General features: G+C 29.7%; 2 protein-coding genes across 5 annotated transcripts; both read left to right on the top strand.

Moving 5' to 3' along the window:
* Positions 1–249: 249 nt before the first annotated feature.
* LOC130896602 (protein EFR3 homolog cmp44E) lies at positions 250–23,963 on the top strand. Of its 4 annotated transcripts, none has more exons than XM_057804796.1 (14): positions 250–565; positions 11,172–11,376; positions 11,476–11,626; positions 12,467–12,715; positions 12,886–13,037; positions 13,847–13,925; positions 14,513–14,648; positions 16,279–16,538; positions 18,348–18,520; positions 18,609–18,833; positions 20,203–20,449; positions 21,995–22,195; positions 23,066–23,224; positions 23,704–23,963. In XM_057804796.1, the coding sequence occupies exons 1-14, from the start codon at positions 481–483 to the stop codon at positions 23,821–23,823; spliced, it is 2,442 nt and encodes an 813-aa protein (XP_057660779.1). In that variant the 5' UTR covers positions 250–480; the 3' UTR covers positions 23,824–23,963. The 4 variants fall into 4 exon arrangements, with proteins under 4 accessions (XP_057660779.1, XP_057660778.1, XP_057660780.1 ...); XM_057804795.1 differs by having other exon boundaries at positions 23,689–23,963; XM_057804797.1 differs by lacking the exon at positions 250–565 and adding an exon at positions 10,766–11,116 and having other exon boundaries at positions 23,689–23,963.
* Positions 23,964–28,099: 4,136 nt separating this feature from the next.
* On the top strand, positions 28,100–30,792 carry LOC130896194 (proteasome subunit alpha type-3). The gene is made up of 5 exons (XM_057804111.1): positions 28,100–28,259; positions 28,321–28,527; positions 28,679–28,924; positions 28,979–29,091; positions 30,536–30,792. Exons 1-5 carry the CDS (start codon positions 28,239–28,241, stop codon positions 30,711–30,713), a joined length of 765 nt encoding a protein of 254 aa, XP_057660094.1. The 5' UTR covers positions 28,100–28,238; the 3' UTR covers positions 30,714–30,792.
* Positions 30,793–54,230: the final 23,438 nt, after the last annotated feature.

The raw sequence follows: 54,230 nt of genomic DNA, 5'->3' as shown, positions 1-54,230 counted from the left end.
GTCAAGGTCATTAATCTAATTGATGACTTAGATATCCAATAAACTACATACATGATACGTATCAATATTTTGATAGTTTTACATCTTTCCTAAGGTGTCTCATACTTTTTCTATGCGAACAATGGACTTAAATCGTGTGCTGAATTTCATAGTCTTCATTGTTCTATTCACTTAACTGAACTCTAGTATATAATCTTGAACTATTTTGGTACATTGTTGAAAAATCTATAGATTGACCTACTTTTATGTATATGACAGACACTTGCGCGATTGGGTTTTAAGGGGCAACCCCGATTTATCTAACTCAATTGGATATGGAAAAGAGATGTACATCGACTCCACCAACACAAAAATCAAACGAAATGAAAAGAGTTGACATTTTATATTTTCATCATTGTGAAATAAATTCCTTCGTTGTTATGCTTTTGTGATCTAGGAACAGAGAAATCTTGTGTGATCCCTTGTTTACTTGTTGTGAAAATGTCTTTTGTTAAATGTTGTGTTGAACGTCATGAAATCAGTGATATTATGGAAACATTTTTACAAAAGTGCGCAGAATCTGGATGTAAGTTTTATTTTTATAAATAATAATCCGTTCTTTTCTATATTTTGATAAATACAAACCGAAGTAGGTCGAAACGTCAATTTTTACACAATTTTTTAAACGGATTTTCATAGAAAAGTGACCTAAAACCAAGACAAATAATCACGATTATATGTAACATCACTCAATAAGTCGTGTGACTAACTAAAAAAAAAACATATTTTCTTTTATTCAACAATGTAATCTTTCAAGAGCAATTTAATTATTTCAACGCTCTAACTTCTCGATGTCGTGCTTGTAGAAGAATTTGTCTTTGGCCTCAAAATAGGCTTCAGCTTCAGCAATTGCTTCCTCATTTGAGCTGAATTTCTAAGCGGCGAGCATTTTTTTGAGATCAGCGAATAGCTACTAATCACTGAGGGGCCAAGTCTGGTCTATACGATGGATGAGAAAGCAATTCGAAGTGTTAATCGCTCAATTTAACCATCGTTGCTATCGTTTTGTGAATAGATGCATTGTCTTGGTGAAAGAGTGGTTTTTTCTTCGACATATGAGGCCGTTTATCTTTTATCGATCCAACAACACTATGTAGTATTTGCTATTGTCTAACAATTTTAGAGATAATTTACTGTTGTGCCTTTGGACGCTTCGGACGTGGTTCATCGTCTGCAGTCCACTGAGATGATGATCGTTTTGATTCCAGAGTGATGGATCCATGTTTCATCATTTTCACATATCCACCCAAAAAAAACTGATTTATTACGTGTTAACATGGCCAAACGCTACTCTGTATCAACAACACGTTGTTATAACACCGGTTCACAAATAAGTTTCGCCTTTTAGGTTTTGAACGCTTCCTTTTGTGACGATTCGAACTTCTTTGAGGAGTAAGTCACTCAGAGGCTTTGCGATATGGGCATATCCAGCAAAAAAATTTCTGAAATATCCGGTTAGGCCTAAATATTATTGCACTTGTTTCTGGTTCTTCGGCTCTGGAAATTTCTTTATCGCTAGAATTTTGGCTTCCTCTGGTTGGATTGTTCCGTTACTTATTATGAATACCAAAAATTTTACGTTAGTTTTCAACAGTCGGCACTTTTTCTTTTTTATTTCTAGTCCATATTCCTCAGCCGTTCTTGATACAAGTTTTAGTCTTTCTAGCAGTCAACTCCCTGAAGATATGAGCGATAAATCGCTGGAAAACTGCTGGACACACATTCCAAATGGACATTTCATAAACTCGTACTTACCATTCGGCGTTACAAAAAAAGTGCCGTTAGCTTCAACACAATTTTTTCGTTAATGTTTATCTCAACACTCAAAACGTCTCGTAAGCCATTCCATTTGGGTTTACGATTATAACTCTCTGGACTAAGTGGAACGGGAAGATCGTGGTCGAGAACGTGCTTGTCGTGAGTGCTTAGTGGAAAGCACCTAAGTCACCTGTTACCGCTAGTACTGAAGCTTTCAAGTTTATTTTCATGTTCCAAATTTCATCAGTCTAAATATCACCATTCAAAAGGAAAGAGGGAGAGGGGAGTTTTAGCTACAAGTTAACCAAAAGAAAAATAATCATTTAGACGTAATATATTAAGTACAAATTTATTATAACTCTGGACATTATGCATATCATGATCATAATTAAAATGAATGAAACAGATTAAGATAGTTCCTTCGCATAGATAAAGTTTCATTTATACCATATATTCATGACAAAAAAAAATCTATTTTCAGGTGTCGCTATTCAATCTCACAATCCGCTCCAGTTTTGATTAGCAACAGTCCCTTATCAATTACTACTTAGCTTTTGATAAGCTCAGTTCCCTTGTGTTTATTTCAGTCACCTCATTTATGTAATTAGTTTATAATATTATGTAAAGATGTAAATTATAAAATGGTTACAGTTGCACAAAATTTTTTTGATAAAATGAATAAATTACTATTTTATTGTTCGAAAAGATCAGCTAAGAAAATAAATTCGGAGTGTATTCATTGCAAACGTTTAACTATCACAGACGAAAGAGGTAAGTTTTGTTAATACTTTTTATGACCTGCGCACCGGTGAAATGGAATATTAGTTTCGTTTAAACATCAAGTATAAGGTTATATTTTGATGTTGACTTGTATTGAAAATGTCTTTCTCGGAATAACTTTTATTTCCCTCTCACTACTTGCTTTTTAACCTTAGTATATTGACTTTATAGATAAATTGTTCATCATTGATCCAGGCAAAAAAATAGAAAAGCCCTTAATTACAAGTTAATCTCAATCAATTTAACAGAATTCATTTGCTGGTTCCAAAATTTTAGTTATGTCATCTTAAACAAAATAGATGTTTTTTTCTCCAAAAATGTAAAAGTTTCAAAATAATTAGAATTAATACGAGGTCTGGCTATTAAACAACGACTAGGGGGCGTACTAGACGGGTGTGGTAAAAAATGAGTAGTGCGTTGGGTACCTAGTTATCTTATCTATCCACGTCCCAAAACACGTTTCCGTCATTATTATAGTAAATGTGTAGTAGCAGTTTAAAACGAACGTGTTTTTTTCTCGTGCCTAAAAAACACGTTCGTTCGAAAAACAGGAGCAACGTCTCAATCTCAAATTTATCGTTAAACGCCTATATAGAAACATTTTACACGAGGAATCACACATGACGAAAGTCTGTGCGAAGTTGGTACCAAAAAATCTGACTCTGGGTCTGCTCAGATTTCCTTGAAAGGTTAAAAACATCTTTGAACTTCAGGTAATTAAAAAAATTTCTATATAATTGTAAAGAAGTATTTGCCAGCTATATTATAAGCGGTTTCTCATTGGGAACGGGGCTACGAAACATCAAAATGGACTAACTTTAATATATTTTTCGAGCTTTCGATTTCATATGTATTCATCATCTAGGAAATAATTAATTAAGATTTTCGGTAGTTTTGGATAGTTTGGATAATGCTTACATAGGATTCAAAATTCAATTATTCAAACTGATGTTGATAGAAATATTAATCAATTAATATTCATCAATATTTCTATCAACGTCAATTCGAAAGTATTCGAAAGCGCGGAAAATATATTAGTCCGCTTTCGTGTTTCGTTGCTACGTACCCAATCAAAACAAAGGATTTCTACTATTCACCTCTGATCGTCGATCAGAGGGCTTGTAATTCAATATTCGTCGAGGTATTAGCCAGGAAAGTAGTTGTTTTCTCCTTTGAATATATAATTTTCTTGATTTTAGGTCTCTTCTGTTTTTTTAATAATTTTTGGAAGAAACATAAAATTTGACGACTCGACTTTTCAAGTCTTTATCAAAATACCATAAATAGAATTGATATAATAAAGTCTAAACCTGACAAAAATTACAAGAACAATTGTTAATAAATTTCCAAATTACGTTACGGCAATGATAATTTATTCAATTATTTTTAATGTTAAATCAAACTGACCAAATATTTAACTTAGTTGACCGATGCTCAGCGAATGGTTTTCGATCGCACATAGGTGGAATTTTTCATTTTTTTCGCGAATGAAGTGCTAAAATTTCTCAATGATCTTGAAAAATTTCAATCTATAATAAAACATGTTCTAACGCTGACCAATTAATGAGACCAACTGATCTTTTATGACCAGTTTCTGACTATTCAGAAGGTATAATTGGTTAATCGAAATTTTACACATGGGGTGCTAAGATCGCGGAGCTATTTTGAGTGAAATTACTATTTTTTGCAATATCAATTGAAACAGAGTTATCGTATTCATCAATCGATTTTATTAATTTAACAGTATCTAATAACTCCTTGACCAATTTTATTTCATTTACTGTTTCTGAGAGAGCTACATATTCCGTAAACGTCGCTGCTTTGGTTACTGATTTTTGTTTCCTCGACTTCGATTCCGGGGTCTCAATCTGTCTACTCCATGCAACATATCACCATTTTTTTGGTTGATTCCTAGGCCTCAATCTGCCTGCTCAACAAAAAATATTGAATAATCAAAATAGAAATAGAAGATAATATGCTTAACATCGAGTACATCATGGACACTAAAACTATAACTATCACTGCTGGTCTTGAGCTTGAGTTTACCTATCCTCTTGGACCTTGAAATTAAGGGGGACCAATTGGCGAGCTTTGTCTTTTTGGCGCGCCTGGGTATATATAGTTTAGATTATTTTTAAAAGTACGGGTTTATTTTGGGGTTTAAAAAGAGACACAGCCATGGAACAGTTGTCTATGAATTCGTGTAATTTGATCTTATCACCGTCGTATTTGTTCCGAACATTTTTGCATCAATTTCTGAAGAATTTTAAGTAGTCGTAGAACTTACGGTAGTTATTGTTTGTGTATTATGTGAAGTTTTGAGATGGAATATTTAAATTTCAAAATAGTATTAAGATTCTAATCTTCTGCGTATCAACGTTTCTGAAACTAAAGTTTTATAATATAAAATTAAATTGCAGCATTTTGTACTACCACTGACGTCGTAAAATTATACATCTCTATAACAGTTTATTATGCCCTTTTTGAGTTGTATCTCTGATATACCCTTCTGGGTACGTTTAGGATTACTCAATTTGAGCAAATCTTCAAACTACAAAAGAGAGCTATTAGATATTTATTCACTGCCAGAACTTCTTTAGAAGATTCATAATAATGACTCTTCCGTTTGCCTAATTCGTAAGCATGTTTTTCCAGTTCTAGAAAGATCATTGCACATCTATCCACTTAGCAACGCGGATCATGACCTTCATCTACCTACTCCACGTTAAGAATTAGTTAACAGCTCAATACTTTATAATACGAAAAAATGCACTTCATGCGCGCTTCATTTGCCAATTTAAATTAAATATTAAACATATTTTCTCGCATTTAGCAATACTTTGAAGGTATATTTACTAGAATGTGCTTTATACCGTATAAACGACGTGTATTATCTGGTTTAATGTTGACGTTGTATGTTTGTTTCTTAGTTTTTTACAATAAAACATTTCTTTCTCTCTTTATGTAGGGGCATGTGGAGTAAGACTGGGTAGCGAGGTAAGATGGATGGATGGATACTCGTAACTATCATGTATGGTCGGACGGAAATCCCCACGCAACAGTCGAAAACAATTTTCAACATCGGTTTTCTGTAAACTTGTGGTGTGGTTTGGTTGACAGTTATTTAAGTGGCCCTTTCATTTTGGAGAATCGTCTCACAGGAGACAACTACCTAAATTGTTTACACAATGAATTACAAGGCCTACTAGACGATGTTCCTGGTCGTGGAGGTCTCATTAATTGGCCTGCAAGATCTCCAGACCTCACACCACTAGATTTTTGTTTACGGGGCTGGATGAGAAATGGAGTCTACAAAATAAAAGTGGAGACACGGGATGCACTAATTAGACGAATTGAGAATACTGCAGCCCATATTAAAGAAGAAAGAAATGAAGAAACATTTATTGAAAGAACGCTATGATTAAGAAAATTTTTATGTGATAATTTGTTAATATGCTATAACTTGAAAACAAATGAAAATCGGATAAGAACATAAGAGTTTTTTTAACATTATTTTCACGTGTATAATACACTCCTAGAGTTTGGTGTGCTCGTCCCGACCCACCCTTTATACCTAAATATACCATGGAATTTTAGTATTATCTAGGTATATCCCAAACATATTTACCTCTTGTATATTACTAGAATATACTGGGTATGTGTCTGTACTCTCTAAGAAATAATTCATGAAATACAGTCGAAGCTCAGTATATCGAAGCTCAGGGGGAACGGAAAAACTTCGAATTATCAAGGATTTCGATATAACGAAGTGCGATTTATTGAAGTGATTTCTGACTCAATATAATATGTTTTATGAAAATATTGTACATATACAACAATACAATTTCCACCAATTAACATTTTTTTAATATCTAAATGAAGAATTTTATGAAACATAAAAAAACAGTTAGAAATAAAATAATTACGTAATTAGAATAAGAACAATCCTTGGTCATTATTTCACAATAAAACAATTGACTTGAAAATCAGATACATATTGAATGTGTGAAATAAAATTAAGCTGAGCTTTGAAAAAAATCGGAAATTGTAGTTTTTCTACCTGAAAACTACAGTTTGTCCAAAGCATCATCCAGTATTGCAATAGATTGGATTACCCGATCACTCATTACAATTTTCTTTTGCAAGAATTTCCGCAAGATGGTAACAGCACATCGAGCATCACGAAGTGTGTGGTATGAATCCGTTTCCTCGATCTGGCTGTCCACATTGTCCTCGCTGTCATCTTCTTCTGCATCTGTGGAAACGGATGCGATGATGTTTGCATCGCTTAACTCCCCGCATATAGCCAGATCATCGTCAAAACCATCCTCTTCAACTGTTCCTTCACGATCTTGATATTTCCGTTTAAACTCTCATTTCTTTGAAACAATTCTCATTGTTTTTTTCTGTTACATTTGTCCATGCCTGCGAAGCTATCCACATGGCTTCAAGCAAGTTAATTCTTGTCGGATTTTTCTCGTCGATGTCAAGAGGGAACTGACGCACCACTTCTTTCCTGTAAAGGACTTTCAAGTTTTTTATTATCCCTTGATCAAGAGGCTGTTGTTTGAATGTGGTGTTCGTAGATTCCCACGTGCTGTACAATTGTCTATAAACATAAGAATTTTATTTTTTTTTCTTCGCATCTCCTTGTCTAGGTCCGTTAACCATTTGCCAAAAATGTCAGCTTTCATCCAAGATCTTTGGTTTGATGTGTATTCCATTGATAGACTTTTAACCCCTTTGAAACATTAAGGGTTTTTTGCTTTTCCAATCATCAATGGCCTAAGTTTCACAGTGCCGGTTTGGTTTGCAGCAAGAAGTACTGTAACTCTCTGCTTGCTATTTTTTTCACCATGACCCAAGTCCCCTCACCCCTCGGCACACTACATACGAAATGTAAAAGGTGACGATTCAATTTAAACATTATTCAAAAGTTGTAAGCAATTTGTCATGCTTTTTATCAAATGACCCATTTCAGACTGTCGAGAATTTCTTCGATCTATTAACTCATGAAACTTTTCGATTTTCGAAACTTTCGTACTTTCGAGGGACGCATACAACTTACCTTTAACATAGAAACATACCTTCAAATTTACCATAGCCTTGATATAACAAAGTAATAATATTTGACCTATTAAAATGACATTTTAAAATATCTTGAATTGAAAATTTAATAAAGCAATATTCAAGTTTCAATCATGGACAGATTTAGGTCAAAATTTTTGGAGGTACCAGCTATCCTAAAGTATGAGTTACTATATGCTCAAATTCAAACACAAAAATTGTATTTAAATGGTCCGTTTTAATGCCTATCCCAAGTAGGCCTTAGCTGTTCCATTTATTATAACAAAAATAAAACCCCCAACATTTTATTAATATCTCATTAATATAGCTCATTTCAGTTGAGAAAACTGTCTATCTACTTCAGAATTTTATTATGAAAACCCCCTGGCACCATCCGTAAATCCGCCCATGGTGTCAATAGCAGTAGTAGGCAAATGTGCCATAATTAAGTTTGTTGTTTCTCTTTGCAAAAGACTTTTCTGTTTATATCTATTAAAAACGGTCTACAATGAATATATTGAGAAAATATTTGAGCATCGTGGGTACACTATTTTTGTATAATAAAAAGATATGTGTTGGTTTCCTCTAAATGTTTCTAAAAATTTTTCTTTCTTATCGTTCCACCTATGTAGTGGAAAGAAATTCACATTCCAAGTTTTCGCGGTATTGTTTACATATATCCGACGCAAATAACAACCTCAATTCTTATTAACTTCTAAAATTCACCATACCGAATCTTTCTAACGTACGATAGCCATTTGTGTTCTATATGAAATAATATAAGTCGTAACTCTAATAATTATTAGAAGGTATCGACAACCATCATACCTGATAATATATCATCACCAATTCAACCTAATACTTCAAGCTCAACAATCATCGCCCATCAAATAAACAGTACACCATTAACTTCTAACTCGATCTCAAGAAATACGAGGATGGTCCCAGAAGTACCTGGGACAACAAAGAAAGAACAAAAAATTTGGGAATAATATATTTTTCAATGTAATTTCTCCTTAGATTTTTCCCATCGAATTTCGATAACATTTTTATAAAAAAAAAAGTCAAGCTCCTCAAAATAGCCATTAACTGCCGATATCACCTCTTCATTGTTGGAAAAAACATTGGAGAAGTTCGCATAATACTCGTCGTTGATAGTTTTTCCTTTTTCAAGATAGTCAACGAAAATTAACCCCGCGCATCTCAAGAAACCGACGCGATGTCCTTGTGTGTAGATGGAACGGTCTTTGCTTTTTATTGGAGCCGGTTCTACTTTTTCAGTCCATTGTTTTGATTGTTCTTTTGTTTCGAATGTGAAGTAATGGACCCACAATTCATCAATGGTTATGAAATTGCGCTAAAATTCGGCTTCATTTTTGTTCCATTGTGAACAAACGTAGCACAGCTTTTTTATGTCTAAATTTCCAGTTAATATGCGATGTACCTCACTTTTTTAAATGCCTACTATGTCTGCTAGCTTGTGCACTTTCAATCGATGATCATTCAGTACCACTTTGTGGATTTTCTTCGTAACCTCATTTGGTCGAGCACTGCGATGATGTCTTGGTAGGTCGTACAGTCACGTTAAAACTCTACTATCAAATATTTTGCTATCTATAAAGAAGGAGCAGTCCCACTTAGAGTAGAATCGATTCAGCTTTTATGTTGGTTGGGCTAAGACCTTTCAATTAAAAGTATTGTATGGCTGCCAAGCAAATACTAAACAACGGAGCGTCTTCAAACTTGAAACATATGCTGTATGGATTGTGTACTTACTAATAAAGTGGTACTTCCGCGATCTCTAGGCCAGGCCAGGTACATCTGGAACTATCCTCGTATAAGCAATCAATCATACATTGCTCCAACCAACCCTAAACATAACACCCAATCTATAAGCAACAACAGAAATGCTAAAAATCTAATAATATCGGCAGAAATACATATGGACGCAGACACAATGAATACATAACGAAGACATCACTAATTCGCCCTTGCCACTCCACAAAAAAAATATACATTTCTTGAACCAACAAATTAATGGAGTCAGCAGTACCATTATTTGAACAAGAACGAATTGTAACTTCCGCGAAAACAGTTGATTTCTTCGAAAAAGCAATAGGATCAAAAGACCCATTAGGTATATCAAAAATATATGCAAAAGATACCCAAAGCTTTCTAAAGCTTCTTTCAAACTTACATCCGTATAATAGAAACACAAAAGAATAAAAAGTATCAGTACATGGATCAGGAAAAAAATTATGGCATAACTAAATCCACACCCATCATCTATCGCATAAGAAATTGAAGATTTCTCTAAAACGGCAATCGAATCATCTTAGGAATAATGTCTAAAACTTGATCAATTTTACAGTGGAACTTCAGAGGACTCTATAAAAGATTCGAAATACTTAAAAAACTACTATTTGAAATATCAACTAACATAATATGCTGACAAGAAACAAATTTGAACAGTCAACATTATTATAACTTAAAAAATTATACCTGTTTCCACAAAAAAAGGAAAAGTATCTGGAGGCGTAACAATATACATTCTCAATAATATACCAATTGCATTTGCTAAATACAATCAGAAAATATAAATCCTGTTTCAACATTTTTAAACGTAATAATAGAACATAAAATTTAAATTTATATAAACAACAACACACAAATAAGATATATTCTGAAAAAGAATAAACAAGAATCATAGACTAAATTCGTATCTACGATAACTTCCTCAACATCTTCCTTAATTTGGCAAAGCATCTGGAAGATGTCTGGAATAAAATAACCTCCAAAAAATTTCATTCTTTGGTATAAATAACACAATAATCACAAGACCAAGTGAAATAGCCTTAGAATAATAACTCAAATAATTCAAACTATGATCCAACATTTTTACAGAATATTAAAAATATCAAAAGATTTTATATGCATGTTCAGCCTAACAGAACTTTATGCAGATCAAAAACATGTATTATTCCTACAAAAACTCAGATATCACCAAAGATTACCTATTTAACCTACACACCAACATTTGGACTAATAAAGGCTTATCTTCAAGCTGGTGCTAAGCCGTGGTAACTCCACATTTAAAACCCGATAAAACGAGAACCAAACCGGACTCATATCGACCAATATCTTTCAAACAACAGATAGCGTAATCTAAATTACATGTTAAGTTACTTTCTCTAGAATAAAAGTATTTGTACATTAAATAATAGATCCGAAAAGTAAGTTCAATCAATCCTCAATTTTCAATTTAAATTGTAGTGGCTGAATGGTTTTTCATTCAAATAGAACACCTTCACCGATATATCTCAACGTCAAATGTCAGTTTGCTTATGTGTCATGATGATAAAATATAGGATAAGAGAAAATGTAAATTAGAACCAGGCAAATGTTCATAGTTCATAATATTTATTTTCTAATATTACCTTGGACCTTTAAACACTGACAATAATGTGGAACGGTATAATTATTTTCTCCAGATTTGAAAATGTTTGAACGCTTTTATTGTCTTTTAGGCTGTTGTGGGTGTTGTAGTGCTTTTAGGCCAAGGTATAAAAGGCTCGTGGATAATATTTTTCCTGTTTACCCCCAAGATGGATTGGTCAAATCTAATATGGAAAAACTCACATTTTATTCCTTGAGTTCTCCAGAAAAATTAGATAGAATAGGAGAATATTTGTATCAGAGAGCTGCAAGGGATATATACAGAAAAAAATATGGGTAAGCCTTCGCTAGTTGTTTGAATTTGTAAGTAAAGAGAAGCAAATAGTTGTTTGAATTTGTAAGTAAAGAGAAGCAAATGATTTTTTACATTTTCAGTTTTGTGGTTATTGCGATGGAGGCGATGGATCAACTTCTTCTGGCTTGTCATGCTCCAACTCTAAATTTATTTGTAGAAAGTTTTTTGAAAATGGTTCAAAAATTATTGGAATCGACAGAGCCGGAATTACAGATTCTAGCTACACAATCGGTACATACTCAATTTTGCTTATATCCTCTAGGAGTTAAATTTATGTTTCTGAAAGCAAAAATTCATTAAATATTGATTTATATTCTTAGAGACTCTTCTCTGAGATTAGACATACTTGATCACAATTACAGTTTTTATTTCATTTTAATACAATTTTCTAGAATTTTATTCTCGTTTTCATTTCACATTTCATATTATACTTTCTAAAATTATTCTATATAATCTAAAAACATTGTTTAACAATAATGGACTCATGAATAATTTAGTATCCACTTTGTATAAGATGTAGGAACCTAAAGGGTGCGAAAATTATGATAAATTTTGATATCAGGAAGGCAAAGAAATTACGATATACCATGAATTTAGCCCTTATATTCTGTGACTGTTGATGTAGTGGTATCGTAAGCAGTGGTTTAGTATGAATAACACTAATGGTATAATCTGAGAATAATAGAGAAGCAATGCAAGTTATCTTATGCTTCAAAATATGCATGTTTTTTCTGTTAAACCAATCCTCTCAAATACAGATATGCAGTGTTATGAATTACAAAGTGAAATGTATGTATGTACTCATCTGTGAGCATTTATATGCAACTATAACTTACACACACATATGTTTTGCAATAGATTTAGAATTCTGGAACTCAAATTTCTGGTAAATTATGATATAAAGCATGGTATCATATTATTGGAAATTTTTTAAAAAAGTATAGTGAAGTAAAGTGAAATTTTAAATAGTTCAAAATAATTGTGAAAACTTTGGATAAGATCTTTCTTTCCATTAGTTATACTAGTAGTAAGCACCTCAGTATGTTAGATTGAAAATCCCCCTTTTTTTAGTTTGTAAAATTTGCAAATATTGAAGAAGACACCCCTTCATATCACAGACGGTATGACTTTTTTGTTAGTAAATTTTCTGCTATGTGTCACAGTGGGGAAAAAGAAGAAGTAAGAGATAAAATTCGAACTGCTGGTATTAAAGGTTTGCAAGCTGTTGTTAGAAAGACAGTTTCTGATGATCTTGTTGAAAATATTTGGGAACCAGTTCATATGGATAAGATTGTACCTAGTCTTCTATTCAACATGCAGGTAAATGTGTTTGTATTTTTATAATCAACAGTTTGCCATTAGTTTCTATTATTTGAAACTGAATCTCTGTTGTTTGTTTGAATATGATATAGGAATGATATTTCTATTTTGATTATTTCCCGCAGCTCTGTAAATCAAAGAAATGATTTTTTATTGTATTAATTTTTTAGGAGTCTGCTTTTCACAAGAAAAATAGTGATACTGTTGACATCGGTCCAGAAGACACTTTGGATCCTCCTATGTTAGCAGAAACTTGTATGCGAGAATTAGTAGGAAGAGCTTCATTTGGTCATATTAGAGCTGTTCTGAAACCAGTTTTTAGGTGAACAAAAATTCCTTGTTATAATGATGAAGTTTATTGTATAATTTCAATTTTAATCTTACTTTATCTGGATTAAGAGAATGGGTTATTATGAGGTTTAAAGCACGTAAATATAACACACTTCTTTGATCAAAGGTCTCAAATGAAAGATACAGAAATTTTTCAATTAAGACTGTTAATATCAGTAATAATACTTTTTCTCCCAAATATTGCTACCGACTAATATTAAGTATTAATTAGTATTCAATCAAAAATTTTCAAAAAAGTGTTATTTTGATTCAATATTTGACATGCTTTGCTGATAATCTTATTTATATTCTACACAAGGCTTTTTGCTCTCTTTAGCTCTATCTCGACCTTCTCTTTCTAATGCTGGCACTTCGGAACCACTTGTGAAAAGATAGGTAAGGTTGGTCCACAACCTTACCTATCCTTATGAAGGACGTTGAATTTTTATAGGTTAGATTATGAATGACTTGAAATTTTGAAAGATTAATTTATAAGTGACATTGAATTTTTATAGGTTAAATCGTTATGAATTTTTATAAATTAGGTAGTTGCTGATGACGTTGAATTTTTTCATAGTATTTGTCTTTTCTTCTATGTTGGTGATACGAATGAAGATTAATTTACAAATCTTCCAGAACTATTTGGCTTCCTATTCCGATCGATTGAGATTTTATTATCGTTTATAATGAATATAATTCCAAGAAAAGTATGTGTATATTCAAAAAAGCGTTTTCAAAATTTATCATAGTGAAAACTTTTGCATCTATTTAAATAAAATGGACGAATCATGTATTTTTTAGGCATTTCGATCTACATAAATTGTGGGTACCAAATCAGTTTGCAATTCATACTTTCAGGATAATAATGTTTTCTATACAGGTAAGTGAAACAAGTTTGTAATATATATATATATATATATATATATATATATATATATATATATATATATTTATATATATATATATATATACTTTTAGTTTTTTAAAGAAACATAAATTTTGACGTTTCGACTTTTCTTTAAGTCTTTATCAAAATATATGATATTGACACTGACAATTTGCTTATTTATATTGATCTTTATATATATTATCGACAATCCGCCGAAATTGGCATCCCTAATATAATTAGCTCGCAATTACAAGGGGAGGGTTGTAACCACTGACTAGTTACGACGTTGTTGTGTATCTTTACAATTGAATCTCTAATACGAACTGAAGACACATCCTGCCGGTGCTTCTACTTGATTCATGTAGTTAAACATTCCTCAGTAGACGTCTTCTAGCGACATCTGTACTTCAAACTTCACCAATCTGGAATAATATTTTCTGGTTAATAAATTCTGTACTCATCTGCATACTTTAATAGCAATAAAATTCCCAACTTCCAATTTGTGTAGCTGTGATTACAATAAATATTCTCTAACATTTGATGACCAAATAGAAGAAAAAATAGTTTCCTTTTTTCAGGCGCAATACTCGTATACAGTAGTTGAGACACTCATGGCACATCTTGACGACAATACAAAATCAAGTCCCACCGTTAGAACTAGTATTGCTGGCGTGTTGTCCAAAATAATAGCTATTGCTGCTGGCGAAAGTGTGGGTATGTATATTCTAATTTGATTTTGAAATTGTTTATATCTGCTCGAAAACACGGGCAATACAAACTAAAAAGAACATTACCAGCATCATTTTGAGACCAATCCGATTAAATATTTATTAATATATTTCCTTCTCCATTCTCAGAGAATGGACAAGAATCCCGTTTCTCTTGTAACCAATGTTTCCGTTACCTCCTGTCTCCTGCTAATTTGTTCGATCCATCTAGGGTTTTCTTCCTTATCTCCTATCTCTCTTATTTGCTCTGGCCACTTTCTTTCCGGCGTACCTTTTCTTTTCTTGTTAATACTTCCTGCTTCTATAACTTTTTTGTGAGTTTGTCCGTTCCTATTCTGTAGATCTATCCATACCAATTAAATCTACATTTGTCCCACTTTGTTTTCTCTGGTACTCTTCTGAAGTCTTTTATCCTATTTTCTTCATTTTCGCCTCATCCCTCTATCTCTTAATGTCCAATTTTCAAGTATATGACCATCTTTGTCCCAGTATAATTTTATTTAGAGTGAAATATAATCTCGTCATTTTATTATCTTTATTTGTTACGTCTTTTTCGCACTTCCGACCTCTGTTAGCTCTTAGGCATTAATATGTCATTATTCTTTTTTTATCCCAGCCATCTTAGCTGGAGCTATGGCATAATCTCAATGTGCTTTCACTGTTCTAATCTCCATAATCTGTCTTTCTTGTTTTTCATTAATTATTCGTATTTCCCTTTGTTTTAGTATTTTTCTTGTACCTTCTATAAACTTATTCTCCTTTATCTAGAATTCTCAATTTCTTTTTAATTTTCTTCTTGTATTATTATTGGAATTTACTTTTCCACGCTTTTTTTCGCCACTTTTTTATCTTTTCATTTATTGATCTCTCTTCCAAAATTGCAGTATTCTTGTTCCATTTTCAAAGGACTCCATCTGTATCGGTCTTTCCATCCCCTAATCTTTATTTTCCTTTGCCACTCCTCTTTTGAAATTCTGCATCTCTGTTTCAAATGTTTGTCATCGTCATCTAGATTATCATTCAACTTACTACTTTTCTTTGTATTATCATTTTGTTTTTTCTTGATATCCTCTACATTCCTTGATAACTTTTTTGATTATGCTTTATTTATTTTATCTTCCTTTTGCTCATCATTTTTCATCGGTGCTCTGTTTTTTGCTTCACCCTCTTTTCTATTTTATCTTATCATTTTCTGTACTATATTCGCCATTTTTGTCATCGTACCTATTGCCTAGGTATTAACTTTCACTTCAATTCAGATAGAGCCAAGGCCTCAGCTATCCTCTACCTTTATTTGCAAACATTACAAATTGCAAAAATTGTCTCATATCGACTCCGAGCTAATTGTAGTAATTTTAATAAGTTTATCAGTTTTGTTTGCTAAGGTTGTTTACTTGCGGTTATAAGTGCTGGATAAATATTTTACACAAAAATCCTAGTAGAAAACCTAAAAAGTACTGGAGTATCGTTGAAGAAATGAGATCATACTAATTTACTTAAGAGGATCATAGTTGTTATCTTTTAATATATTATTGTGTAAATGGCCTAATATGTTTTCATTTTATTTATACTCAAACACGTGTTTTTCAATGACACCGTACAATAATTTTTTGTAGGGCCGTCGGTTTTGGAAATAATCAACTCATTACTTAGCCACCTTAGAGATTCGGTCAAAAATGAAGCCAGTCAAACTGAAGAAAAACAGTATCAGGAAGCACTTATAAACGCTTTAGGAGAATTTGCTAATCATCTTCCTGATTATCAAAAAATCGAAATAATGATGTTTATTATGAGCAAAATCCCTTTTCCTTTGGTAGAAAATCAAACTCCTGCTGACAATCTACTGCAGAATATTCTGTTGAAAAGTTTATTGAAGGTATTATAATTTTTATCATTTAGAATGTCAAGTACTATTGCCATCATTTCAAATATAAATTTTTAATAATTATGAACTTAATTTCCATCCTATTTTAAATGGGTATATTATATAGAAACTTTTGATATATTTCACTTTCATACAGCAACTCAGAAAATTTTCACATTTTTTTTTAGTTTGTGTGGGGGCAATGCGTATTCTATTGATAAACCTGTGAATTCATTCAGTAAATGTGTTTTTAAGTAAGTTTTGCGTGGTAAATAACCATCACCCTTCTGTTGAGATTATCCCCGAAGACAAATGTTTCTTGCTTTTTTATAATTTGTTTAAAATACGTATATTCACCTAGGTGACAACTTTTTACACTGACTTGTAAGAAATATATCGTATATATCAAATCCACAAAAATCTGACCTATCACAGTAAGTAAGTTCTAAAATAACTCGCAAGTTGTGATGCTCGTTCCTTCTAAAAGAATCAGTGACAGTCTCTTCCTCAGAACTGTATATAGATTTGAGCTAGAGCAAAGCAATTCCAGCAGTCAAAACAAGACTTTCTGCAGCAACGATGGGTTATCTAAGTTAAGCTAAGTTATATTTGAATTTTCTAGAACTGATGATTAAAGTTTTATGTTCTCTAATCAACGAATCAGTTGAAAAAGGGCTTTTCTCTAGCTGTCTAAAAACAGATATAATTTTTCCCCTGCACAAGGATGGTGCGAAAAATAACACTAGTAACTATAGTCCTATTACATTATTACCAATCCTATCGAAGATAATTGAACGACTAATGAAAAAACATCTATTACCCTTTCTTTTCAAATATAAAATCTTGATAGCTCAACAATCTGGTTTCCTACCTAATAACTAATGACGCTATGTTTTCTGTTCTCAATATATATGCTTCACTTAACAATAAATATTATACGGCTTTAGTTTTTTGTGACTTTGCTAAGGACTTCGATTGTGTTTTATTATTCAAAAATTCTGACTAACAAACTAGAATATTATGGCATCCGAGGTGCTTCCTTAAATTAGTTTGTATCTAACCTTGAATGTCGAAAACAATTGTTAAGAGCTAATTTGCCAGCTAGTAGTGGTGTACCTCAGGGTTCAGTTTTGGATCCAGCTCTTTTTTTGCTCTTCATTAATGATGTCACAGACTGGTAAATTCACTTTAATCGCAGATGATACCAGTGTAACCTTGAGTGGTTCAGATATTATACAAGCTTTACATTCTACCATAGGCAAAGATCTCATTACTATTAGTCATAGTCTAACGCGAACGGTCTCTATGTAAACAAGTATGGTAACGCAGTATTTTGTTTATGCATGAAACTGGTCTAGGCTAACTAGATATCAAAATACTAGATACATTCTCGTAGTATCATTCTTAAACTTCCCATATTATTCGAAAAATTTTAGAATTTCAAAGCTAACTAATATATACAATAAAATTGTGCAATAAAGTATGTAAAAATAATAATATAAGAATAGGAAAAAAAGGAAAAGTTCCTGAAATACTGAATCATAAGTTTTTTTTTGTATTTTGGTAATATCTAAATTAAAAAGTAAACTAAGTTTAAAAAAATTAAGATGTAATAGTTAAAAATGAGTTTGAGAGATAGAAAGCTCATCCCTTAATGAATTATTCATAATATGTAATTTAAATAAAAAGAATCTAATTATATTTTTAAACAGCTTTATATTCTTTCTGAATGAATGTATAATTTCTATATATGTGGCAGAAATTGTAGTTTGACAGGTATGTATGAAGTAGAAATAAACCATCCAATCTATTGTATTATAGGTCGGCACCAAATATCAAACAATACATCTAAATACTACATTTCCGATATCATTCCTGGAGCCTTTGTTAAGGATGTCTTTGGCTCCCGATCCAGATATGCGATTACTCGTACAAAAAATCTTACATACTCTTATTGATAGACATCAAAATTTAGATAAGCTTACTAAACCAAGGTGAGTTTTATACAAATGAATTATTTTCACATAATACATAGTAGCACATTAATTTCATTCGATTCCAACGATATATTATTATTTTTAGCGTTACTATCTCTGAATTGAATTTGGTGTTGGAAAAATCATCTAGGCCAGATCTGATATTTATTAACAAACATGGGCCAATTATTTATGATGCTCTCTACACAAGTCTTCAAATGGATACTAATACTCCAGAAAATATAGAAGCAGTATACACTACACTGGCATTACTCTGTGTGGAATTAGCTAGTGCCGAAACTGTTATAGATTTGTTGCAGTTAACTTTAGGGTGAGTACATGATATTTTTGTTTTTTCTATTATTAATTAAAAGTCAACTGACAACATATTGAAAAAATAAAAATTACAGGTATAGAATGAAGTGTTACAAATACTTCCTACTAGTTGGTAATATAAAGACATTATATCATATAAATTATCAGAGGATTCGCGTATTTCTCTTTCAGCAAATAGATCTGAAAATGGTTTTCTAGTAGGTTCATTGGTGGGTGTATTAAAAATTGTTGGGGAAGTCGTTTTGACTTGGTAGCCACTCTGGACCTATACCTAGAAGACTTTGCATTCCATTGCTCCGCTTCAAAAATACGTAGACTCCTCCCTAAGCCTTCTGATGAAATGGGTAAAACATTTGCGCAGAGTAGATACTCTGTTGTTTCCACGGCTTCCTCACAGAATCTGCAATTCGTCCTCTGTCTTACCTATCGTCTTAAGGTGGTATTTGACGGGGCAGTGACCAGTTATAAGACCGTCCACCAGTTTGATTTCGTTTAAGAATTGTCTATGTGCTTCTCCAGTGAAACTCCATCTGATTATTTAGCCATCCGTTCGTTATTGATGTGGCATTTCATGAAGCAGCAGTAGGGCTTTGATCCTAACTATGCAATCGTTACTCATTATTTGGTAAAGCTGTCTGCTTCATCAGTGCCGGGTATACCTTGGTGGCCTGGTAGCAACATTAGGGTAACCTTGTTTCTGTTATCTAGTGCTCTTAGAGTTTCTTTTATAATCCCACGCCTAGCTTAGACCTGCACTCAATATCTTTCAGGCCCTTTAGGCGGCTTTGCTATAGGAATAAGGTTTCTATCCAAACACTTCTGAGCACATTTGTTTATTGCTAACAACTCTACCTGAAAATAGTATAGAAGAGAGATACATTTCAAGATTGTAAAAGATATTTATTCACTCATAATTTGCGTTCATCACTATTTCGAACGAAATGTTAAGTCCATTACATTACCCAAAATATGCCATATCTTAAATGGAAAATAGCCAGGCGGTTTTCAATTGAAGTATAAAAAATAGAATTAAAAATGCTGTATATCTTAATTTATTAATATTTCGTAAACTAATAACTTTAGGTGGTTGCTGTCTATGACTATATTTATGTAAAACTGACGAAGAACAAAGATAAGGTCGTTAATGGTGTTCTAGATAAGTAAGTGATTCATTGGATTCTCCGTTTGATATATTAGATATTGAAGCCATTAAATTTTATGCGGCAAAATTAGTATTTGTGTTACTAATACCTTGAATGCGCTAAGCAACTTGACAAATACTTTCAGAAATGAAATTTCGGAAGTTTGGATAGCATTTTCATTAATGAGAACAATATTTTTTTACTTTCTTTTCATTGTTGCAGAATCCAAAGTCTGGCACTCAACAGTACATCATTATCACTCGCTCAAAAATGTAATCTTCATGCTATTGTGATTTGTCTGTTAATGCTCATACCAACTGTAATTAAAATAATACCACTGGCTGACTATGCTAGACAAATTGTAGAACAAAGGAGACAAGAAGCACCACATTTACTTCCAGATTTATATTCACATTACCCATCAAATATTGAGATACCAAACAAAATTCCCCATTTGTTGGTTGATCAGGTATGTCTAAATGCCAAATTTAATAATATAATGAATTTTCTGGTTCAGTATTATTTTTGGTGTATCCATTTCTCTTTTTTTGAGATATTATTCTATATGAAACATAAATGGATGTATTATCTTATGGCAATGTTTGCTATATGGGTGATTCAAAGATATATCAATAATATAATTCAGAAAAATGCTGAATGTCTTTTAGTTCCATAGTTTCAAAGTTTCTTTAACCATATATATAGAGTTTGCGTAACTACATTACATATAAAACAATAATTTTTTAAATAAGAACCCATGTGTACTGAATGCGGTTTACTCAAATATTTTTGAAGCATTTGGTATAATATTTTGATACGTTATACAGAGTCTATCAAGAAGTATAGACACGCTTATGTGTAAATTGTAGGTAAATCAACGCTCTGTAACTTACTCTACGTTAATGGAAAAAATGGATTTTACCCAACAGAGTTTCGAAATATAGTGTAAATCATCCGTTTTCTAATAAATTCTAATTATTTTTATACAGGGTAGACGAGAACTCTGGCCTTTCATTTTCACTTGAACACCCTGTATTTATATCACAGTTATGGGATGGAATTTAGGTCATTAGTCTGCTGTATCAGCAATAATATATTTCTTTATTGATAATTATAATAAATTTGATGAGAATGACTTCATTGTAGTAACATTGAAATCAACGTAAAATAAACTAAATAAAATTTTTAAAAATATATTTTGTGACTTCAAAAATATAAAGCCACAAACAGAATCTGTTATGTGATTTTAATTTTGTTAAGCATTTCTTAAACCCAAAGTTTATAAAAGCAGAGGTTATTTTGTGATATTTATTGTAAACCATAATTAATCTTAATCTATTATATTTTATCAATATGAATTAACAAACTTGGACATAAACACTTGGCGTTCACCGTTTGTATATTCTTTTTCTTACAATTAACCGTAATTGGTCGCTTGTATTTTAGCTTTCTTCAATACGTATTTAACACGAATAGTGTAAAGATTTGTCTAATCAAGAAATGGCGGATATGATTTGGGTAGTAGGTAAATGTAACAAAATTGCTTGTTTACATCTAATTTCGTCAAAGATTTCTAGATCGCAAGGCTCCCATGAGAAGAGCATTGTGTGCACCATATTACGAAACTCTGTTAGTTAAAATATATTTTTCTCAACTTAGCGATGATTTGCCTACAATTTTCACATAAACGTGTCCATACTTCTTAAAGGACTCTGTATAACGTAACAAAATCTTATATGAACAGCTTTAAATGAATTCGAATTCATTTGAAAAATATATGCTTTAGTTTGTAATGGAGTTAAGCACCACTGCATATTTTGGGATTATTTCAAAATATGGACCTCAAAGACATCTACTATGTTCTTAATAACCTATCACTTGAAAAAAACGATGTACCAGAGATGTCGTAAGATTGGTACACCCAATATTGATATTTCAGACTCCATATAGTGAAACCTAATTTTTAATTATGAGATAGTATAAAAAACTTGATCCATATATTAAATCTTTGTAGATGGCAGTATGCGAATATGTAAAAACAAGTGGAATAGATCCTTCTCGCCTTCAGCAGACATCGCCGTATGGAGCAGGGGGTCCAGGTCTTATAGTTGGTTCTCAACGAAATAGTTGGATCGAAAATGGTGCACGAGGTAGCATAGTTGAAATGGCTGTGAATGAGGTAGACAGCGCCGCAAGTTCACCTGGTGTTCAGAAGGTAATATCTGTACTATATATTAATTTGTTCATAAATCGTCTTGATTTTAGGTCTCTTATGATTGAAAATTCGTTTTTTAAAAACAAGTAAAAATATTGATGCTTTGATCTTTCTTATTTCAGTCATTATCAAAATATGGTTTGAAATTGATAACTTGCATAATTATATCAATCAGAACATCACTTACATCTCAAGTACCTTGTAATATCTCAATATTTATATAATGAAACAAAAGGTAATCAATACCATCAAAAAAATAAAACCGCATTAATAAACATAAATTCAATTACAAAAATTCTTGAAACAGAATCAAATACATGAAAAAGGGAATGTTTAGAAATGGTTCATATACCTAGAAACGAGAAAGCTGTCAGTAATAATAGAGAACTTAACAATTCTAGTAAAATTTATAGTTCTATTTTATTAAATTCAATGTAACTATGAATAATTCAATGGGTGGCTGCTACATATTGAAATATAACAACTACGCAAAAATTATTTTTTGTGATTAGGACAGATTTTAATTTTGATGATCATGTTGTAGGTGACCTATCGATTAATATAATTATGCAAGTTGTCATTGTCAACTTATATTTTGCTAAAGTCCGAAATAGGTCGAAACATCAATTTTTATTTGTTATAAAATATAATTTTCGTTCAGAAGATTCCTGAAATCAAAACAATTCAGCAGCAAAAACAAATCAAAGAGAGTAAAAAATGTTTCCTGAATTCTTTCCTAAGTTCTTATTGTGACCCAAATACATAAATATAAGATGTAAACTACAGACTCGGATAGTCAATAAAATGTAGTTTTCATTCTATTCCATAATATTATTTTTTAATGTAGAACAAAAATTTTCTACTTTATAGAAACACACTGAAGAAGATCTTAACTTTGAAAGCATGAAGAGAGTTTTACAAGAACCACCTGAAATTCGAAAAGAGGCAGAGGCCGAGAGAAGAAAAGCGTTAAGTCACACATTCAGAACAGCAACATTTTCAGAATTAGTTAGGAGAACACAACCAAAGGTAGTAATCAGAGTATATTTACCAAAGTAATTAGGTCAAGTTCCATTATATATTTTTCAAATTGATATTATAATCCATTTCTCTATTTCATGATGTTGTTACCCTATTTGATAGTAACCAATTAGAATTCTTTGTCATTTAAACTAATTGTGTATTCTTTTAATGGGATGTATCTTGAAATGAAACAAAATTATAGTCAATCCTATAAAATATTTATACAAACAACAGACGGAGCATGTTAACTCTGAAAATAATTCATTTTTGAAATATATATATATATATATACATATATATATATATATATATATATATATATATATATATATATATATATATATATATATTATACTCTTGATTTTAGGTCTGTTCTGTTTCAAAATTAGTCTTTATCAAAATATCATATTTTTTAAAATTATGTTCTTTTACGATGTCTTTTTTATAAAAAGTGTTTATTCGTATTTCAGCATGATGTTTTACAGAGTAAATTGAGCGAAATATTCAAGTCACTTACTACAAACGAAAATCGAAGTCCTACAGATGAAAAGAAGAAAGATATTCCACACTATGAACAGAATTTTCCAGAATTATTCTACTACTGAAAATATTGATTAGTGTCCAAATAAAGTATATTTCTTGACGACAGTATTTCTTAGGTGCAAGGTATATTTACAAAGTATATTTCTGTATTTTGTGTTATCTGTAGACTATTTTAAGATATTACATTTGATTTGAGAACAAAGAGTATTATTTACGATATTTATCCTGATAACTATTAAAGTGTATTATATTCGCCAATTCTATTTTTACTATACACAAACTGGTTTTTGCAATCAATGCTGATGTCAGTCATTGGACATTAACAATATTTACCAACGCTTGTAGAGTTTAACTAGTTAGAATTTCAGAACACCCACACTTACACTGTCTGTTTTAATAATCAAGTTGCCGTATTCAGAGACTAAAGGTAAACTGTTCTTCAGTCTCTTAATTTTTTAATTCTGACTGTTGTAGTAGTGTTAACAGTGTGTTTATGCCTAAAGCATATTCAGTTCTCCTCAATAGATTTCACAAAAAATTTTAAAGATCTTTGTCTGTTTATATTTATTAAAACTTATTTAGCTCTAAGGTTAATTTTTATTTGGATTTTATTTTATCTTGACGTTTCATAAAAATAATACATTCATTAAAAAATAATGATTCCATTAATAAAATTGATGCCAAAAACACACAATGCAATACCACCGAAACTATATGGACTACCAAAATTACACAAGCCAAATATTCCGATGCATCAAAAGTATCATATATCCAGTCACCTTTTACAATCTATGTAATTTAGCAAACATTTTATCAAAATTAACTAAAAATTATTTTTATGTAATAGCTTCATTCATGCTTAAACAATTTTTAGATACATTACATATACCTAATAATAATAAAATATCTCTAGATATTATCTCAATGTACACCAATATTCCAAATAATATAATAGCACATGTTTTAAAAGAAAAATGGAATTCAATTGAACAAAATACATCTCTCCCTTAAAATGAGTTTCTAGAAAGCATAATGCTCATCCAAACAGATAATTATTTCCAATTCCAAAATAATTATTATCAACATCTAAATGGTTGTACAATGAGATCTCCAATTTTTTCCTACTTAGCACAAATTGTAATGGAATATATAGAGAAAAAAAAGTATTAAAAATGTAAAATTCAATGTATTTTTTTTAAACGCCATCTGGTAAATGTGATGTTTTCCTAGATGATTTTAATATATTCAACTCTAAAATCCAATTTAAAATAGAAATAGAAAACAATAACTATAAATTTTCTAGATATGGCACTCATTGAAACAAACGATAATAAAATTTAAATTATACACAAAAGAAACATGGTTAATGTAGGTGCTAAAGCTGGTTCGCATAAAGTGATGTCTATGGCTGCTTTTCTCCTGTATGTATGTCGAGACTTGTTGGTCTTCCGTCGTGCAAGATGGCTTATACCTTGGATTAAGCCTATGAAAATGAGCCGTATTTTCAACCAGCCTCCCTCCTAGTACCACGTAGGCAGACTCGACGAGGGCGGTTGCTGAACCCCCTCACCAACGTCAAGGTCAACGGTTCCTTGAGGGGGCACCCGTGGGGTGTGCAATCGATATTTTCATATACAATCTCATTAGTTTTTCTTGATATTGTTGGGTGGTAAGAGTTGTTTTGTATTGTTTTTTTTTTTTGTTTTATGGTGTAACGATGACTTTATAGATACTTTTTAGATTTATTTCAGTGGAACTAATCAGAAGAAACTGAATATTTTTTATTGAATCTGCAATTAAGCTAACTGTTGCGTTAAATTTCAGATATTAAGTTTTTTTTCAAACATGAGCGAGGTTGTGAAGTAATAACAGTAGCAGCTGGAAGGTATAAAGAACTATAGGTGGAGTGTACCTACGACTATGATAAAATATGTTTATATAATTATGTAAATGTTATATTTTATTCCTATTTTATTAACTATAATGATGATGATTTTTTAACAAATATGAATGTAAGAGACAAGTAAAAGTTCTATAAAGCTATATGTATATCCTATTTTTAACAATGTGCGTTTAAATAATAATATTTAAATAGATATTTCGAAAAAACTTGGACTTCATTAAAACAGGTGTGACTCAAATCTTTTTTCATGTTGAATATGAACTATTTATTCCTTGAAAAAATGCGATTCTTTATTCGCTCAATTTCCAATCGAAATAGAGATTAATCTGGATCAATCCGGATGGGGGGAGTGTCAGAGATAGTTTAGGACAGTAGTAACTAGAACAAAATCATCTAATATAATGTTATTTTCTCTACCGAGAGTATAAAGTAAATTTATGGGTATCTTTTGACGTCTGAGAATGTTTTTCACCTACATATATAAAAAATGCTATTTTACTATACAAAGAGTTTTGTGGTAATCCTCCTCTTAACCAAGCATAAAGAAATTAATGTTTAATATTATTTGGCATTGAAACCTATGAACGGCTGGAGTTGAATAGAAAATAAGATAGATAATATATGAATAAGTCTAAGTAAGTATAAATTCACGTTTGGCACCACAATGGCAATTTTATCTGATTTGCTATTTAAACCCAGTGTAAGGAAGTTTTCAATGTATAATTAAAACAGAACTCTGTACTTTCCAACAAAATAAACTTAATTGCCTTTGCCGTTCTCGACGTTGGCCATTTGACGTTACTAGCAAATTCTACATCCTATTCATAAACTTGCTGCCGTTAACCTGAAAATTTTGTTTTCTTTTTGACGTGTATATTGCTTTTTGTTTACTTGATAGGTTTGTTTGTAATCTGGAATTTATCGACGATTGTATGGAAAATAACAAATAGTTTTTTTATTGGACAAACGCCAACGGATGGGCTCTTTGCTATTGCTACAAACGGCCGACGAGAAAAGATAAAATTTATGTTGAAAGTCACCAACGACAGATCGATAGGCAAACAGCGACGTCTAACGGTAACTATAAATGCTCTTAAGCATTTCAATGTTTTTAATTGTTTAACAGCAAACGGCAATTGCAAACTGAAAGTCAATTTTATGAATCAGCCATTTTCAACGGGTACTGGAAGCAGCTGTGACCGCTTTGCGTCTGATAACCTGAAAATCGTATATTAAAACCCGCTTTTCAGACTATTTACGACTTATATATGTTGCCGGCAGTTCCCGACCCCAGGCAGTCCCCGGGACTGCCGGCAGTTTTGGTCTAGACCACAACGGCCGGCAATTCCCGGCGCGCGTCGTAAACAAAAGTTTACTGGACGAAGCTATTATCTTTACGGACAGGGCTTTTTTAAGTGTCAATGTCGCACTGGTTATGTGACAAATATTTGTATTTGTAAGAAAAACAAACAGCAGTACCTATAAGAAAAAATCTGAGTAATATTTTATTTTTAATTCAATTTAGCCAGTAACGACGACGCTGTTTTTAGATTAGAAATTAACAAGATGTTCTTAGTTCGTTGCACTTTACGATGCTTTTCCGATAGTTCAATTAACTATTCGCTACTACGTATAAAAGTAGATATGTAGATATGATGTAATTAAATAGCCAAACTATAATAAATATTTCCGTTAGATTACATGCCATGTAATCTAACCATGATGACACCAAGCGGTGTCATCGTGAAATTAGTACATTAATAAGACTATTTCCTTCGAAAAATTTAAGCCAACCAAAAAGCTGTGATATTTTATGTTTACCTAGCAACGATCAAATTTCAGCGATAATACTGCACTAGTGCAAATTATCGATAATTTGCACTAGTGCCAAATTTTCGTCTAGGATGTAAACTCATTTTGAAATATTTTTTCACGAACAAAACTGTTGTCAATAAGTTACCGTAGATACCAATTCAATGCCAATATGATGATCGTCAACTACGGTATAATTTAAAGAATAACAAATTTTAAACACAGAATTAAGTTTATTTTAAATTAAATTTTTCTCAGGAAATAGTCTGCCAAAATGCCCTCTCGTGCATGTCAAATTGTCTCATAATTTCCTCTTGTGCGCATTCGCGCACTCGAGGAAATTAAATTATCGACAATTTGACATGCACTCGGGACATTAATATTGATAATACCGCGTCTTCGTAGTTGTGTCAGATATAACAACACGATTGTCAAAGAAATCAGGTTCATCTAATTTCACTTTGTGTTCATCGATACCTTAATACAAACGCTAAAATGTGGCTACTAAGAATTGAATACGGAATAACGGGATAAAAACTAGTCGAACTCGTATTAATTTACTCATTTAATAAGGACAAAAAAACGTTCCTTAGCATTAATGGAATCGATGTGACTCGCGAACACAGAGCTGTTATTAAAATGTGGCAATGAGGAATTAGACACGCGAACGAAGCTGTATGGATGCTGTCAAAAGTCAAATTCGATAAAAAGCAATATCACTACGACTTGCCGGATTTGTATTTTTAATTTGAGAAAAACAAAATGAGTTCAATTGGCACCGGGGTCTGTATACATATATAAAAATTAACGTTGTCTAGAAAATTGAAATTATTCTTATTTGCAGTATGATCTATCAGCATCTCAATTTTCTCCTGATGGCAGGGTTTTCCAAGTTGAATATGCAATGAAAGCGGTAGAAAATAGCGGAACAGTAATAGGACTGCGAGCAAAAGATGGAATAATACTAGCGGCAGAAAAACTTATTATGTCAAAATTACATGAACCATCAACTAACAGAAGAATCTTCAACATTGATAAACACATAGGAATGGTATGTTTTCATCATTAAGTATTTTTGATGCACACAATTTAAAACTACCTGTTCTAATTTATTCGCTAATTCTGCTTTTTATCTGATTTTTAATATGCTTTAGATACGCATCAGTAGTTGAAAACTAGTATGAGAAAAATATCTGTTCTAGGCATTTTCTGGCTTGATAGCAGATGCAAGACAAATTGTTGAAATTGCAAGGAAAGAAGCAGCCAATTATAGGCTTCAATATGGAACAAATATTCCTCTTAAGTATCTAAATGATAGAGTCAGTATGTACATGCATGCATATACACTATATAGTGCTGTTAGGCCATTTGGATGTAGTGTGATATTGGCAAGCTATGAAGATAACGAGCCATATATGTATTTAATTGATCCATCAGGAGTGAGCTATGTATGTATATTAACTATTTTATAAAATATATTTTCAATAAGTTTCTCTACAAAGGGTTATTTTGGATGTGCTACTGGAAAAGCTAAACAATCTGCAAAAACTGAAATTGAAAAATTGAAATTGGGACAACTTACGTGCAAGGAACTTGTTAAAGAAGCAGCGAAAATGTAAGTATGCAAATCAAAATTATTAAGAACTATCATTTGGAACAATATTGAACAATTTAATTTGATTTTATGAAAAAGAATTTGTTCATATAAATTCATTAAATTATGTTTGAAGCTAATGGGTGTTCAGTTTATTGTTATCGAAAAAGTGAGTTTATGTTATTATTATGTTAAATATTTCACTAAAAACACTTTGTATATATCATATTGTTCTTTAATGTATTCAAACTATTAGTGTGTTAAAGTTATCAGTATCAGTTATACCATCATTAATCTTCACATTTTAAAATGATTTACAATCTTACAGGGTGTTCCAGTTTGCTGTGTGATATCGAAAGTACATTTTTTGAATATAACACCACATATTTCATTGCATATTTTAAATCAGCTTGACTTTCCCTTTACAATAATGTAGGGTTGTAATGTGTTCTAAGGGATATTTCCAAAGTAATAACCAAGTTTCCATAAATATTGTAATAATACTCTTTACAATGCCAGAAATTTTAATAAAATGTAACTTTGATATGATAAAACATTCTGGCAGACCCTGTTAGATTGTATATAATTTAAATGTATCTAAAAGAGTAGCCACTGGACAGTAAAAAGATTAGTTAAAAGTTTTATTTGTTTATATGGGGTTTTGCTACTGTGATGTAATTAAATTATGTTATAATTTGTTTTTGTTTTAAATATGAATTTGTAATAGCTTTGATATTTGTACAATGCAATTTTATAACACTGGTATCCATATTACAGTCGCATTTGAGTACTTCGCTATCTTGTTCCATTTCTTTCCTCATTTTCCTTTCCACTTTAATATATTCTTCCACTATTTCCGTCATTGCTCTCATTTCGTCTATATTCTTTTCCAGCTCTTGTATATATTTCTGCTGACCCATTATCCTACTGTTTAATTCTGTTCTAATTTTCTGTTGGTTTTCTCCAAGTTTATTAGTTGTTGTTTCATCTAAAATCTTGGATACACATCTTGTTTCATTTCTATCGTTTGATTCATTTTTTCGTGTTCTACTTTTTCTTTTTTTTTTTCATAAACTTGAGTATTATATCCATGTTTATTAGAGATTTCTCTTTATCCTCTATCCTTCTAAAGAGGATTTTGGTTTTTCTGTTGGTCCTTTTCTGTTTATTGTTGATGTTGCCTCCATTTTAATGTCGATATGTTGTGAAAATTTCGAAAATATGGCAATACTTGCCGATAAAAAATAAAAGAATTGCATGGTAAATGTATAAATTCAGCAGAACTAGATCAAAAGGCTTTTTGGTTCATCTGCGCGGAGGATAGATATTTTTCTTGATGGGCAGTCTCTAATTCTTAAAAAGAAATGTTTGGCACTGATTGTAAGAATATGAAAATTAAGAATTAATTTAATGAAAAATAATTAATTTTAAATGAGGGAACTAATTATTTCTATTTATGTTTTAGCATTTACCTTGTGCACGATGAACTCAAAGACAAAAATTTTGAATTAGAACTTTCATGGGTATGTAAAGATACTGATGGTTACCACGTCAAAGTTCCTGAATCAGTATTTGCTGATGCTGAAAAAGCAGCTAAACAAGCTATGGAGGCGGATTCGGAATCTGAGACTGAAGAAATGTAATTTTGGTAGTGATTAGTAATGATTAATATAAGTATAATTGTTGCCACTTCAATTTCTAATAAAGGTTCAATATATTTTATATGCTTTTACATTATTTTTCCTTTCACAATGATTTATACACCATTTCTATAACTCAATTGACAACATTGTTAAAAAAACAATATATTAAAAACAAATTGAGAATAAATAAATAATCTGACTAGTTTACGAAAATAAAACTATTAAGAACCCAGTAATAGTGTATAAACTGCCTTAAATACTAAGTCTTATCTTATACAATAATAACTATAATGATAAAATCAGTAGTAGGATGTTTATGCTCGTTTACAGTCACAGTAATATAAGATAATAAATAATTGAATTGACAATGGGAATGTGGCAAGGAAACACCTAAGTGGACTAACTCTAATATACTTTCCGAGCTTTCGAATTGTTATGTATTCATCGTCTGGGAAATAATTAATTAAGATATCCTGTGATTTTTGATAGTATTAACGCTTGTATAAATTTTCAAACTCAGAATTCAATATTCAAATTGACGTTGACAGAAATATTTCTATCAACGTCAATTCATTTGGATCTCTCTGTGGCAGAGCGTCGTCGGTTGAATATAGAAACACCCAGTAGGAAGAAAACGGTGACTCAAAAAATGGATGTAAAACATACAAATAAGTTTCGGCGTGTGTTTGTAGAAATCTTTATTATGAATGATGTTTTGATTCATGCTAATTCTACCGACTTTTGTTTTAGATTTGTGGGAATTAATATATTTCCAGAATTCGTTGGGGTTGTTTATATTTGTAAATTTATTTCCAGTATTTTTTTAATAGGCCTGTTTTCTACTTTCAATAATATGCATATATTCCTTTTAAGTTTTTTTCTATATTACTGCGATGTCTTTTAAAATTTGAATTTTTTAAATTTTCTCTTTAATAATTTTTTAGCATCCCTACACTGTTTATCATTCCATGGTTAGTCTTAGAGTTATTATTTGGGTTAAAGGTTTGTATTTTTGTTTATTTGTTTATATCAAAATTATAGTTGTCTATGATGTAGGCATGAAGCTTTTTAGTGTTCATTAAAACTACGTAGAATTGAGTAAATTTGGTAGTAATTATGTTCTGTTACTAAGCAGCTCAGATAATCAGAAATGATTGTTTCGCTAATAGAAAATTATTAAATAGAATTTTTGTTATTAAAATAGGGCCTGACCAAGTCTATCACACTACAGTCTGTGTGCCCAATGCAGTATATTTACCTAGATAATCATTATACCTGCATTTTAAGACGAAATAATTTCTCGTAGTTTTAATGTTATTTTTATGTTTATTATTCTGAATAATACAGTTCAAGTATTGTTTCGGCCATAAAATTTACCGATATTAAGCCTTTATCTCCTCACTCTCTTTTATTTCCAATCCTGGCTCTGCACATATTTCTGACTGTTCTTCGTCTCTTTCTATATGTCCCGCTGTTAGTAGCTCTTTCATTTGTCTAATATTTCATTTTCTTCAGTTATAATATCACCATTTGTAGATTTTAGGTTACTTATTTGAATTTTCTTCTTTTTTTATTGATCTCAGCATTTCTGTATTTCCAAAAATTGGGATAAGATTAAAAAAATAAAAAAGTCGTCGCATTAACGGCGCGATAGACTATAGCGCATTTTTTACCGTTAGCAATCAATAAATATTAACAAAAATCTCAATTTATATAAAAGACTTTCCATGAAAAATTTGACGTTTCCACTTATTGCGGTCTTTATCAAAATAATACTCGACTTCGACAGCTTGCGAAATTTTATTGATTAATATATCACCTACAACATGAATATCCATGTAACTTCAAAAAGCAATTAATAGCTTTTACTTATTTTTGAGAAATAACAAAAATTTCTTCCGTTTTGGCACATCTACAATACCATATGTACAAGGACTTTTAACTAGCAAATTAAGTTAATAAATATAATATACATGATAGAAGTATTACGTTCCTTGAATATTTAGAAGTGAACCAGATATCAATTTTGAGGAAAAATGATTGTGAACCTAGAAAATTAACAAAGTTGTAAGAATATTTATTTGTAGGTACTTATCGATCATATAGATACTTTATACCTAGGTACCTACTCATTTATTATTCACATTGTTTTATCGGGTTTATGTTAATTGAGGATTCTTCATTGCAATATCGTAAATATTCAAAACAATTAAAAACTTTGTTCTATCTTAGTTAAGTTCATTTTGAATCCCCTCGTACATCATGGAACAAATGGAAATTTCTAGAATAAATTCTATTAACGCAGTAGGGGAAAAATCAATAACATTGAAGAGAGACAACGATAATTTCTTCTAATGTTGAAAAAAGAAAGCAAATCTTCTAAAAGTCATGCGCTAGGCAAACCTTCTAGAACGCTGTGGAATAAAGGAGAAGTATAAATTCGGCTACTGCTGTCGTTAGCGCGCATCGTCGGAGTTGCAGGTTTTCTGCGGTTTCCCTGCAACCTGGAGAACCGATTCTCCAGACAAATGTCCGACGATAGGGAATAATACAGCCGCAGCTGTACCCGCCCACCCCCAATTAGATTAAGAAAAAACAAAAAATAAACAAAAAAAATATATAAAAAAAAAAACCAAAAAAAAAAAAAAAAAAAAAATATAAAAAGAAAAAAAAATCTTGAACTAAATAAAATGTAACTACACCGCTAGAAGCAGCCTGCAAACACTTCCCAACTAAATATCCCCACACCCAGCCCTGCAGAGGAAAAAATTCCTATATCAGGGCCTAAACAAATCTTAACCAAATTACCAAAAAAAAAAAAAAAAAACCTTCCTTCCTAAATTTTCACAACGAATCTCTCTCTCTCTCGTTAACGCGCAGTTTGTATTATTATTTGGTGTAAGATGTATGTAGTGGAGTGAGTTCAAGGTCAAGACATCTTTAATGTTTGAAACAGGATTTGTATATTTTTATTTTAACTAAAATGTTTTAATTATCTGTGTATCAACGTTTAGAAACATAATTGGTTACTGCAATTTCCCATGTAATAAATAAGTAATATTTTGTTGCTTTACCTCTTTACACCTGGCCAGTGTAAATAGGTTTGTTGAAAGTAATTGAATGCACATAATACTTTTTGTTTCTGCTTGGTCCCAAAAAATATTGCATTAATTTCAGAGTATTTCACCATACTACATAAAACATCGTAATCCAAAATGGCGGCTAGGGTGCGGTCCGCCACGTATTTCGAGATAAGACAGAATGTATTGAAACATTGAAATCGATAAATCTCCAAAAGCTGTTATTGTTTATCTAAGATCTGGTATGCTAAAAAAATAGAATATGATTTAATTTTAGAGAAGCTTTGGCTTCGACTACGCTTTAAATGATGCTAACGTGTTGGCAAACTTTGATACTTTTCTAGATATTGGTTACATGCAAGATAACGAGTACCTACTATATTTATTTTAAATTGGAAAGGAATAACAACCCTTGCTATACGACAAAATTCCCTACATTATATATTTTACTAGTTAAAAAGGACCCTCTGACATCGTTATTTTTAACAGTTTTATAGATTTCCAAGTTGAATAAACGAGTTTTTGTGAGCATCTTAAGACAATCTGTGAATAGTTAAAAAATAAGCCTGTAGAATTACTTAATTTAACCACTGTTTCTAATGATAATGGACCACCATTGTTAACTAACTTCTTATACAAATCTGCTCTTTATATTTACACATATGGAATGTAATAAAACAAAAACCATGGTTATAAATATATTAAAAATAAAATACTTACGTTTTCGGTTATTAATTATTTTTGTAACATTTACCCATTTGTTTTATATATTTATATCAGAATGTTTATGAAATCACAATAATGTGATCATTACACAAATCTCTAACAACACTTATTTATAATTTTAATATAACTGGGGTACTTTATAAAACAATAGTCACATTGTGTGAAATACTTTACATTCTGCATATTTATAAAATTTGAAAAAGTTTCGTTGACTACTTGTAGGAGATTTTAAAATTATGGGCGCATTACAGTAAGTACAGAATTCAGTATTCATTAATATTTTAGTGGGTTTTAACAAAAAAAACCTTGACGGGGAAAACAAACTACAGGCATTATACAATTTATGATTGTTTTGGGTTTAAGTTGTAATGTATTAATGTTTGTATCAATTTCTTGATACCCTTTGGTTAATATTGAACATAAACAACTGTATTTTATAATCCAATTTCGGTATAAATATTATTTTCACCACTTTTTTAATATATAAAGGCTAGGAGTAAAGACTGTTTGTTAGTTATCAAAATTAATGAAGAATTCAGATTAATCGATTAGTAGAAGAAAAATGGAAAATGAAAAAATGACAAAAATTGTTCTTGAAAACTTCATAATTGCCATTATATATTCTCATAAAGTTTTTGTGTGGATTGGATTAATTTTTTGTAATGCTTGTCACTATTTGGTTAATCACCAAGGTTTACGAATATTTGCAATTAATATTTGGATAAAGTAAATTGTAAATGTTTCGATTTTTTCTGATGATACCAAATTCTAAAAAGTTTTATAATAGTGATTTTTATTGTGTTAAGAGAAATAATCAACCTTTCAACATTATCAGCAAAATTATTTTTCATTAGTTTCTAACCCAACAGCACAGATCTAGCTTTGACATAAATTCTCTTAGTTTCTTTCCATCATTTTCTATTCATAGTACCCGTCATTAATGTTTAGATTATGCTTAGATTATTGAGAATGAGAAACTAATAAGTATTAAATTACAGCAATTCCTAATTATATTTGTTGCGGCAAAGTTTCCACATCTTCAATTCTATGAGAAGTTTAATGAAAAACAGTAATTTGCGTAATTGTTACTTACGAATTTTATTTTTTAGAGCGGTGACACTAAATACAAATACATTTAATAAGATTAAATTCCATTATTTTTATATCATTCGATCATTCCCAAATTTGAAAATTTTCTACTTGTAATAACAATTTTTAAAAATATCTAGTATAGTTATGTTAGAATATTCAAAACAAAATATAAGATATGTACAATATATAAATACTCAACAGTTTACCACTCTTAAACACGACATAGTTTTCATTTTGGTTAGTTACATTTATATTTATACATGGAAAGAATTTCTATCTTTATTTTGATCTAAATTTTATAGCTTGTTAGTTATTTTAGGAGAATAGTTACACATGATTGGGACAATTCATCGCGCGGTTTTCATTCTCATTTAAGTAAATATTTTAATATCAATGTTTCATAATTCTTCTGTTTGGGGTTTTGTTAAGTAAATTTAAATTCATTTTAAATCTTGTTTTTACAGATGAATAATTTTGATTTTATTATTTCACTTTCATACACGCACTTGAAAGTATTGACTATGAAATTCAGATAATCAACTTGCTTTTTGTTGATATTTTAAACCAACGTTTTAATTAATTTTATTACCTGGTACTTTTGGAGAAATCTAAACTTTTTAAAATTCATCTTGTATATTCTTGCTTAGAATTTTTAGAGATGTTTTTAAAATGTAGTTTTTTTTTGTTCATCCGATAATTTCACTTTGAGATTTTTGTACGTTTGAATACTTGCAGTGAGTAAAGTTTTCTACCCCCTTATCTATAGAGATAAAAATGCGCAAAAGATGTTAAGATGTGTAGACCGTAACTTTTCGCGATTAGCTTTCCAACGACGACATGCGCATTTCTACATTTCACACCAACATCGACTAGAAAACTGTTGGTATTTAAATGTACAAATATGTATACATATTATAGAAGATTTAGGGAAGTCACTCAAATTTTTGTTTTAAAATAACTGAATTGGCCCAATTAGTGTGTAATTTTTTCACATAAAAATATTTCTTCGCCAAAGTGAACTCTCAATAAAGAGTTGAGGAAAGAAATAATTTCTAGTAGCCCCCACTTAATGAACTAGGTTTAACGTTGAACTAATTAGCTTATTTGAATTTTATAATTATAACAATTTTTTGGTTCCCCTAGTAATAATTTTACGATGAAAATTTTGTTTTTGAGAAGTTTGTACGTTTTTTTTATATAAGACCATCAAAGATGATTCATAATTTTACCCATTTTTTCATAGTAAAAAAATCAGGTTTATTACCAACGCACATAATTTTTTTAAGAAAATTAGAGTTTATTTCAGAAACAACAAATGTCAATATAATAATATTTGAGAACTGACTGTATTTGGGTCTTTTTTTTTTGATATAGATCCCATATATTATCGAAGACTATGGTTTCCTCATAGTCTTAAGCCTATGAACCCTAAGACGTTATTTTTTCTTTCCATCCTATCACTGAAGATAAACTAAATGATCATTGGAGATATGTTTAAAATCAAGTTATTCCTGAGCATAAACTTAACATCATTTGTTTTTCAATATATTCAATTATAATACCTTTTCCATTCCGTACATTTACTGGCATCTGTTTCTAACCAAATGATTTTTAATTAAGTTACAATAGATTAATTTCACTTTGTAATTCGGTTCATCACAACGTTGAGAAGTGCCATCATTAAAAGAAATTTTGGGAGACTTTTAAGAAAAAACTCATTTGACACATAAAAACATTTTATGCATCTAACATTCAGTTGACCCGAAGTAATGAACGGGTGTATATAATAGTCACCTTAGTAATGACATTCTCTGGCCTGTAATGTAACAGATGTAATGTGTTGAATGTCTAGAATATTATGTAAAGTTTAGCGACTGTATTGTGATTAACGATGTTACAGAATTTTCAATAAAATCCTGGATTCTCCGTCGACGGTACAATGGAAACTTTAAAAAACAATGTGGTACATTACTTATTTATCTTGAATCTGTACTGTACCTTTGATTCAGGTTCTTATAACAGGGTCTTGAGACATACGGAAACATTAATAACCATAAGAACAAAAATTACCGATGTCAAGTAAAATTGATTATTTGAAATTCGTTACCTTTCCCGGACTAAGCAGTTCTTGACACATGATAATTTCAATTTGCCCCCTTAGGTAGTACCATTCGATAAAAAATTTAATGAAACTGATACTCGTTGCTTTTACAATAAGCCCTGTAATTTATTTCGTGATTAGTTCTCAAATTATGTATAAAATAAATACATCAATTATTATTTTCATCTAATTTATTTAATATTTTACTTTAGTAACGGGCGAATTTCGACAATTCTCTGCAATTAGATATTTTATTAACAAAACTAGAATGTTACGTTGGTATTAAACACTGATACTTCATAATAAAATTATTGAAAAAAAATTTAGTAATAAATGTAACAATATCAATCAATATCATTTACAAAGTTTAATTATCTATTTGAACTAAATTATTTTGAACTGGATGTTGAAAAATCATATTAACACATCAGAAAATAAGTTTCATCAATTCATTTCTTTAAGAATAGTTCCCATATGTATTTGTTACCGACAAAATAGGAAGAAGTAATTCCGTTATTTCCATTTTGCATAATAATTTTCAAGTATATTTATTTTACAATATAAAAAGTATTTGGAAGTGTGGAAGCCTCACGCACTCGGCAACCAAGGATGGGTTGAATAAAGTTAACCCAACGGTTAACAATAACGTACGATTATCGTAAAAGTTGAATTATTTAAAAAAGAATTATTCATTCTTAAGCAAAATATTCCATGAATATGTCATCGAAAGAATATTTCCAACTTGTTGAAGAATTGTATGGACCGAAAAAACTAACCTCAACGTCGTACCATTATTAAAGAATTATATGACCTATGGCAAATAGAAAATTTAATATGATATCATCATAATATGTTTCTACAGTTTTAGCTATTTTGGAACCAGCTATAAAAACTGAATCTGAAATTATACAACAATTTACATTAGTGAAATTTTGCGTAGCTTAGTTTAAACATACCAAAACTGCGACAGCTCACGATTACGTTGGAAAAAATTGTTAATTGTTGATTGTCAAGTTGAGAATAATTAGGCACACGTAAGCAATTCTTCGACCGTTAGTTTACAAGTTTGCTCGCATTGGATAAAAAGCGTATTCAAATGAAGACTTAAAGCTCTTTGTAGCTGTTCAGCGGAAAACTCTAATTTTGCCCTTATTTGTAACTGAAGGTGCAATTCCTCCCACGAGTCAAAAAGTATGGATTCGAAAACTTGTTTGGAGTATATATTGTAAAAGTACATAGTATGCATACATGAACTGCTATTTTCCTGAGGAATGGATACTATCATTTTAAAGGGTTCAAAAAGATGGAACTCTGTAAAAATTGTGGCCCAATGAAACATTATTTTTGATATGAAATATATAGAAGATTTAAGTATATAAAATTCTTGTTTTGCCTTACGTAAAATGTAGAGGATGAAAATGACGGAATTAAGATACTTATACTGTTTAATGGAAAGAAACAGAAAATTTGTAGTGAATATTGAGATTAAGTAAATGTTTCCCCTTGGAGAGATTTAAGACTAAAAGTTTTTTTGCAGCTAATTAATCTGTTGAGGTTCTGACAGTATTATTTAAAATCTACATCGTGAAGTGATTTAGATTAACTATCAAAAATTTGTATAAGTGTATTGTAACCAATAATTTTAATAAAATGGTGGGTACTATGCATTCCAAAAGTATTATATCGATCATTTAATATGACTTCAACATTTTTTATTTTGAAAAAGTTTATGATTTCCATCACACTATGAATGCCTATTTTTTAAATTATGTATATATTTCCAATATTAAAACAGATTCTTGTTTTATTTTCTTATAATAATTGATCATTTAAGTATGGAAAATATCCTGCAAAATGTGGAACATAAAAATTTAGTGGTCACGAAATGAGAGGGTACTAATAATATTTGACGGAAACATGAACCAAAAAATTCATTGAGAATATTCAACTCTTGTCTTAATATGTACTGAATATTTTAAAATCTCATCTCCATCATGATTTAATTTGAATAAACTGTCAAAAACAACATAATTCGAATAAAGAGTATTGGGGGTGTAACTTCTATTTTTAAAAATGATAAAAAACATAGTTTCATTATAAAGCAGACAATTCCAATATTTCAAGCATAAGAATATCAAACAAAGGTAGCATAAAATTTTCTGCACCAATTAACAAGCAAATGTTAACAAGTTAGCAAAAAGGTATCAATCAAAACAACGATGAGAAAAAAGAGTTTCGTTTATAACAAAAATTTATTGCAAATATTCAGCTAATATAGATGTCTTTTTGAGAAGATTGTTTCCTCTTAGGTACCCGTAAAAATATTTTTTGAGATATATCGTCAGATAGTTAACTAATCTTTAAAAAATCACATCCATTTTCGAGAAATGATAGTATTGAGAGCTGTGATAAAATAACTGAAATGTCAGTTTAAATAAGGTGTTATTATTAAACTTAAAAAATAAAGAAATGAACCAAAGATTGTATAAAAAACTAGTCATTCGACCCATAGGAAAATTTGAAAGTCCTCGTTTAGTATAACATATCGAATGATGTGTATAATTTAAAATTCCAGAAAAGTTTCATTATGAATGTACAATTGAAGCTATTATTTTATAAGAGAAAATTATATGTTCTTGGTAGAATTGGAGAAAGTTTGTTAAAGTTGAAATGTATGTTGTTTGTTGGTAAGTAGACAGCTTGAGAGGTTATCTTAGTACACAATTAACAAGAAAGGATTTGTATGAAAGATAAAAATATATTTATTCCAAAGATTTAGTTAAACAATGAAAATAAATACATAATCCCAATATTATATGTGTTTGTATTGATTTATTGGTACAATTGAACGGACAGTTTTATGCGGAACGTAGAGAATTGAAATTAAAATGTGATAAATATCTTTAAATTATCTGAGGTGGTATAGAAGTCGTGAAATAGGAAATTTCGAATAACAATTTGGTATCAAATTACGAATAGCCCATAAACTACAATTTTCAAAGTAATATCGGTATTAAAAGAACAAACGAATATGGAAGACGATTTGTCCTGATTAGCTAGGTTATTTTTAGCATATAACTAAATTTTAACAAGAAACATGAATTTTCAAATTTTCACCATATTTATAAATAATTATGGTTTTATAAAAGGTTAAAAAACAAGACCAGCGAATGGAGAACAATTAATGGTTATCTGGCGAGTAAGAAAAATATTGCTAAACTTGACTAAAAAACTCGAGCATCAGTTTTTAATAAGAATATAATATAGAGAGTTATAATTTTTGAATGATTTTTTGTAATATCTCACAAATATAAATATAGAATTTCGTTTGGAGACTATTATTTAAAAAATCATTATGATGGTGTGATTGTTGTCAGAACACTTGGAAATATTTTTTTTTTTAAATTGAAAACGTTGGGAGTGGTAAAGGAAATTAGAATGACAATAGAGTGAATGAAAGTGTAGTAGTATGTTGAGGTACTTCTTGTTCGTCCCATTATTTGAATGCGTTTTTCGTATAGTTTTAGATCAATTGATTATTTGAGTGTTGAAATTTGTGAAAATTTGTAAAACAATGATTACGAAATATAGTTGATAATGATCCAAACAAAGAAAGTAGAGGGGTATTTCCCATTTTAAAAAAATGTGGTACACCTAAATAAACAACAGGGATTAATTTAATGATATTTATAACCATTCTAAGATACTCTTTCACACTTTATTTATACAACAAAGGTGACAAAATCAAGATATTTGAAAAAAGTTGAAATCACGAAAAATAGATATTAATTTGATCCAATGAATTGGGTAAAGGTTTATAAACAAATAAGAATATATTTTCGTCATTAGTGTATTGTGTTTGCGGTGAAACCCAAATGAAAGCGAAGTTAATGATTGTGTTTGGAATAAACGTTTCAGTACTCCATTGAAAGAATTCCTTTCAATTTGGTGTCAAGTTGGAATGTGTATTGCTTGTTGACTACTGTAAACAAAATTATACTTAATTTTTTGAAATTAACATTTCCTTCTAATGGTTATGTCCAAATTAGAATATTCATACATTACTCGTATAAACTACTATTTACTTTAGAAAATATTGAATGATGTTTGTATTTGGTGTTTTATTTGTATTAATGACGCATTATTTAGTAAAGAAGAAAATTAAAATTCCAAAATATATTGGAATTAATGGATTAATATATTATGATACAATACTTTTACAGCATCTGAAAGTAAGTTTTTCTATTTGTTGAAATATTTTCTTATAACGTGGTGAAATGAAAAAATTTCTAAAACCAACTGAAGATCATTCAATTGAGCAAGGTTAATTACAATCATTTGTAGGTATCCATATTAAGTATTTCTCATTGCTTATAAATTCCTAGCAATTTATGATAAAAACATAGAAAACAAATGATTGATTAAGCGATATGGAGGTATTTTTTTATTATTAAAAAAATGTGGTGCCCCAATATAAGATGTAATAAGTATTTGGTGTCGTTAATCTGAATCTCTCGTCAATAACAATAAACAATTTAAATGAGAGAAATAATTTCGATCAAGACTATTTCGAAATCGTTAACGCATAACTTATAAAGCAAAGAAATATTAGATTTAGAACGTACCTAATGAAACCAAGAAAAAAATTTGATTATTAAGATTATGAAGTTGGTTCAATGAAGACCATTTTGACGTCGTTTATGCAAAAGTTATTTAAAAAGCATAGAAATACTAACGAATATATAATGATGTAGAACGTACCTAAAAACGAGAGAAAAAACTTGTTAATTAAGAATTTAAAATGTTTCAAGGTGGCGTGTTACTTCATCTTAAAGTTTTAAAAAAGTAAAAACTCTGAAAGAAGGTTAATTGATAAAATATAGTGAATTTTAAGTGTAGTATAGGTACTGAAAGAGAAATTTTATTTCCATTTATCATTTTTATAAATATGGGGTGTGTGTGGTTAACCTAAATAATTAATGTTCAAGAAACATCTAATTAATTTAATAACAAAAATATTTATAACAATCTTAATATACTTTTTCACACTGTCTAGAATTATACAGCAAAGGTGACATGTCATCAAGATCTTTAAAAAGGTAGAAATTACGTAAAATAGATATTAGTTCGATTAAATGAAGTGGATAAAGGTTGTCAATTGGTGTTAATCAATAAGTTGAAATGACTGTTGCTATAAAATTTGATTATTAAGATTATGAAGTGGTTTGGTTCAATGAAGACATGATTTTTTCATTTTTCACATAAATAACCTTGATATTAAAATATGGGAGAGGTTATTTAGGGATATATATTTAAGGTGAACCAATCATTTGTTATGTGTTGTTTGTCAAAACTGTTGAAACTATTTGCTACGTACTTACAATAATTTAATAACGAAAGGTTCAAAACTTTGGTGTTGATAATAAGAAAAAGAAATTTTGATTCCGAGATATGTTGGGAATGGATTGGAAGTAGTTTTGAAAGTATGTATTCACAAATTGCCGTGCATTATCAACTAAAAACAAGAGTATCAGTTAGTTTCCACATTAGTAGGTCTAAAAATTAAATGTAAAAATAGTATAGAATTAGTTTTGAAAAGGAATTTATTTACTATAAAAATTCAGCGTTTGAAATTGATCTCACAGACCGAATAAGAAGCTGAGAGGTTGGTTTGTTAATATTGGAAAAATGTAAAATTCCCTGTAGATATATTTGAATGAAAATTCAGAACAATAAACGATAGAACAAGTTCTTACAGGTACCTTGAAGCAAAATTTTGAAAAACACATTATTTGAACGTATAATTTCAATCAAGAACATCCCCGAAGTCATTAACGCATAACTTTTGAAAAGCAAAGAAATATTACCGAATATGTTAAGATGCAGAACGTACCTAATGAAAAATTAAAAAATTGATTATAAAGAACATGAAATTGTGGTTAATTCATTCGGCCAATAATTAATAAATTTCATAAAAGAAAATTGTTTTTGGTAGTGTTGAAAAACATTTGTTTATTCAGGTATGGGATAGTTCTGAGAATTTTAATAAGTATCAAAACAAATGATGGAATAATGGTAAAAAAACAGAAAAAATGGTATGATAGGCAGAAATGGAGGTATTTTTTTAATCTTCTAAAAATATGGTAATAAGAAGTAATAGCTATTTGTTATAGTTTCTCGTCTAGAATAATCTACAATTCAATTGAGAGAAATGTTTTCTATGAAGACCATTCAGAAGTCGTAATTACATGCAAGCAAAAAAATAATACATTAAGATAAAACTATTAAATAAACTTTGATCATTGAGACTATAAAGTTATTCAAGGTGGCGTGTTACTCAATCAAGACCTTTAAACAAAGTAAAAAACTCTGAAAGAGCGATAATTGATAAAATAGAGAGAATTGTGGTCTATGAGCTAATATTTTTATTTTCGGCAGCTTACTGTACCTGGTTAGGAATCGTACTGAAATGAAAACACAGGTATTTTTTGGCTTTTTAGTTGAATTAATAAAAATAAAAATTTGCATCAGTTTCTGTTAATATAATGAGACTAGCTAATTGCTTATTGATAGCTTAGACGAAATTCTCATTTAATTTGGTTGGACCATACTTTTGTTGCGTGCTCCTCGTCTAAACTGTTATAATTGCTACGTACAATAATTTAGTAGCAAAAAGTTCAGAATTTTGTGTTGTTTATTGAGAAAGGAAAATTTTGATTTCGAAATATGTTACGAGAATGAAATGGTCGTTGTATGTAATAAAAAATTATGGGACAAATTATGATAGAAAAATAAACAACAAATAGTATATTGAGCACGTATGGAGGTATTTTTCATTGTTGTAAAAATTTAGTGCCTTAAGATAAGAAGTAATGGGTATTTGATATTCTTAATCGTATATTTATAGACGAGAATAATAAAAATTTAATTGAGGGAAATATTTTGAAACAAATTAATTCCGAATTCGTTAATACATAACTTGTGTGTTGTGGTTGTTTGACCAAGCGGCCCATACGAAATTTTGAAATTTCTTGTTTAGTATGCCAAACACACAAGAACAACGAATAGAAATATTTTTAATCAAGACAATTATGTAGTCGTTAAAGTATAAGTTGATTTAAACGCCAAAAAGCATTAATGAATGTATAGAGATGTAGAACGTACCTAATGAAACAATTAAAAAAAACTTGTTCATTGAGAATATAGTGTTTTAAGGTAGTGTGTTACTCTATTAAGAACTTTGATTAAAGTAAAAACTCTGAGAGAAGGATAATTGATAAAATAGAGCGAATTCTATAGGTATTGAAAGAGAAATCTTATTTTCATTTAGCATTTTAATAAATTTGTGATGTGTGTGATCAACCTAAATAAACGTTATACAGGGAACATCGGATTAATTTATTGAGAGAAATATTTATAACCATTCTACTATACTATTTAACACTTACTAGAAGTATACAGAAAAGGTAATATGTCATCAAGATTTTTAAAAAAGTTGTAACCACGAAAAATAGATATTAATTTGATCAAATGAAGTGGATGAAGGTTTGTTTACGAACAAATAAGAATATTTTATGTTTGAAATGAACTTATTATAGCATTCCACTGAAAAAATTACAGTCAATTGGTGTTGAATCAATAAGTTGAAATGAGTGTCGGTTTTTAATTGCTTCAAGTGAAAATTATCCTTCAATTTTCAAAAAGAACATTTCTCTGTAAAGGTCATATCCAAATTAAAATATTTACGCATAATAATCCATTATTCACTTGCAAAAGGTGGTCATTTGTATTACTGATCATTATTTAATTTTTTGCAAAATAAGGAAGGTCTAAAGAATTAAATGAAAGTGAAAAGAACAATTTGAACAATTTCAAATACATAAATATCTGTGGGTTATCCATGTAGTATAAATATTTTTTTCTAATGTGGTGAAAGAAAAAATTTCGAAAATCAACTGAAAGGTCATACGTTTGAGCAAGGTACAATTTGTAATTAGTCATTTCTAGGTCTCCATATTATGTATTTCTTATGGTTTATAAATTTCTTGCCAATTTTTATAGAAAATAGAATATTTAGCAGGTATGGAGGTATTTTTTATATTTATAAAAATGTGATGCTCCAATATAAGAAGTAATAAGTATTTGGTGTCGTTAATCTGAATCTCTCGTCAATAACAATAAACAATTTAAATGAGAGAAATATTTTCAATCCAGACCATTTCGAAATCGTTAACGCATAACTTATAAAGCAAAGAAATATTAGATTTAGAACGTACCTAATGAAACCAAGAAAAAAATTTGATTATTAAGATTATGAAGTTGGTTCAATGAAGACCATTTTGAAGTCGTTAATTCAAAAGTTATTTAAAAAGCATAGAAATATTAACGAATATATAATGATGTAAGACGTACCTAAAAATGAGTGAAAAAACTTGTTCATTAACAATTTAAAAAGTTTCAAGGTGGCGTGTTACTTCATCAAGAAGATTGAAAAAAGTAAAAACTTTGAAAGAAGAATAATTCATAAAATAGAGCGAATTTTAAGTGTAATATAGGTATTGAAAGAGAAATTTTATTTCCATTTAGCATTTTTATAAATATGGGGTGTGTGTGCTTAACCTAAATAATTAATGTTCAAGGAACATCTAATTAATTTAAGAAGAAAAATGTTTATAACAATCTTAATATACTCTTTCATACTGTCTAGAATTATACAGCAAAGGTGACAAGTCATCAAATTTTTAAAAAAGTGGAAATTACGTAAAATTTAATCAAATGAAGTGGATAAAGATTTATGAACAAATGGGAACATATCTTCATCGTTTTTATATTGCGTTTGCGATCAAACTCAAATGAAAGCAAAGTTATCAATGGTGTTTGGAATGAACTTATTAGTATTCCACTGAAACAATTACTGTCAGTTGGTGTTGAATCAATAAGTTGAAATGAGTGTTAGTTTTTGATAGCTACAAGTGAAAATTATCCTTCAATTTTCAAAAAGAACATTTCTCTGTAAAGGCCATATCCAAATTAAAATATTTACGCATAATAATCCATTATTCACTTAAAAAGGTGGTTATTTGTATTACCGACGCAATATCATTATTTAGTAAGGGAGAAAATGATTAGAATTCCAAAATATGTAGACGAGATGTGGTATTTCTGGTTTAATGTATAAAATAATTATAAAGCATCTGAATGAAACATTATTTGATTTTTTGCTAAATAAGAAAGGTCGAAAGAATTAAATGAAAGTGGAAACAAAATTTTCGAATAAGTTTCCTCAAAATGAACAATTTCAAATACATAAATATCTGTGGGTTGTCTATGTAGTATAAAGTTTTTTATCTAATGTGGTGAAAGACGAAATTTCGAAAAGCAACTGAAAGGTCATACGTATGAGCAAGGTAAAATTTGTAATTACAATCATTTCTGGTATTCATATTATGTACATTTCTTATAGTTTATAAATTGCTGGCAAATTATGATAAAAAATAGAAAACAATTGGTATATTAAGCAGGTATGGGGGTATTTATTATTTTTATAAAAATGTGGTGCTCAAATACAAGAAGTAATAACTATTTGGTATCGTTAATCTCAATCTCTCGTCAATAACAATAAAGAATTTAAATGAGAGAAAATTATTCTTCAATTTTTAAAATGAAGATTTCTTTGTAAATATCATATCCAAATTAAAATATTTACGCATAATAATCCATTATTCATTTGAAAAGATGGTCATTTGTATTACCGACGCAATATCATTCATTATTTAGTTAAGGAAGAAAATTATGAGTATTCCAAATTATGTAGACGAGATTTCGTATATCTGGATTAATGTATACAATAATTATAAAGCATCTTAATGAAAAATTATTTGATTTTTTGCAAAATAAGGAAGGTCCAAAAAATGAAATGAAAGTGAAACAAAATTTTCGAAGAAGTTTCCTCAAAATGAACAATTTTAAATACATAAATATCAGTAGGTTATCTAAGTAGTACAAAATTTCGAAAAGTAACTGAAAGGTCGTAAGTTTGATCAAGGTATAATTCTGATAAAAAATAGGAAACAATTGGTATATCAAACTGGTATGGAGGTATGTTTTATATTTATAAAAATGTGGTGCTCCAATTTAAGAAGTAATATGTATTTGGTATCTATGTAGTACAGATTTTTTTTCTGATCTGGTGAGAGAAAAAATTTCGAAAAGCAACTGAGAGGTCATACGTACATTTGTAATTACAATCATTTCTAGGTCTCCATATTATTATAGTTTATAAATTTCTTGCAAATTTTTGATAGAAAATAGAAAACAATTGGTATATTAAACAGGTATTGAGGTATTTTTTATATTTATAAAAATGTGGTGCTCCAATATAAGAAGTAATAACTATTTGGTATAGTTAATCTCAATCTCTCGTCAATAACAATAAACAATTTAAAGGAGAGAAATATTTTCAATCCAGACCATTTCGAAATCGTTAACGCTTAACTTAGATAGAAAAGAAATATTACCGTATATCTTGAGATTTAGAACGTACCTAATCACAAATTATGGGACTTGCAATTAAAAATAAGAGTTGGAAGAAGGTCTAAAAATTGAACTGAAGAAAATCTACAGAATTAGTTCAAAATAGGAATGTAATATAAAAAATTGGCTTTTTAATTAGTATTCTTATAAAAATGTGGTGCCTCAAAAAAAGAAGTAATAGGAATTTCGTATAAATTGATATCAAATTATGATAAAAAATTTGGGAAAAGGAAAATTTTGATTTCGAAATAAGTTACGACAATGAAATGGTCGTTGTATGTAATAAATAATTATGGGACAAATTATGATAGAAAAATAAACAACAAATAGTATATTGAGCACGTATGGAGGTATTTTTCATTGTTGTAAAAATTTAGTGCCTTAAGATAAGAAGTAATAGGTATTTGATATTCTTAATTGTTTATTTATAGACGAGAACAATAAAAATTTAATTGAGGGAAATATTTTGAATCAAATTAATTCCGAAGTCGTTAACGTGTATTTTAATTGATGTTGAAATATGGGAGAGTTTTTTTAGGAATAAAAATCTCATATATATGTATTTAAGGTAGACCAATCATTTCTGATGTGTTTATACTAATTCCCACTTTAAATAATTTACCAGTAAAAGGTGCAAACTTGAGTTATTCAGTGAGAGATAAAAAAATTGATTCCGAAATATGTTACGGAAATAACAATGGTCGTATAGTTTGAAACTATATACTCACAAATACCAGTGTACTATTTAACTTGAAAAACAAAAGTTTCAGTTAGTTCCCAAATTGATTAAAGGTTTATAAATTGAACAGATAAAATGCTAAAGAATTAGTTTTGAATAGAAATGTAATGTAAAAAAAGTTTGCATTTTGATTACCTCACAAAGAGAATAAGAAGCACAGAGATTGTGTTTACGTTAATATTGATTAAAAAATTGATAATATATGATTCCCTGTAGAGATATTTGATAGAAAATAAGAACCACAATAAGTGATTGATCATCTTACCTTTAGCAGAATGTTGATGAATATTACTTGAACGTACCTAATAGAATAATTAAAAAAAAATAGAAAGTGGTTGTTAGGTCATTAGGCCCTTATGAAACATTGAAATTTTTCGGTTAATATGACAAACAAACATCGAAAAGCAGGTTTATTAGTTTAAAATTATGGAAAAGTTGAAAAATTTTATTATGAATGTACACAATTCAAAGCTATCACTTTAAGAGAAAATATATTCTTAGTAGAGTTGTAGAATATTTCTACATTGTATTTTCAAGTCCTGCAATATCGATAATTTAAAAAAGAAATGATTACATATTGAGGGAATGATGATAAAAAGCAAATGGTTCATTAGGCAGGTATAGAGGTATTTTTTATTAGTTGAATTAATGAGTTATTCCATTAAAAAATTTGCGTCAATTGCTGTTAATATGAATTGAGGTCTGTATTTCTTCTTAATCGTTTGAACAAAATTCTCAGTCACATTCAAGTCAAAAATATTTTTTCAATTTTACACTTTATTGATATTAAAAGGGGTAGAGGTTATGTAGGGATGAAAATTCCCAATTTATATTCAAAGGTAAACCAATCATTCGTAATGCAAAAAGCAGAAGGTGCAAAACAAATAAAACTTTTGATTCTGAAATATATTACGGAAATGAAGTGATCTTAGTTTTGGAAGTATGTATTTATACATTGCAGGGCATTAAGGGACTTAGCAACTAAAAACAAAAGTATCAGTTTCCAACTTGGAAGAACATGTAAAACTTTAACTGAGAAAATACTACAGAATTAGTTTTTATTAGGAATGTAATATACAAAATTTAGGTCTTTGAATATCTTACAAATCGAATAAGAACCATAGAGGCTCGTGTAATTACATTAATATTGGAAATAATGAACGTCTAAAAACGATTAATCATGTTGTTAACTTAAAGCAGAATGTTGGAGCATATTTGGATGTACCTAATGAAACAATTTATTACAAAACAAGGGAATAATAGTAAAAAACAGACAACATATGGTATATTAATTAGGTATGGAGGTATGATTATTCTTGTAAAAATGTGAAGTATCAGTTTCCAACTTGGAAGAACATGTAAAACTTTAACTGAGAAAATATTACAGAATTAGTTTTTATTAGGAATGTAATATACAAAATTTAGGTCTTTGAATATCTTACAAATCGAATAAAAACCATAGAGGCTCGTGTAATTACATTAATATTGGAAATAATGAACGTCTAAAAACGATTAATCATGTTGTTAACTTAAAGCAGAATGTTGGAGCATATTTGGATGTACCTAATGAAACAATTTATTACAAAACAAAGGAATAATAGTAAAAAACAGACAACATATGGTATATTAATTAGGTATGGAGGTATGATTATTCTTGTAAAAATGTGAAGTATCAGTTTCCAACTTGGAAGAACATGTAAAACTTTAACTGAGAAAATATTACAGAATTAGTTTTTATTAGGAATGTAATATACAAAATTTAGGTCTTTGAATATCTTACAAATCGAATAAAAACCATAGAGGCTCGTGTAATTACATTAATATTGGAAATAATGAACGTCTAAAAACGATTAATCATGTTGTTAACTTAAAGCAGAATGTTGGAGCATATTTGGATGTACCTAATGAAACAATTTATTACAAAACAAGGGAATAATAGTAAAAAACAGACAACATATGGTATATTAATTAGGTATGGAGGTATGATTATTCTTGTAAAAATGTGGTGTCTCAATATGAGAACTAATATATATATATATTTATAGGTATATGTCATTCCAAAGTAGTATATTCACACATTATAAACTGTTGATTTACTTAAAGATAAACAAATTGGACGATTATGTGTGTGGCTCGTTGAAACCGTAGAACTGATTGCAATATTTTACCCTAAAGCATCTGAAATGTAAATTCGAACAAGGTATTTTTATAATTACAATTTCAAAGTATCTAAATTCTATATTCTTCATATTATACGAATTGCTAGCAAATTATGAAAAGCCGATCAACCAATAAATTTAAATAAGTCAGATATTAGAACAACAAAGAAAAAATAGAGTTAATTTTTATCATTAGATGGGTTAATATCAGCTATTTTTTATCATATAAAAATTCATGATTTAAAAAAAATTATCTGAAAATGTTGAAAAACTATTCATGAGGTCCATACGAAATTTTGGAATCTCTTGTGTAGAATGCCAAATACACAGAGTAATAAACAATTGAGAAAAATATTTTCAATTAAGACCATTCTGAAGTTGTTAACGCATATCTTGATTGAAAAGCGAAGAAATATTGAGGAATGTATTAAACTGTAGTATCTATATCGTATATAACGTATCTAATGAAGGAATTAACAAAACTTGTATCATTGAGAATATATAAAGAAGTTCTAGGTGGCGTATTGCTCAATCAAGACTCAAAAGTAAAAACTCGTACTGAAAGTAGGATAATCGTAGGATAAAATAGAGCGAGTTGAGGACCATGAGTTAATATTTTTATATCGGTAATTTTCGTATCAGGCTTAAAATCAAACAAAGAAAACGCAAATATTTTTAGGCTTTTTATAAATGAACAGTCACATTCCAAGTCAAACATATATTTTTTTTAATTTTACATCATATCGATGAGATTGAAAGATGGAGAAATTATTTGGAGATTAATATTTTCAATATATATTTAAGGAAAACAAATCTTTTGTTGTGTAGCTTGTTGAAACTAATTGCTATGTACAATAATTTAATAGCGAAAGATTCAATTCGCGTTCTACAGAATTAGTTTAGAATGAGAATGTAAAATAAAAAATTAAATTTTTTGATTATCTCACAAATCTAAAGATTCAGAGAGGTTCGTTTGATCACGTTAATATTGGAAACAATATATAATTATATATAGAAATTTTGAATAAAAATCAGAATGACAAAGGGAATTTTGAATAGATGCACATTATTTGAACGTTCCTAATGAGACAACTGATAAAATGAAAAGTTGTTAGGCAATTCGACCCATGAGAAATTTTTCTGTTAGTATGCCTAACATACATTGAAGGACATGTGTGTTTTTATTTATTTTATGAAAATTGAAAAGTTTCATTATATATGTAAACAATTGAGGCTATTAATTTTATAACAGAAAATTCTATGTTTTTTGTAAAGTTGAAAAACATTTGATTTGATTTTGGAGTCTTTAACACATATTATAATTGAAAAGCAAAGAATAATTGACGAATTTATAAGATACGATAAGTGTGGAAAATGGAGTTGAGAAACTATTTTTAAAAATATTTCTTTCCCAATTAGAATATTCATACATTATAAACAGTCGATTCACACTAAAAATATACTTTTGTCATTTTTGTATTGTGTTTGCGATTAAACTGAGTTAACAATGTTGTTTGGAATAAACTTATTAGTATTTCACTGGAAAAATTACTGTCAATTGGTGTTGAATTGTTGAAATGTGTGTTGCTTATTGATTGCTACAAGTGATGTAGATAGGATGTCGTATTTCTGGTTTAATGTATAAATTATACAGCATCGAATGAAACATTACTTGATTTTTTGCAAAATAAAGAAGGTCCAAAAAATGAAAGGAAAACAAAATTTTCGAAAAATTTTCCTCAAAAGAAACAATTTCAAATTCAAATATGTAGTACAAAATTTTTTATCTAATGTGGTGAAAGACGAAATTTCGAAAAGCAACTGAAAGGTCATACGTATGAGCAAGGTAAAATTTGTGATTACAATCATTTCTGGTATTCATATTATGTATTTCTTATATTTTATAAATTGCTGGCACATTATGATAAAAAATAGAAAACAATTGGTATATTAAACAGGTATGGAGGTATTTATTATTTTTATAAAAATGTGGTGCTCAAATACAAGAAGTAATAACTATTTGGTATCGTTAATCTCAATCTCTCGTCAATAACAAGAAAAAATTTAAAGGAGAGAAATATTTTCAATCAAGACCATTGCGAAGTCGTTAACGCATAATTTAGATGGCAAAGAAATATTACCGGATATCTTGAGGTTTAGAACGTACCTAATGAAACCAAGAAAAAAATCGATTATAAAGAATATAAAGTGGTTGTTGGAACAAGCGGCCCATACGAAATTTTGAAATTTTTTGTTTACTATGCCTAACACACAAGAACAACGAATAGAAATATTTTTAATTAAGACAATTATGTAGTCGTTAACGTTTATGTTGATTAGAAAGCCAAGAAGTATTAATGAATGTACAGAGATGTAGAACGTACCTAATGAAACAATTAAAAAAACTTGTTCATTGAGAATATAGTGTTTGAGGTGGTGTGTTAGTCCATCAAGAACATTGATAAAAGTAAAAACTCTAAAAAAACGATAATTGATAAAATAGAGCAAATCTTTAGAGTAATATACGTTTTGAAAGAGAGATTTTATTTTCATTTAGCATTTTAATAAATTTGTGATGTGTGTGATCAACCTAAATAAACGTTATTCGGGGAACATCGGATTAATTTATTGAGAGAAATATGTATAAACATCCAACTACATTATTTAACACTTTCAAGAATTATACAAAAAAGGTGACATGTCATAAGATTTTTAAAGAGTGGAAATTACTTAAAATAGATATTAATTTGATCAAATGAAGTGGTGGATAAGCAAAGTTATTAATGGTGTTTGGAATGAACTTTTAGTATTCCATTGAAACAACTACTGTCAATTGGTGTTGAATCAATTAGTTGAAATGAGTGTTGGTTTTCGATTGCTACAAGTGAAAATTATCCTTCAAGAACATTTCTCTGTGAAGGTCATATCCAAATTAAAATATTTACGCATAATAATCCATTATTCACTTGCAAAAGGTGGTTATTTGTATTACCGACGCAATATCATTATTTAGTAACGAAGAAAATGATTAGAAAATTCCAAAACCTGTAGGTGTGATGTGGTATTTCTGGTTCAATGTATAAAATA

Source organism: Diorhabda carinulata, chromosome 7, assembly GCF_026250575.1.
Source record: "Diorhabda carinulata isolate Delta chromosome 7, icDioCari1.1, whole genome shotgun sequence".
Lineage (NCBI taxonomy): Eukaryota > Metazoa > Arthropoda > Insecta > Coleoptera > Chrysomelidae > Diorhabda > Diorhabda carinulata.
Note: the sequence above shows the minus strand (reverse complement) of the source record. Positions and strands in the feature narration are given on the sequence as shown.

Excerpts from the sequence above, each read along its gene's own strand:
- LOC130896602 (XM_057804795.1), top strand. The coding sequence starts at position 481 with ATGTCTTTTGTTAAATGTTGTGTTGAACGTCATGAAATCAGTGATATT. Across the intron at positions 566-11,171 it reads AAAGTGCGCAGAATCTGGAT|GCTGTTGTGGGTGTTGTAGT; the intron begins GTAAGTTTTATT and ends ATTGTCTTTTAG. Across the intron at positions 22,196-23,065 it reads GTTCACCTGGTGTTCAGAAG|AAACACACTGAAGAAGATCT; the intron begins GTAATATCTGTA and ends TCTACTTTATAG.
- LOC130896194 (XM_057804111.1), top strand. The coding sequence starts at position 28,239 with ATGAGTTCAATTGGCACCGGG. Across the intron at positions 28,260-28,320 it reads TGAGTTCAATTGGCACCGGG|TATGATCTATCAGCATCTCA; the intron begins GTCTGTATACAT and ends TCTTATTTGCAG. Across the intron at positions 28,925-28,978 it reads ATCCATCAGGAGTGAGCTAT|GGTTATTTTGGATGTGCTAC; the intron begins GTATGTATATTA and ends TTCTCTACAAAG.